Source organism: Folsomia candida, unplaced genomic scaffold (genome assembly GCF_002217175.1).
Source record: "Folsomia candida strain VU population unplaced genomic scaffold, ASM221717v1 Fcan01_Sc008, whole genome shotgun sequence".
Classification (NCBI taxonomy): Eukaryota; Metazoa; Arthropoda; class Collembola; order Entomobryomorpha; family Isotomidae; genus Folsomia; species Folsomia candida.
Genome location: NW_019091200.1, coordinates 5,889,180 through 5,959,676, shown reverse-complemented (window position 1 = coordinate 5,959,676; position 70,497 = coordinate 5,889,180). Strand labels below are relative to the sequence as shown.

Here is a 70,497-nt window from a genome sequence, read left to right as displayed (position 1 = left end):
CGTTTTTCCCATAAAATTTTGAACAATTCCTAAAGTTGTCATCCTTATTGAAATGCGTTTGGCAAATGCATTTTAGATTTACGGGGACAGGAGGAGAGGAGATAATATCCAAATTCGAGTATCAAATATTGAACAGTCCATATTGAACAGTCGCGAAAGATGTCGAATAAATCAATAAATCCCCTTTCGTCGCTTCTTCATTTTTGGTAAAGTGTGTCCGCAAGTGCTTAGCGAGGTCATAAAAGTAAGTGCATGTGTCTACCCCTTCAGCCTCGAAATGGCCAAAATTATGAAACCCTTTTCCTCTTATAAAGATCAATTTTATTAATATTGATAACCCTTTGGCTTCTAGGACTGGGTATCTCTTATTTTGTACTCCCCTTAAAAAGAACGGCCACAATCTTTTCTGATAATAATTGGCCCATATTCATACTTCTGAATAATCATTTACAAAGAACTTTGTCGTATTTGACTAAGCTACATATGTCTCAAGTAATTAATTAGTTCAAGTCAACATAATTATTAAATTTCAAACTCTGATTTGCCTTGCAATACTTATCGAATTACAGTTAACTTCATAACACTAATCCTAAATACGTACCACGCTGTTGTTGGTAATAAGTGGTGAAAGCAAATTCAAGAGACGATTTGTCTTTCTACGGGGAAGAAAGGTTTTGCACTAATGGGAAGTAAAGTGTGATTAATTACACCGGGGTCTCACCTTTCTCTCCCTCGACAACCACCTCTCGTGGGTCCAACCCCGATGGACCTTGGTGTTTGTAGACTGTAAAATTTGTTGCAATTATTCAAATGCACCAAACTGGTAAACCTAATCATACTCCTTTCTCCTTAAGTGAACTACTAATGCTTTAGACACGAGTGAATTGTGTAATTAAACATAGTGAAGAAAGCTGTTGTGAGCGTATCCATTTACAAATCTTAGAAGTGAAAGCGCTAGATTTCCACATCCACAAGTAAATCTACTGCTTATGATTCAAGCAAGGGTGGAAACGTATATTAATAGAATCTCTTTGTTGAATTTCGCATGTCAATAATGATACCGGCCAACTTGTTTTTAGAAAGACTGTGCCGAGAAAAAACTTCCAACTGCGGCGTCACTCTCACCCCGAGGATTGCATCGGCCATTCATCCAAATTCCAAATTCAATTGAAACTAGGAAAAGAAAGTTAAAAATAGTATTTCCCAAGAGTTCCGGTGGGCGAGGAACGACGAGAACCCCGAGGGAAAAAATCGAGAGGCATCGAAGGGAAAATAAATGTAGTTTTGAAGTTCCGACATCTCAATGACCACCGCACTTTGAATATTTTAATTCTTGTCCAGTCCGCCATTTTTTTCATCTCCCCGCCCAGCAATCCTTGACCACAACCAAACTACTACCAAACGAATGAATTGTACGTTTCCGTCCTATTTCCATCCAAATAAATAATCCCGTGTTTGTCAAATGTAACCAAAACCGACATCTTGAACAGTCAAAGTCGGCTTCACTTTTTAAACTCTATACAAATCCCTTTTCGGGTAACATTTCTTACTCGTCCACTTTTTGCTGACCAGAGCGCCCACACTCAAATGAGAGGGAAAGTGGACAAAAGAGTGAAAGCAGAGATAACTGAGTTTCCTTTCCTCGTAAATCTTGTCCCTCTCCAAATGAGGATAATTGAGCAAATGTGACCAGGAGCAAGGGGAGCACATTTCTGATATCAATGGGATCCACATTTGTCCATACGGGCTTCTCTCGCTCTTTGTATCTTCCGTGGGATCAACAAATGTAGCAGTAAAGCTACACAAGTTGTCGCATCATCGCAATGTCAATTCCCCACTGGTCGTGCCACATTCACAATCTTTACCAAACAAAAATAAGTCTGGACGAGAATGCAGCGGCTGGTGGAAAAGAATGTTGACGATTTTTGTCAAATTTTCCAAATTTTTCTATCACATTTTCACAATTTTTTTGAAGCATTGTCTGCCTTAGTTTAGATCTATTTCACTTTATAAAACTAAAATGTACTTCCATATCCACACGAAGTCTTAACGCACTCTGGTTTCTGGTACATTGGACGAAAAGCAAGTAGCATTTGAGTGGGTCGTTGTCAGAGTAAAAGGAAGAAATGCAGTGGAAGGGTTGTTCCCTCCCTCGCCACGATTCCTTGTTCTTCGTGTTCTTCTCCTTGGCCTAATGGAATCATGGCATACTGGGAAAAGTGTTCAAGTGAAGATATAAAAAGTAATATGACAAGAATGTCCAATTCTGCAGAGAATTCGGGGCCGACAAACAGACTTCTATTCTCATCCTTTTCTGAATTTCTTGAGGTAAAGTGAGAATGATTAGGCATTGTGCCGATAATGAGAATTATAAGGTTTGAGGTTTAAAATTATATATAATTGTAGATTTGTTATAGCGTCGCATTTGTTTAAAGTTGGAAAATTACTTTCAAAATTTTCTAAATATGTTTGTCAAATTATTTATTTCATTCACATGGCTCTGAACATTAAAAGTGGATGCAGCACTTATACAACCAATTTAGTTCCATCAACATGACCGAAATGAGAATTCGTGCTCAAAAGAACATATATCCTTGTAATGTTTTATGTCCCGGAAAAGATGGATGCACGACAATTAGACTTTTAATATTCAGCAATCTACGCAAGGAGTAATGATCTCTTAATCTCGTCATAAAAATGTCTAGCCACAAACAGTTTTTTTAATCGGTTCCTGAAAGAATACATGTCAGATGATGTTGCTGATTTCTTACAAAATCCTATGTCTACTACCAAGTAAGTTTTTAAATTCTTGTGGCGTAAGATAAGAAGTTAATGTTACACTGCGAAGGCTAAAAAATTGCATAATTGCAGTAGTTCCAGACAGTGATTTTTTTGTAAGTCGAATCATGGCCATCTTACTAAAAATTTGTTATCTGAAAGGTACGAGTACATGGTTAAACCAAATCGTTTTAACAACCAAAATGTCAGCGTCGCAAAAAAATAACGTTTTACTTCAAGCTGAAACATCCCTAAGAAACTGGAAACTTTAAGAAGTCAATTATCCTAACTTTTGTAGCATGTCTCCTCCACCGGAAGGATTTAAGGTGATTCTTGTAAAGGGTGAAGAAGTAACGAAATAAAAAGCGGTAGTCCTTTTTGTCGCCAAAATCTCTTTCTAAATCGGTTGAATGGCAGGCAGTGGAGTGTGTGCTGGAATGAAGCCACTTTTGTCCTCTTGTTTTCCTCCGTGTTTCCCGAGCTGAATAAAAAACAGGGACGTTTTTTTAGAGAAAAAAATGTGAGATGAATGCGGATCTCACCCGGAAATTGAATTTTGATTGTCTCCACGTTTTCAAGCTACACATTCTAAAGAACTCGAGGGAGGGAGGAATTGACACAATGTTTCCCTCATTTTGAGTAATTTGTAAGAAATCTAACAAGTGTTAATGCCACATTTTTATATTACATCGTAAACCTTTTGTTATTTGAGAAACGCCGTTTGAGTTAAATTGGATGTTATTTTTCTTGTCGGGTATTTCAAATGACGGTTTGACAATGAACTGTAAATGGTAGTTGGCATTTAAGTGTGCAGGATCAGAGTTGTTTATGTGTTCTATCTTTCGACATCCTGCAATTATTGTGTATTTCATATATTTGGCATATGAATTTGGTTAAGCTCCAATCAGTTCTCTGTAATATCTCAGAAGCAGATTTATTTATGAAAGCTAGTGTGTTGCTTGATATATTTCTTCGTAAATGAAAGTCGGTCTGTTATGTATTTCTGGAGGTGTTGATGGAGCACTTTTAAAATTTCCAGTCCGCTGAACTCTTCACCGCACCGTCAGAGGAAAAGACCTCGTTTCACTGGCGGTTTCTGTCTCACAAAAGATCCCCTTTCACACTTTCCTTCTTTATTTCACCGTCATTCATTATTTCATTTCATTTCCGTCTGAAAGATTTCGTCCCAAGTCCAACTCGAGGTGACACAAGGAGAGAGACTCGATCGTGAGAAAATGAAAGTTTTGGACACCACCGAATTTTAATTAATTAGAAAATTCAACAGAGTGAGAGAAAATTATTGTGAGAATGCTTTCTCTTGATTGCTTTCGGTCCAATTAATTTTGTGGAGAAATGCTGATAAATTTCCAAATGGATTTTGTGAAACTAATTGATTTAGATTTCTGAAAAAGGGCTTTAACTGAATATACTTCATGATTGGGTCTTTATTCGTAAATTTTGTTATGGACGAATCGGTTGTGTATTCTATATTACGTAAAGCTTGCTCCTTTCAAACTTTCTCATTTTTTTAAATAATTGCTATTACCTGGTTTTTATTAACATTTAGAAATGTAATCCATATAAATAAGATTTCATCTCTTATGACCTAACCTTAAATTGTATTCATTTCCATAAGAATAATTAATATACACGGTTAAACTTGTGTACGCATAGTTTTTAGAGGTCAAAAATACTTTACTTCAAATCTCCAAAACTCAAAACAAGGAAGAATAAGTTTCCTCATAAAAAAGTAAAGTTGGTCAGTATTTCAAAACTTGATCAGCTTTAGTTTGCAAACTGATTGCGAAAGTTCCACAACTGCGATTCCCAAATTTTCTGAAAACTTACATACAACTTTCTCCAACTTACATTCGTTGGCATCTGAACTGCCTAACTTGGCCCTTTCATCAATACTGCTTGGAGGTGGAATTTGTAAAAATAGGCAAAGTAGGTAGTTGTCCATGTCTCTCTTCTTCAAGTTTGGAACAAAATGAGAAAAGTTGCAAGAAAAAGTTTATCGAAAAAAACAGCAGTGATGTCAAACAAGGGCTGGGCTAGGACAATGTGACTTGGTAAAAAACTGTATGACGTCAACAAAGAAAGCCAACCATCCAGCCGTCATCTAGCATACCTTTTAAATAACTTTTAATTCTGTATGACGCTTATCAAGGCAGATCACAATTATCATATTTGGCGTTTTTTATTAAATTCTCGTTTTGCTAACTGTTAGAGGGTACCGATTTTTCTGTGCTGCGTCAAATTCCCAAAACAAACGGGACGTGAAAGTGATGGGTAGTTGTAGAAATTGCGTCTGACTTGTTGAGGGGAAAGGGGTGCCATTGCTACGTAACGTGATTGTGGAGTGGATCTCGTAAAAGGAATTACAACAGTTGTTATGAGCTCTTATGTTGCGTAATAAAAGTGAGAATAAAAATCTGTTCAGCTCAACAATTCAGAAACAAATGGTGAGTGAAAGAGCATACTTGAAACAAGGTAATTGATTCTCAAGGACTCTTCTCGAATAGCGATGCAACACCTCTTTCCCCGATAAAAAGTGCAACGACAAAAATACAAATTGAAAATTCCATTTCTTTCAACCGAATTTTTCTTAGAATTTGTTTCAGCTTTCTTTAGACAAATTTTATCCAAGTCTCACTTTCCTTTCTGTCTTTTTGTACCCCACTTTTTACTCTTGAAGGGTGAGCCCTAAGTTGTTAAAGATAAGAAATGACACGCACCTTATCATCATCTAAATTGCTTTCTCCCCACAAACTCCTGTTCTTCTTTTGTTCTTTTGCACATTATCTTTCCTTTCTCCTTTTTTCGACGTTTCAGTGCAAAGGGGTGTGATTACCTCAATTTTTTAAATTGTAAGCCAATTTATGGGTAACCTAACTTTGGTGCAGAAAGGGCTGAATTGTTGGTGGTGGAGGCGTAAATGCACAATTTCTATGTATCGTATCTGATAAGAAGTAACATCGGTTAACCACTTGTTTTTGTTGATGTAGCATTCTTTCAACGACAAATAACTGCATTTTGCATAGCGTGACGGAAATGCATGATACCCGTTTATGGTGAGGTGTTGAGATAAGCATGTTAAAGTGAAAGCACGTACGGAAATGTAAACTGTCTTCAGGCAAATGTGCAAAATTACAGGGGTTCAAGAGCTGCACACTTTTGTTCAGAAACAAAAATTCAAATATGACTCATCATAAACAAAACTTCTGTTTGCATATAAAAGTTTGTCGTTCTGATTTTAATAATATCGTTACTCTAAAATTGGCTGCGTGTGGGTTAGCTTCAGCAAAATTGTATCAAACAACTGGTTAAGCAAACCGAAATTGCCTCAAAATATAGGTATTCGTCAGGGAAATGAGGTACATACAATCGATCTGGCCGCCTGAAAGAAATATAAAGCCCAAACCTTATTGTACGACATTTTCATGATATGGAAAGTTATTATTTTATTATTGTCTCTAGATAAAATGCAACTGAATAAACGGCAAATAATAAACCAAGCAAGGTAGATCAATTTATCTTGTATTTTCTTGTGCTGCATTTTAAAAAGAGCGGAGTAAAAACAGTAATTTCACGAGCAAGAAGGGTACATCTCGTGCAATTCTAAATATTTTTTGAATTCGATTTGCTACTTAAATCAAAAACTACATGTATTTGCACTATCCTCAGTTGAAGTGAATACTAAATAGTTTGTCTCAGTTTACTCGGGTGAGGATTACAACCGAAATCATGACCAAAATCTGGTCAGGTTGGAATTAGCAGTGGTGAACGCAGCTCAAGACCAGAGATTTGTTTCCCTGCAGGAGAGCTAAGTGTGATTAACTGCAGATGAGAATGGATGGAAAATATGGCTGAAAATCGGTCCTATGTCTAGAGCGTCAAAAACTTATCTGCTGATTCGTACTATATGAATTTTTATATCAACCTGTAATTCTCTAATTTAGCAAAGTTAACAAACACAGATAGCTGACTGCTTCTGTTCACTGGACAGAAAAACATGCACGTCGTTACAATAAGTAGCAGGGGAACAAATCTCCTTAAATCGAGTTACACTCCGAGTCAACGACATATTTACGAGTGACTTTCTCTCTTCTCTAATTAATTCATGAATTAGCTAAGAACACGATCTTAGCCGGTCTTACACTCATTCGCAGCATATGAAATTCTTACCTCGAAAGCGGAATGGGTTACGTGTGAAAGTCACCATAAACACCAATTTTCTCCATGATTTACCAAACGCGGTTTCCTTTCAAGTAAATTCCATTCCGGTGCAAAGCTTGAAGGAATTTTGGTCCGAGTTGACTTTTGGGTGAATGGTTTACCAGTTTGATACAAAGTTTGAGACCGAAGCATGCAAAATCAATGTTCACTCAACTGGCAGAAATCAGATATGGATCTGCTTTCACCTAGAATGTCAATATCCAAAACCTCTTTTATTTGTGAGGTTTTATTGTCATCGCAGTCAATTTTTATCAAGAAAAACTGGTTCAATATTAGATAGGATAGAATTGACTTTGATGCCACTTGATTTAACCCGCATTTTTTGTTTTGTTGTCTCTGGAAAAGCAGAAATTTCCAATTTCTTACTCAATTTGCTAATCCTAAGTGACTTGAACAACAATGGCACCGATAAATAGGTTTTGCTTCATTCAGTTCGTCATTTACTGAGGTTAGAAACATTTTGGTTATAATTTATGTTGGTTCACATATTATTTAAGTAAAACACATTACAAAATATTTTGCAATTTTTGAAGATAGTGACTCCAGTACGGTCTCAAAATTCTAGATAAATTCTGTTATATTTACTTTCACCCCAGAATCGCCACCATGAAAACATTTTAGATTTTACTCTATGTAGATACTAGAATTTAAATTCATATCACATTCACCTTTCACCATATTTAAATTGAAAGAGTGCAAGGAGATGAAAGTGGAGGCAGGCAACATTCACTTTGTGGACACCAATGAATTCACTTTTACACACCTTTCTCCGTGCAACTGTTATAGGAAAATTTATGGGAATTGTGCAATGAAGTTTTTAGAATTCACTCGAATTTATTTTTGACGCTGAAAGGCGAACGTACCCCATTTTGAATATTACCAGTTTTCTACAAGGTGTGAAAATCTATTCAAATATTCTTCCTTCTTCCACCACAATTTGACTGATTGTGATTCAACCGGAACACAGCGTGGTTTTTTGGTCTCTGAATTTGAAAGTAAACATTGTGGTGCATTCTTCTCGAGGGGCACTTGTTTGCTCCACCGGGCTGTCGAATTTGATGGATGATGTGCGATGGGAACCGAAGAGTGGAAAATGTATTCGACATCCATCCCTCCATTCAATCCTCGAGAGGTGGTCAGGATGAATATGGAATGTGGAATTTACATCTCTGCACGCACTTCCTGAATAAAAAAAGGTTTTCTGGGAACGAAAGTACGAGGACTTTTGAATTGTAGAGAGATTGCATTTTTAGTTTAGGATAACCTGTTACACATTGGACGTACATTAAGCAATACATTTTTAGAGTAGCAACGTCATACCGTTTTTATTAAGAACGTACACTAACTCTGACCGAATATCTATGCCGTTATTTTATATTCAATAGGCTAAAATTAACTATCAACGGAGTTAAACTATCTCAAAGACAAGTAAACACCGATAAAATATTATCCATTCTGATAGGCAAGATCACCACAGACGTGTGACCTAAATCAATGAGCTAAATTATTTATATGTCGCAGTCTGTCTGGGTAAGATGTTATCAAAATCTATTCTTAGAAGGAGGAAATACTTAAATTCTGGGCTAGATCACATGTGGATGTAAATCTAAGGCCAAGAGGGAAACGACAGGGTTCGATAAAATCGTAAGGTTACGTTACTCTCATCACCCATTCAGAATTTATTACCTGGAAAGAAGAGAAAGTTGGTTGTTGGGCGAATGTAAATCATTGCGGCAACAAAGCAGAAATCACTGAGCGACTTTTATTATTTGGCACCATTATCAACAATTGTACATTAGAGTGGTTGCTGTCAATGCAAACTTAGGGATATTTATGAATCTGTGTACGTCTGCTACAAGAGGATATCTTACTTACCAACTTTGGGAAATAAAATACAAGGTAACTTTCCCCAAAGCAGTTTTCCGACCTCTGTTTACTCATGTGTGCAAATTGGATATGCTTACATGCACGCGTAGGAATTCCGACAACAATTGTGAAGTTTCAAGTCAAGTGGAAAGTATCGTTGCTGTTTATGAATCTGATATTATTTCATCCAAATATTGTAATAAGAATTAAATTGATAAGGGTGCACGCCAAATATGAAAATAACAATAAACGGTAGACGAATCTTAATTTCTATTTTAAAAATGGCGTATTTATGGTACATATTCTGCACACCAATATAATATTATTCAAGAACAAGAAGACTCCGACCACCAGAAATTTTATTTGGTGTACAGTGCAGTAGAAATGGAATGGAAGGACGCCAAGCAATTCTAGAAGATTCGGATCTACTTTCATTTTCTTTATTTCAGAGAAAACAAAACATTTCTGAGATTTTGGAGGAGAAAGTTCTTTTGTGCGTGTTCCGTGGCTGGAACGTGACACCACCCGGACGTGGCCCGGACTGATTAATTAACACTCCTCTCGCAGACCCCTCTCTAAAGGCCCATTCAGTCAGATTAGGGGAGAGACCTCGGTTTCTTCTTGAAATTGTCGTAGCTGTTGTGAGACTGCGGAGACATTACGCTGCATTACTACACGACCCCGGCAGTTGATTAGCTTTCACTTTCTTCACGAGATGTGAAATACACCTCCAATACTTATTTAGTAAACTTTAGATTTCTTCGGTTTTTGCAACTGTTCAAAAATTTGGAATTATTCACGAAGGAATTTTCGTTAGTTTAACTTATTTTTACTAATCGTATGGCGCTGCTCCACAAACCACGTTGCTTATCCTTAGAACGGCTTCATTTTGTGGTCCGTCTACTGCGTGCCCAAATGTGGATCTCATAACTAAAGATATTAACACCTCGTAATATGATGCTTGTCGAACGTGACTAAATTTTAAATTATTCCGAGTACATATTCAAATTAAATGAGGAGACGGGTAGAAAATCGGGTTATAATTTGCAGTAAAATCAGAAGATTCTTGAGGCAGTTTGAGATTTCTTTGCTCTAATTTCAATAGAAAGCGTAAAATTAGTGCGTTCGGCTTTATGCATAAACTTTACTTACTTGTCCACAAAACTCTAATAACGAATAACAACTTTTCTCCAACTAATACTTCGTAAACTTCTTGTGAACAAAGTTCAACCCCCATGTCCAAAATTTCCACCAACCAACTTTCTCCAACTCCAACTAACTATAACTATGCAACTTTGGGTTTGTTGCAAGGCAACGGAAAGTTAGTTTGTGGAGTACTAAACAAAATGGTGGCTGGTTGCATTCCGAGTTCGACCAACTTTTGGCGAAAGTCTGGAAAATGGCGAAAGTTGGAGAAAGTTAGTTTAGTTGGAAAGGAAAAGTTTGGAGGACTCGTGGCGAAACGGAAGGAACGACGGCGATAGTTCGCTTGCGACGGCGTATTCTTATTAAATGAGATAACTAGAAAGTTGCTTATCTTTCATAAGAGACTTTCTTTTTTGTCATGAGCGATTGTTTATCAGAAAAATTTTGCTATACTTAAATTTAATAATTATGTGCATATTTACAAAAAGTTTCAGTTATTCGTACATGAAACTAATCCTAAATAAAACTAGTGAATCTTGAAACTTCAAAATTAAAACATCTTCCGCCTAATTCTGAGAGTATTAATTCGTTTTCTAACTTTTCAACAAAAGTTAAAATGAAACCTGGTTTGCTTTTAAAAATGAGCTAAAAGTGGTTTTCGTCGTTCCCTAGAGCTCGATGTTCAGACGAAAAGATCTAAGAGCAAACATGGTTCAGAGTTTCATTGAATTTTTAAGCGGGTTGGTTACCCGGATTGTGAGAAAAATTAAGCTTCATTAGCTTCAACTCAGAAAGTTACTTAGCCCTTTTCTTTCGGAAAAACTCGTCTATTTACATTTTCGAGCTGCATCAAGCCTTTGATATTGATGATCGATTCAAACTATTTGGCTTAGTTTGATCTGATATATTTAACGATTACTTTCCACTTTATCGTTATTATTATGGTTATTATAGCATTGAATGAGAGGAAAAGTATCCAAGAGAAAGTATTTAAATTGAAGACAGAATCCCATACTTTTCAAGTGAGTTTAACTTGCACAACCTGTTGTTAGTTGCTCATAGAAGACCAGGCACTGAATTGTCGTTTAGTTGATGAACATGCAACAACTTTATTCTTTCATAGCTTCTGTTTACTTTTGGAAGTTAGTTGCATAGAATTTTTTTCAATATTTTTAACATTCATTCGACAAATGTAGAGGTTTGCATGAGTCTTATGATACACGCCACGAGGCCACGACACAAGTCTCTCATGCACTATTTTGTAACGTTGCTGATTAGTAAATTGATGGTTGGGAATACCATGCACTATACACAATATGACAAAATTGTATAGTAATATTGTAAGTAAATCTTGTTATTTGGAAGCGCAACATGTCTGACCTGAGATTATGAGTTTCATAAAAAATAAAAATCTGAAATATTTGTATGAATGTGTGTAATTATTATTGTAAAAGGCGAAAAATATATATAAAGCTTCTTGATTGTAAATATAAATAATATTGCATCATGAAATCTTTGACCAGGTATCTTGCTATACCTTATAGTCGATTTAAAGAACGTACAGAAAGAGATTTTTTTGAAATACTATTTAAATGTTGTCATTGATAGATCCTATTGACAAAATTGCAGTCCCTCATACTTCGAAGGTTGAAGTTCATGAAAGGAAACAATGAAGTTATACATTAGTTTTGAATCTGAATGGTTAAACGAAGACTGAAACTGGAGCCAAACTGTGTACTTATTAGACCGATTCGTAAAACGGAACGGAATGGATATGTACATGAACAACAAGAACAATTGCATCTGCTTCATCTGGGGTGAAAGTTTATTAAAAACTTGCTCCTAAACTTCTGATATAGTGAAAGTCTTTAGCATAGAAATGGACCAACTGCGCTTCATAATCAATACGGATATTTTCTTATTCCGAATTTTCTTGAGCACCATCCTGTAATAATATTGCATTTCCGAGCGAGTTCTATTCTGGATCAAGATTCTGCACTTGAATTATGCATATTTTAAGACGATACCATATTATTAGGGGAATAGAGAAATAAATACAGATTTCAATAATATGCTGATATACGTAATCATGTATGTGCATATATTTATTTTCTCTTGGTTTAGTGGTTTCAATTTAATTCAGGCATGTAACTTTCTCCCTGTTAGGTTAATATTACAGAGTTTCGGCTCGAGCTAGAGTTTAGGTCGGATGCAGCTGCTTATGTCATAAAAAAGGTCGTAATTTCAAGCCGAAGTTATCATTCTGGATGTCAACCAAAATGTCAAGTAATTGAAATGGAGCAGGATGAATTTTCTACTACCCCCCTCGCTTAACAAACAATGAACAAAGAAATTATGCAAGGCGAATGTTTTAACTGATATTCTTTAATTAAGTATGCAAGTACATTTTTTATATCTTACAAAAAAATTATATTATTATTTCAAAATATGTATATTTGATACAGATGTTAAGAATTTTCATTTGAGAGATAGCACACTCTTAAATCCACAAATATACGTTTTTGGATACGGATCTAGGGAGGTGTGAAAGTGGGGTGAAAGTTATTTAGATTTTTGTTACTTGTTAAATATTGACAATAAATTAGAATTTCTGTTAGATAATTTCTACACTATTTAAATTTTCAAATATAAATCGCACTACTTGTACTACTATTCTCTCTCTAAAAAAAAATTGTAATTACAATTATCCTTTTGAGATTGGTTGGTCATTTTAGTGTTATAAAAATAACGTTTTGCTACGATTGCGATGAGTCAACTACAAGAAGTGTGTATTCCTATTCCCCAGATGCACACATGATGTCGAAACATTCTCAAAATGCAGTTTCTCTTCGTGGGAATTGAAAAGGAATTCATTTCTACTCGGGTATAAAATAAAATATTTGGGAAAGCAACGAGGGAGGATTTCAACCATTTTTATCTCTCCATCACCCGGCATTTTTTCTAGAGGAAAGTGAAAGACAGATCTTGGCCAAATTCTTGAGAGCTTTAGAAACTTTTAGCTTTTTTACATTCTTTTTTTTATTCTTTCACTTGATTGAGATGAAAAGAGGAAGAGAGAAATCTGTTGCTGAGCACATGGCTGCTGCTCTTCTTCTCCTTCAACGTGACTTGTTTGAATAATTGAACACCGATAAAAACCGAGTATATGGTGAGTTTTATCGCATTTCTTCATCCCCAGAGACACCGCCCGTTTCGTTCGTCTTTTTAGGCTAATGCTAAATTGGTTTCGGTTAGTGTACAAATAGATTTTACGATTTAATGAATGCAATTAGGGACTTAAAAAAACGGCGAGGAGCGATTTAAAAAAGTTTTTTAAATCTACATATAAATGAACAATCTAACTAGGAACACTAGGGAGGTGTGACCCTGACCTAGCAATCCCACTATATGCATTCGACGCATTTTTCAATTGTAGTTCGACGATGTAACAACATTTCCGTGTAAAAATGACATTTGGTCACGCTGTGACCATTTTGGTGACGGCCGGAGACAGCTCTTTTGCTGCTGGTGGGGCCGTGGGGTGTGGTTGACGATGCGCTCACTTATGCCAAATCATGGTCTAATGTCACTCCTTCAGGTACAAACTCGATCAAAATATAGTGGATTTTTTCAATTCTCACATTCACTGTCAAATTTCCAAACTTTTAAATTAAAACGAATTCGAAATTTCTGAAATTTTTCAGAGAAATTAAAATTTTTGAAAAAATTCGACATTTCTGAAAATTTTCAGAAAAATTAAGATTTTTGAAAAAAATAGAAATTTTAGAAATTTTTCAGAAAAATTCAAAATTTCTGAAATTTTTGAGAGACATTTGAAATTTTTATGAAAAATTTGAAATTTTTTTTAATTTTCGAAATCTGACAGTGAAGTTGAGAACTGAAACGCGTGACATTCGACCATGATTTGGCATAAGTGAGCGCATCGTCAACCACACCCCACGGCCCCACCAGCAGGAAAAGAGCTGCCTCCGGCCGTCACCAAAATGGTCACAGCGTGACCAAATGTCATTTTTACACGGAAATGTTGTTACATCGTCGGACTACAATTGAAAAATGCGTCGAATGCATATAGTGGGATTGCTAGGTCGGGGTCACACCTCCCTAGTGTTCCTAGTAAGATCCGTTCTATGCAGCATTCACTAGAACAAAGAGTTATTTCATGAAATGGGGCTGACTAAATATATAAACATTCGATTGATCTCATTCGACACAGATATGAGTTTTTAAGTTCGAAATTTCCCAGAAATACGGAAAATTGTTTGTTCAGCAAAGGACATGTTTTGTTTAAAAGCATTTAGAAAATAGCAATTTTGGGTAGTATTCGCCTCGACAAGGACATTTGCCTGACTCTATCGTAACTCCGAAAATATGTCGGTGCGAAAGAAAAAAGAAAAACTTAAGTACGTATTGAAAAATCGAGGCCGATTATTTATTTACGAAGAGGCAGAGGAGCGACTGAACTGGGTCCATCTCGGTTCAGTGGACCATTGAAATCGGAATTAATTAAAAATCGGAGACTTTTCAATGAATAAATGAGATTCTAAATAGTGAAGGGAACCTTCCGTTGTCTCTGCCAGTACTTCCATTACTATGGGGAAAAGAAAGTTTGATCGTTTCAACCCATTCAGTCTGAATAAAATTTTGAGAGAAACAACGAATGCGCTTTGCATTCTACAGGGCAAACTTAACTATTGGAGAAAGGAGCGAATTTTTAATAGTTGTACAAGATATTATAAAACATAGTGGGTATTCACGTCAACTTCGTAAAAGCCGTAAACGTCGCTTCGCAACATATCTTCGTAACTTTGCGATGTTTACGAAGAGTTGCGATGCGACAACCAATCAGATTGATTTATTTTTTTACGAAACATGCGAAGCAAAAGGGCATCTATTATCGTTGTAAACTATTTTTCACAAACTCGTCGTCAAGTGAAATTTTAATTTCTTCTTAATTTTGGAAATGTTGCCAGACAACCTTACACTTTTCCGTCAAATGAATTTATTTTTTGCAAATAATCAATTTACGCATTTTCATGTAAAATAAGTCGACACCGATTTCGCAAACACCGCAAAGTTGCGAAGATGTGTTGCGAAGCTACGTTTTTAATTGACGTGAATACCCACATAGTATAGTAAATATACGAAAATATGTGAAAATCATTGTTCCTACAATGATTTTTCTCGATATTTTGTGACTGTACAGATTATACCGATTTTCCACAAGCTCGTGTACAAAGATTTGTAACCAAACTACCCACATTTCTCATCTCATTTGCAGCTTTTTCTGCACCCACTTTCCCCTAAGCATCAATTTCTCCATTCTGCACGAGATTATTTGGCTGACAGCTCATCAGCACTCGAACCGCACGAACGCTATCCCATCACCAGCAGGCGTTTCGGGCGAGAATGACGAGATGAATTTGTAATGGGACAGGTGTGCTTCTCGTCTGCTCATCCATCACAAAATCCTCAACTATCCAAAATAGGTTTTCTTTTCCTCATCCATTTCAATTAAGCAAATGTCGATGATCAATTCGTCGGATAAATTAGTTCAACGTTAGAACCATGGAAATGTTTACATTTCTGGATTTTAAAGACAGTGAGACGTTTCGGAATAAAGGTGCACTACGAAGTGAGTACATGGTACTGCTGGTGGTTGAAGTTTATCCAGATTTATTGCCCATGCTACACAACGACAAGGACACGGATTTCGAGGTTGTGAGATTGTGTCGAGCTTGGGGGCAGTAAATAAGCCAAGCATAAGTTCCCCCAAAAAGAGAAGAAAATGCAATCGAAACCAATATCCTATCGATACCTGACTGATCGGACTGCACATTTGTACATACCAGTTCTAAGTACATGTTGGCTAAGAAATAATAAGGATTCGGAACGAAGGTTGGTCACAGAAAAGAAACTAAATTACGACATTTCTGGAGAAAGCTGGGTCGTCTTAATGCTCGTTGCGTGACTGGTGTGGGCAACGTGGCAATCGACAGCTTTGCAACTACTCGTAATTTTGAGGGGTGTCTTGATTGGTTATTTTGTGACATAAAAATGTCACATGATTAAATGTCGTGCTGGGCTGCGAGGTCCCGCAGTGAATGCTGACCCTTTCCTTTTCAATCCCTCCACACAAGTTAATATTCTCTTTGGTGGTTTTCAAAACCTAAAGCATGTCAGGCACAGATTTCTCCCTTTCATTCGAGGTGAAAGTAGTTGCAAGAAAGTAGATCTCTCAATTCTGGTAGTAAATTGTTTTCATCTGATCATCTTGTAAAATATTTCTAACATTTCACACCCCATTGACTCGTGCTACACAATATTTCTTTGCATGGTTGCAAAAGTGGCGTTATAATGTCAAGTTTAAATACCCACATATGTATAATGCATAGCTTAAAGGAGCATGCAGTTTCTTCCTGAGAAATCCAACGGAACGAAATATGAATCCAGATTATGTCTACTCCTCCGTCCGCATATCATTACTGAAGAGAGAAACCTACACAAAACATAAACAGAGATCGTCTAAGAACATGCAACCCTGAATTATTCATGGTTTCAGTAGCAGAGAACTTAAAGAAACCACAACGTTTTCACGGACGAAGGAAGAAATTAAATCCGGGTTCCCCCACAGACAAGAAAGCCAAACCTCGAGAGTCGCGACATGTTTTTGGTTCACAATTTCGTAAAGCAGTTAGAACACTCGTGCCCTATGAAAAGCACATTATAGAAAAGAATGGAAGCTTGGTTCATAAAAAATGAGGAAGAAATTCCTAAAATTACTGACCCAAAGCAATCATCGCCGTTTACTTTACGAGGAGAGAAAGTCCATAATTGGAGGTAAATTGCAACTCGGACACGGAATGCCGTGCTGACCCCTCAATTACACATCTTGTGGGCATGGACGAACGACGACATTTTACTTTATGTTTATGGGGTTGAAGAATGTTTTTCCGTGTCGGTGGGTGAAATCTCTCGTTGCTTTCACTTTGTCTGTGGGAATTAGTGGGGAGTGTGGAGAACGTGGTTGGTCGGCATTGCTGGTTTTACGGCTAGGCCGTCCATACTTTGGATGGCTTAATCTGACACGGGCTTCATGGTGACGATGAGATGATTATTCGACGTGGAGAATACAAAAAATAAGAAAATACCTTAAATCCTATTCGGTGTGCGTGATGAGATTAAACCGATCTCGTGATGCTGAAGAACCATTTTACTAATAACTTGCAGGCTGAGTGCAGGTCAATTACAATAAATAACCACAGAAGTGGATACGTTTAGTTGTAGGTGTAGGATTTGACCGAATAATTTAACAACTCAAATTTCTCCCACATTATTCTAAATATTGATAAAAACTTTAGAAAATAAAAATAATTTAGAAGTAAAATATCGGTCGCCCAAAGCTTTAAAAAATCTGTCCCTTTTTCAAAGAGGGGTTAGGTCGCCTGATTTTATTGATAGTCTTCCAGCTTACAGCTTGGATACCTCGTACAAATTTGTAGATTGTCGTCTCTCGAGTACAGTTTCTCACGCTACATGATAACGGTAGGACGAAATGCGTGACACTTGTGTCCCACAACGTTTTCTACTTTCCTTTTTAAGCTTCTCTCCCCTTACACCTCAAGTTCTAAAATCTACACGACGCTTTCACTACACTTGTCTTTGGAGTCGCAATATACAACCTTCTTCGGCAAGACATGCACTCACCTTCTCCGACCAGGTTGTTCCTTTCACCTTCTCCACCGCCCCCAGCTGCCAATTCCACTTAAGAGGTGAGAGTATGGACAAGAGCGGACGACAAGATTCCTCCCGATGGGATTTGACCCCCATAAATAACTGTCAAGTCTGAAGATCTTCCTCCGTCAAAGATTCTCGACTAAAGAAAGATGACATATTAATCGTCATCTATCCCCACAGGTGTCATGGTTCATTCATAAATGTCAACAATTTATTGAAATCTTTCATGTGAAGTGCAAATGAAATATGAAAATTATTTATGTCCGTATCTATTAAGCAAGAAGTCCCTTAATTTATCAATAATTCTGGTACTGGTATTTACCAAAACTTTAATTGATTGATTATTACATTGATTTGACATCATCTACGAAATACTTTCACCACGTGACATAAATATGCTCAAAATGTGTACTTTCCCACAACGCAGCCCCACACTCAATTTTCCACTTCTTCTAATTTACACTTGTTCCAACAAAATCTCGGCAATCTTGCGAGTGTCCAAAGTGGAACTATTAATCCCGAGAGCTTAAGATTTAATTTTGCGTTTCTCTCCTGTCGACTCCACGTTTTTGGTAGAATGTTGGTCTCTTGGTTGGAAAATTAATTATTAAAATTAATCCAAAATACGCAGAGAGCAGAAGAGCGGGGTGTTGGCAAGCATTCTGATAATTATCCTTCTTCTCCTGCTTGCTCTTGGTTGGTGTTGTGCTTAACTGCATCTCCTTGAGCACGACGGGAGGGAAATCCTAATTTAGTGCGAGAATCTGCAGGAGAAAGCTATGCAGTTGATTCTTCCAACTTTCTCCTAAATACTGCCACCCCCATAAATACATAACCATGCAGTGCTGGTTGGTCGGAATTATTAGAATTCTGATAGATTTTAAATCAAAATTCCCCACGGTGCTCAAGAATTTAATTTAACCAGTCATAAATTTCACGCAGTCCTTTCTCTTAAAATTCTTCTGTTTTCTTGGCATTCTTCGCTTTGTTAAGATTTCAGCGAAAATAAAGAAAGTACATTCACGAACCCGCTTCCACAGTTCTTCAACTAACAAGATAATCCAATTATACTTAAAGAAAGAAGAGAGAAAGGAAGTTAATTAGGTTACACTCGTCTCCAGAGTGCGTATTTGGCAAGTTAGCCTTGTTTGAAACGCAGGGAGAAAACAAAGGGAATTAAGGAAGCCTGCGGGTGATAAGTGAGACAGAAATCCAAACCGTCCATCCGTCAATTAGATATCTCTTGTACTGGAATTACTGTTGTTGTTTGTGATCTTGGTTGCATTGTACAATGCCACGTACTTGGCATCAAATGTACAAGAAATACAAGTACAGATACAACTATATGAATATACGAAAGCATTAAACTCGTTATAAGATTTCAGGAATGAAATTTAGGGATTTAAGACCTGGAATTTAAAAAAAAGTTTGTGTGGAAGTTCAATGAGCTCAATATTTACATACATCTGCATATGTAAGTACCATATAAATAATCAGACTGACTGCATAAATCTTTAATTGGTTGTGCAATTTGCAACGAATTTTGCAAGTAAACTATTGCAATGCATTAATATTTTAGCCCCGTTTCATTTATGCGTTGGATTGAGGTACTTGACCTTCGAAGAATACAAAACATCCCACATTTGTGACGTCACTTTCCATAACTAAACTTTGCACCCTAACAAACTTTATACACAACTTTACACTTTAGTGCAACTTACTTCCCCAGTTTTAGTTTTAGCTGCAAAGTTCGGCAGGCGGGGGAGGAAACTTGGGGATGAAACTAAAGTTGTCAAGTGTATATTTGTGCTTCCCTGGTTAACGTGAAAGTATGAGGGGTGGATGTTGATTGTGCTGTATTACACGATATTAGTTCAATTCTAGAGCAAAGTAAAACAAGGGTGAACTTTCCTCTCCCTTTATGTTACACACATTATTAGAATAACAGGAAAGTGGGACAAACTAAGTTCGTGAAATATATTCTAGCAAACTTCTGAAATTTTCATAAATGATTTGGACAAAAAATTGTTTTACTAAAGACTAAGATGCATAAATGGCCTTAACAAAATAAAATGCAATAAAACTACCCTGTCTCTCCTTCCCCTTGTTAAGAATTTCCTCATTCAGGTTTAGTTTGGAGCTGGACACACGTTGTGAGACTGGTGAAAGCTCACCCCAACTTTTCCCCACGCGACGTGCTGCGCTGACTACGCCGGCCTCTCGTTACCCCCAGCTCGACTCGAGAGAGGGGAGAAAGTAGGACAGCTTCAGTTATAACACGTCTTTCTCCGAGAGAACTGCTCAGTCAGGACACACGTTTTGGCAAAGCAGGCAATAGTGTTGTATGTAGAAAGTGGGTGAAAATGAGATTCTTCTCTTAACGCACTGAATGCAATTCTCTAGTTATTCATAATTATTATCAGATTCTCGAGTGATAGTTCCATGAAAAATGGTGAATTGCGTTTGTTAAGTTTTTATAGAGCAAGTGTTCAACAATTTCAAGCGATAGCCAATCGCACGAGGCGTCACTGGTCCTGCAACTATATTTATAAAGGTAACATACAAAAGTAATGCATATGTCTTGGACATCCTAATATTTCTGGAAATGAAATACTGTTAATTCCAAGTAATTCAATTTGATAAAACAGAACACTTTTATGTATTCTATCTTCTTTAAGTTCCTATCTTTAAGTAAATATAGGAATATTAGCTAAACTTGGAAAGTTTGGCAGAATGGAGATAATATTAGTGTGGAATAATTACAGGAAGATTGGCAATTTCCGTCAAACAGAGATTGGTAATTAAAATTAACCACTTGTTAATAACCAGTGGTTATTCAAGCAAGTGTATGTTTTAGAGCGAAATTGTCCATGCATTCCACTAAATAAGAGAGTGTAATTAATTAGTTAATCACAAAATTATTGCTCGAATACATGGAGATTGGATTATGCATGGCTAAACCCCAATTTCCTTAATAATTACTAATTAGCAGGGAAATTGACATGTTTGTCCATGGTTTACAGGTTTACATATTTGGTATAATTTAAAACCCGAAAGGAGAATGTATATTAATAAATACATTTATTATCAAAGCCAAGATGAAAGTGAAACGGGAAGGTCATTGTCAAAATAGGTTTAATATAAATCTAATAAAAATATGAATTAAGATTTAGAGGAACAATTGTGTGTAGTCGAATCACACTGGAGCTGTACATTTCAATTTTTACAATTTATAGATTAGCCGATAAATCGACATGACGATTTCTACGGAGAAAGCTGGATCTAACCAGTGGGACGCTTGGTTGTTGGAGGCCGTTCGGAAAATACGCGCCCAAAAACAACGCCCTGACGCAAACAGAATTTACAACGCTGTTCGTTTCCTCGCTGAAAAATGTGCTCAAAATTCCTCCACGTCTACGTCACATCCAGTCAAATTCGAACCAATTCACATGGTCCTCGTCCAGCGAAATTTGGACCGTGCGGTGCGAGAACGGCTTCTGCTCAAAGTGATCAGCAAAGGGCAGACGACTTATAAACCGCCAGACAAATGTACCGATCGGGTCATGAATTTGGGAATCAGCTCGGATGAAGAGGTAATTACATAGAAATGTTTTTTGCTTAGCGATGTATATTACCTTCGATTTAGGTTTAAAAATATCTATCCCAATTTCCCTCATGCATTTCTTAAAAATTTAGAACCATAATTTTCTTATGTTTTCAAGATTTCTAAATGCTTCATAAAAGTGCTCCGCGAGCTGAGCGAGCCCGACCCCACAATTCGTCAGCAACCTTATTCCTCCCCACTCTTGAAAAAGCCCCCCTCGGGTTTCACCCTCGACCAGATAATCGACTACCTGACGCAGTCCCACGTCCTCATCCTCCCACCTGGCGAACAGGACGACTCTCCAGCCGACTTTCTCCACGAGAAGCTGAGCGTCCTCTTGGAAAAGGAGATCCTCTGTCGCGGGAGGGTCGAGGTAATTGACGGAATTTACTACAAAATTAAGGAGAAAGTAGGTTCCGGATTAAGAAGTGCACAACCACCGGAAGTCAAGGTTACTCTAACAGATAAGTCAAGGCTGCTTGAAAGTGAGGACACAGTGAAACGAATCGTTGATGAAAGTGTGTCAGGTTTATTACAAAGAGCAGCAAAGGACGGTTCCACGGTGACTTTCACTCTGACTTACACAATGTCCTCTCCAACGGAAACTAACGCAAATTCCACAATCTCCACCAATATTAAAGAAAAAAGAATACGAAAGCGTTCACTTTCACCCGTTTCGAGCTCAGAAAGTAGTGCGTCTTCAATTTCTTCGTCTTCATCAAGAAGGTCGCGTGCCAAAGGAGGAAAAATTAAGGTGCCAAAAAGAAGATGGACACCACCTATGAATGAAAGTTCGCTTGTGCTAGGAGTGAAAAGACGATCACTTTCCCCAATTTCCGGTTCTGAGAGCAGTTGCTCATTCACTTCGTCAAAATCGCAAAGAGGGAGAGTAAGTGTGGGACGAGAAAAGACTCAAGTTCCAAGTGTAAAAACACCTCGTGATGTAAATATGACAATCCATAACAGAAATGTGGGAAGGCGGTCATCTTCAATTAGTGCTAAGAAACGATCTTTGTCCCCAATCTCGGGATCGGAAAGCAGTTCGTCTTCATTGTCAAATTGGTCGAGATCTTCTAAAGGAAATGGTGAAAGTGAAAGTGGAAAACAGAAAATTAAGGCACCAAATGTGAGACTGACCCCCAATGTGAGTAATTGTGAGAATTCTATCATGAATTCTGTGCCCGCAAAAGTCCCGAACCCAGTTTGGAGCATTAGTGACATCGCGTCTGCAATCGTTCGAAAGGTGAGACCAGATTAAATTTCAATTAATTTTACTCGAAACTTTCACTAATCAGTTATTCGGAAATGGTTACCATATATTGACTAAACAAAACTTTCCCTCTCCACGGAAAAAGTTGAAATGTTTGATTTCGTTTGATTTAATTCTGATGAAATGAAAGCGAGATTTTCATTGAACTAACAGATTTTTTCTGTCTTTCATGTCAAATAATTGGTTTGCTTGACTTGTAGAAACGTATTAATTGTAAAGTATTTTGTTCTTTGTATAAAGGAAAATTACTTTAATTTAGACACAAAATATCAGATTCATCAAATCTCAATGCAGATGTAAATTTCAATTGTGTTCTTTTTTGTTCGACAAGAACAACTTCACTCTTAAACAAAATAGGTTCTATTTGACAAACTTTGAAAAACTGGATATTTCGAAAAAAGCATAAACTCAGGAGCTGATAGACTATTCAATCACTCTTACCCTTGTCTGGCTCATTTTTTCAAAACCTCTCGCCCACCCGTTCAAACCATTAATAAATTTACTACAGAAAATATGAAAAATTAAAGCGCCGATAATTAATTATTTATTTTTGTTGAGTTAAGGTTAATTGCAACAAGGTTAAAGATGATAGCATGAAAATGTTCGGGTATTTTAGTAAAACAAAAATCATGTTATCAGATTATGTCTTCCGTCTCTAGTTTGATCATTAGAAAAATATTTGGTGAAAGACCCACCCATGTCTCAAGAAATGTACAAGAAATTTCATTTTGTAAAGAGTCTTCAAAGACTTTACTTTGATTGCACTCTGAAATGGAGTGGGAGCAAATCAGCCTCCCAGCCTCGTCCCACACCAACCAGTCTTCTTATCTCTCCTGGAAAATGCATCATTCCAAATTTTAAATGACACAGAAACCCCGAGGTGACACTCATTTCGAGTAATTATAAAGCTAGTCAACCCTTTTCGTCCTCTTTTTTCATTGAACATGTCTCAAAGCCATTTTGGATTTTGGTTCAGGCGGTGTGCATTTGGAAAATCTTGCTTTGAGAAATTCAAGTTACTAATGCTAAAAATCAGGTTTAATTGGTGTAACTAAAACTATTTAAGGCTATTTTTGAGGTGACATTTTACATCTATCACTCCTGGTCATGATTAATGCCAATTTGCTTAAAAAAAACTGGGGAGCGGAGAGAACGGAGAAAATGCATTTGTTTTTATCAAAGGATAAAGAAGGAGAAAGTTAACTCTTCATGGATAACGCACCAATCAATAAACCCTTGACCAATCTACTCATTTTTAAGGGTTTCGGTCCCCCTCATGTATTTTCTACCAGAATTACTTTCCTTAAGTAAAACTCTAGTCTAAAGTTGCGATGAGCCCCGCATGGAAATCGTTGATTCATGAAAATTTTAATATATCCAGCCTTGATCCCCTTCACAAAATCTGGAGGAGAAACTTTACAAGTCCGACAGATGAGATTTATGGGCCCTCGCTTTTGCGTGTTTATCCTCATTTGCCGAAGAGATGATGTGGGTGACAAAAATTTAATTGAACTTTTCACAGATTTTTGTGTATCCATTTTTTTACTGATCGGCTTGGATGTATGTGACAAAGTGGAGAAATTCCTATTTGCTTCGAAGACCGATTGCATATTTTAAAAGAGAAATCTGCTTTCTACGGGATGCTCATTTGTATCTGAGTCATGACTAAGAAAGAATATATCTTATCTTCAACCTGCATTCTCTATTTACAAAGGTGAAAAGTGTATGGGAGTAGTTTAAATTATTCAGGATTTACATATACATCGAATGAAATCCTACATACATACATACTTTTAACAATTAAGATTTTCCAGATTGAATTCGTAAATTTTAGTAATTTTTAATGTCGATCGAACTAGATTTACAAAAACAAATCAACTTGAGCAGTTTATTATCCCCTCCACGATTCATTGCAGCCTTATATGTGCTACCTTTTTCTGTCATGATAACTTCTGAAAATTGAATTGGAATCATATAAGTAGATATAAGTCATCGTCAAAATCCAGACATTTTTCATCATTTTGAACAAAGCAAACAAAAAGGGGAGTTTGTGGAGTAGCTCTTAAATCATAATCTAATCCACCCACTTTGCCATCATTGTTATGATGAAGAGAATGAAGAGATAAGATTTCGAGACAAATTGGTCGTGTCAGAATAAATAAACCTCTTGTTGAGTCTTCTCTCTTTCACTTTCCTCGTGATTGGCAGTCGTTTTCGGAGCAGTGAGCACAATTTTATTCGTTTCCTTCTCATCTGAAACCGCAAACCATTGTCTCGTTAAGTTGTGATGGTGGCGGTTCTGGGCGTGTGACAAATGGAGCCATGAGTCTGTTAACTGAAAAGTGAATCATGCAGCTTTCACTTTGTGAGAATGGCTCACTTTCCACGTGCACGAAGAAAGAGGGAGGGTGAGATGTGTCGGAGGAGATGATGATGAACTGACGGATAACTTATGATCTGCTGCCTCCCCATTACAACATCATTTTTCATCCAGCGCTCCACAAAAATGGGATGATTTCTTATCTTTTAAGCTGCTGTTTTGCATACTATTAATTTATTGTGAGTTTAAACTTCAACTTGAGATGAGTAATAGCACGTAAATCCCTGTAAACACCTGTTAGTGATCCTACTTTACTCTTAAACGACGTAATTCAGAACTTTTAATGTTTTGTAGGCTATGTATATATATATACATATGCTAATGAAATACAAATATTTATGCGTAAATATTATGTATATATTTATGAATCGATTGTCACTCGCTAAAGTAAACTTATGATCTAATTCGGATTTAATCCAATATTTTACAAAAAATTGTTACAAAGTCTAGCCAAATAAGGTTATGATTCGATATTTCTTTAATCAAGCGGTCAAATACCGTGGTAGTTCAAAATTAAACGAAGGATAAGAGGAGAGCGGATTCGTTTTACGATTTCTTCGTTTTCCTCCCCTCATAATTACCCTGCAGTGGCAGCACTCATTTACGACTCTTCTAAATCCTATATTTTGTAAAACTGTGCGTGCTGGTATTCGCTGGATTTATTTTCCCAGAAATATAATGGGAACCAGCAAGTAATACGTAATGGCAGTCGCGTAGTATAACGTAATGTATAATGAAGATGAGAAGCTTTTATGGCTTGCTTTCTCCATCATTATAAGATAAGTCCTTATCTCGTTCACTTCTTGGAGAAAGTACCGCTCATCTTTATCCACTCGCCGGGATATGGCTACACATCTTAAGAATTTGGTACTTGAGGAATACATTGAGCAATTACTTACTTTCTCTTAATAAGATAATGGTAAACTCATTTCTAGCTTGTAGAAATAGTAGTGCATGCAATGATTCGGAATTTTAAGCCCAGTGGTTTTCAGAAATTGTGGGCATTTAGAAACCTTTGGTTTACAACAATTATTTACTATTTTATGTTTTAGAGGAATACTCAACCCTCGGACATTTCACGAAAGAACAATAAATTAAATGGAGAACGGACGAAGAAAACGAAACAAGAAACCCAGAAATCAATTCAAACTTGTCATGAAATTGGAGAACAAATCGAGGCTGATCTGGACAGTGTGAGCTGTTATTCATCTTCAAGTAGCAAGGTGAGAATCCATATGAAGTTTCAATGTGTTATGTTAATGCTTCCTTATTGCTTATCATACGTCATCATACCAATTTCCCAAAATAGCTTATCCGCTGCTTCGTGTTTCGATGAAGCATTATGCTAAAGTGAAATCTTTGAATCGCTAAAGTTATAAAAACTGCCTGAAGAATTGTTAGAATTTATCGACAACTCCTGACAGATAGTTAAGAAAGCAGATTACAAGTCTATGTCTATTTCTAATTGTTCATAATGAGACGCAGTCTTCGAAGTGATTTTTTCCTAATCTATAATAATTATCAGTGTAAAATTCCACATTAAAATCTTCAGAGTCTCCTTGCCTCAGAAATGTCAGGCACGATTCTTTAACTCCAGGCTTTGTGAAGGATTTTCTCCTAATTGACAAAATTAATGAACTTTAGGCTGTGAAGAGAATCGATCGAAATCTTTCAAGGGATTATTCCAGGCAGCGCAACTAGCATACCATAAACTGAATCCATTTATCTTTTTAGGGACACTCAAGAACGGATCCAAAATGTGAACATGTGCGATCGGCTTGAAATTCAAAACTTAAGGGTTTACTGACCTTAAAAATTTATTTAGACTATATTTTCATCGCCATGACCTTTCTTTCGACACCATATGACCTGACTGGGTAAAATTGGGTGATCGACTTGAAATTCAATATTTAAGGGTTTTGTGACCTTAAAAATATATTTCTATTTTATTTTCATCGCCAGGACCTTTTTCGACACCATATGATCTGATTGGCCAAAATTTAAGGTCAGTAAACCCTTAAGTTTTGAATTTCAAGCCGATCGCTCATGTTCACATTTTGGATCCGTTCTGGAGTGTCCCTAAAAAGATAAATGGATTCAGTTTATGGTATGCTAGTTGCGCTGCCTGGATTATTCACAGATTGAGCAAGTTTTGATTTATTCGAATATGTACGTCAAACACCACACGGGGAAAAATTAAAACACGTAAATATTATTAGCAATCCAATTTTTATAGATAAATAGGTAGGAAATACCGATGTAAATGATCTAGTTGGTCGCATTGAATGAGCCCTGAAATCAAACGAGTTTCCTCTGTATCTCTTTAATGAAAAGCCTGAGCAGTAGTGATGAGTTGGAATAGGAAATTTCGAATGCAATTAAAAATCTAGAGGTGGGGATTTACCCTCCCAGCATGACATGGCAAGTTTCATTAAAAATGAAAGTGAAAGTTATTCAAGGTCGTGGAGAAAAGATGTTTGCTATTCCATTTTAAACTGGAATTATATCGTGTCACGCGAGAACACAGAAATATTCTGTAAAATCTTATGCCTATCTGCTTATCTTATACAATATTTTAAAAAAATTATGGAAAAGTGGAGAAAGTATATAGGCGCAATTTAAGGACAAGTTCTTCGTCACTACTCTTTTCATGAGGTTCTTTTCTTGGAAATTTCTCTAACCTATGTACAACATCATGTAACATTTGTCATTCACTTTTTGTACCATTGGCTGTCGTAAGTAAAAAATAAAGCGGAGCGAACCTTACCTTTCTCTTACTCAAAACTTCAATTTTCCTAACGATGTCCAATAGTATCCCCGTGTGACAGTTGGTTTTGCTATTGAATGAGCCAAGTGGGAAATCAATCGCATTATGGCATCTTTATATATGAGACGACTCTGTAACCCTAACAAATTTTGGAGTGGTCACTACATATTTCCACCTCATAGTCTCCCATAAAACTTTGGACATCTTAAAAAATTATGATATATTTCTATGGATGGGAGTGCATTTTGGGTTAGCAAAGTTATTAAGACTTGTGGAACAAGGAGGAGAGGAGATAATACCCAAATTCGAGTATCAAATATTGAACAGTCCAGCACGAAGATGTCGAATAAATCATAAATTCTTCCCCTTCGTCGCTCCATCATCTTTGGTAAAGTGCGTCCTCAAGTGCTTAGCGAGGTCATAAAAGTAAGTGGATGTCGACCTTCGATATTCCAATGGCCGAAATCCTTCAACCCTTTTGTTTCCCAAGATCTATTTTTGCTAGTGGCGGAAAACTCTTTGACTCCTGGAAACGGAATTGTGCATAGCTCTCTCCTTATTTTATGCTCCCCTCTTTCTTGCCTTCATGAAATGAAGTTCATCCTAAGCTGTTCCTCCTCATGATTATCCAACGTGCATAGTTAAGCAGAACCACCATCCGAGTGGTGGACAGCTTAATTACCATCGCAGCCTCACCATTAACTTTTAATGTCCTACTCAGATTTCCTCTCTCCGTTCACCACCAACCACTGCGATTAATTGGTGAGATGTGGTGAGACAAAACTTGAGATAAGACGAAAACGTTAAAGAGTACCAGATTTTCTCTTTAAAACTTTATGAAATGAAAGTCGCGTGGATGAAGACGAAAATAAATGGGTAGGGCTGATAAGTTCAAAACAATTTTGCAAAGGTGGTTTGTCTAGTGCTCAAATTTTTGCTCCATGGTTCGATTTGTGCTGTGACTTGGGCAACACATATGAATAAAAACATACAATTCAATACAAATCATCGGCAAGTTACAGTAAAATAAAAATAAATAAATATTTAAGCACAGTGGAATAGAAATATTATCCACAATTCAATCCTCGTTTACAGCTTTGTCCAAGTCAAAGAATGAAATACCAACGGTAGAAAGAACTATACGTGGTATGTAGAAAAAGAGGGTGAAAGTTGTATAGATTCAAATTCCAAGGTTTCCTCATGCATATATACGTACATACGCAAATACTTTTCCAAGGGATAGAATGGAGAACGATGCATCACTATTCCGCTGATTGTGATTGAACAGGATCCAAATGGACGAGGTGAAAGCAAAGAGAATTGTCAAACTCTAACCAAACTTTTACTTCACGGGTGGTGGATGTGCAAACAAATTCCGTCCTTGGCGACAAAAACTAACAGTATGTGTACGTGGCATGGCGTATTTGTAGGCGTACTTTCATCAGAATACGCAGAGGAGTTTTGAGGATGTCAGGGAATATGAGATTGGAAATTGTAGAAATGGGGAAAGGTGAACTGCTGACCTGCTCCAACAATAATAATATCTCATTTTTTCTGGCATACCAGAAAAAAATGTCTTTTTTGAAGCGTATGATTTTGATGTGTTCGAAATAGGCGTAAAATATACATGAGATGCAAATGTGTTAAGAAACTCTTATATTGTAAAAAGTTTTAACGTTGGTCAGTTCAGAATTCATAGCATCACATCATGTCAAATTCAGACAGAAACCCGTAGCTGGAATATAATACATTTCCCCAGAGTGAAAAGAAGGAAGAGAACCCTGAGGGAGAAAATTGAGTCGGATCGAATGGAAAATATATTTATTTTTGAAGTCCCGACATCTCAATGACCACCATACCACACTCACACCTTGAATATTTTATTCCTTCCGTCGGGCCACTCTTTGACCACAGTGAAACGAATAAGTTTAGTTTCTGACTAAAAGCTCCACTGGAGTTTTTTTACTGCATGTAATAATATGTATTCTATTAAACGAAGATGGTATTAGGGGTTCCAGTCCCGGGATTTTTCGGGATTTTATTCCCGGGAATTCCCGGGAAACGGGATCCCGAAATCCCGGGATTTGAAGAACTGAAATCCCGGGATTTCGGGATTTTTCAATTTATCATTCAGAATTGAAAATTACTTATAATTTAAAATTTTAATAGCAGTTTTAAATAATTATCGGTTATATGATTAGTAAGAAAAAGCTTCGATGATCATAACCAATCAAAATTGATCCTGAACTCGAAAATATAAATTTTAAACAATATTAGTGGCCACATTTAATGTACTCGTACGTTTATCCAAATTTCATAATTTGCAAGTAACATTTATAATACAAGATGGAACTTAAAATTTTCTAATCTCGATGTCAGATTATAACTTGAATGAACATATAAACCTTATTTTCGGTATAATTATAGAATCTGAAATCAGTTATGATCAAAAATGCTAAGATGTTAGAAGTGATTTCGAATTTTAGTCGATGAATTTAAGGCTGTATGAAAGGCTTTTTGAACGTGGTAGCTCATATACATATGTAGTTATTTAAACTTGAAATTTTTGAATTACCAACCTCCATGTCCAATTGAAGTTTTTCAATATTAATGTTAATGCAGGTTAGGCCAATTAATATTGATATTTGATAAACGTAAATTTATGCATTTCGGATTAACATGCTGACAAATCCTTGATTAATTATTTAAGTTTTCTGGAATGAAATTATTAAACTCTTTCTTCACACCTCTCCAAAATAGTGAATTTTAACCAAATTGGGCTTACACAATACATCGAATTTTTAAATTTGCCATAGTAGGCAAAACAATATAATTACTAATTTGTATTGCTACAGTACATAAATATGTATGTATTTTCAAAATATTATTTTGTGTAGGCCAGAAAATAGCATACTTTAAGTATTTCTGCAGGCACAGATCCCAAAAACACAGAAGGAGGTATTATAAATAGTGCTCGGCACGAGACGAGACGAGACGAGATTGCCTTGTCTCGTCTCGTCTCGAAAGTGACTCGAGACGAGACGAGATGACGATTTTGTCATCTCGTCTCGTCTCGGTCGAGACGAGACGAGATGTCTCGACATTCATCCATGTTTTTCAAAATATCTTTTGTATTCTTCAGATAATTACAAAATACAAATACACAAACTGCAAATATTTAGAATATTAATAATTGGCCTTGTATTCCTTATATAGTAAACTACATACTAGTAGTTTACACAAAAAAATAAAGGATAAATCTTAATCGTAAGCTAGTAACGGGACGACAAAAGTTTACGACGCTTCCATTGAGTCATTTCACGTCAATTTTCGTTAGTACGTAAACACGTAAACTTACTAACCTTACGAGCTTTTGACAAAACGTACCAATATCTCTTGTATATGATTTTTACCCAGTAAGTCAAATTTTTGGTTCGTAAGCTGATCTTCGCAGGCTTATGAACGTAGTTACGAGATTACGAAGGCTAACATGAAATACCTGAATGACTCGTAACCGTCATGGCTTATGTTACTACATATACATAGAATACTTGGGATATGGATACGAAGAAATCGTTACCCGCAGTATATACAATTTATAATTGGAGTTATATAGTTAGTGTCATATTTGAGTGTCTTTTACGTAAAAATCAGGATATTTGCAAACTGGTTAAAGTTTTGATCATAATTATTCGTTTTATCTATTGTCTCTAAAAAAATTTTTGAAGGATACTGCATTTCCCAAAGCTGCTCGCTCCTTGCAGAAGGCTAGAGGACGGAGAATTTGCTGCTAAATTTCTAAATTTTTGATGTATCGAGACGTCTCGTCTCGACCGAGATTTGTCGAGACGAGATGGCGTTGGTCTCGTCTCGTCCCGAAATCTTTCGAGACGAAAAAGTTGGTCTCCTCTCGTCTCGTATCTCGTCTTGTCTCGAAATTTTCGAGATAGTCTCGTCTCGCGCCGAGCACTAATTATAAATATGCTCAGTCTCGGTACTTTTGAGAGCCATGTACCTTTTTGTACACCCAAATTTGACTTGACCCAAGTTATAAGGTAATATTTTGTAAGGGAGAGAATATTATTAATATTATATTTATGGAGAAAGTAGTTTAGGGGTAATTTGAGTTGTCATGAGGATGAGTCTTGGCTCGTAGCATAAAACTGCGAGCTCGAACAAAAATCAGTCAGTTCGTGGTTGGATTCGGTCGAGAGAGGACCTGCGGATTCGAGCTGCTGCCGTGCTGAAGAAGAGATTCCAGCGACAACAGCAGCAGAAATTATTAGGAAGAAAAGGTCAAAGGGTATGTTTTAGGGCACTGCAGAGGCATCTTTGCAGGTAATGTGCTGATAGAGGCATCTCTCCAGCACCTCAAAGTTTCTTATTTGGTCACGAGAAGTGACAATTGTATGTATTTGGTCAAGTTAGTTATTTTTCTCTCTCCCTCCAATATATTGAAGTCTGGTGGGAATAAATTGTGGGGCTTTTGTCAATTGTAAATCTATGTCGTGGTGTCATATTTATTATAGTGTAAAGAGTTGTGGGTGATTATCTCATCACAATTTAGCAGTAAGAACCTGGGAATTGCATTGGATATGCAAATTGTGTCGTAATTAAGGTCGGGAAGGCATAATTCGTCACAATTTAAATTTCGGGAAAAATTCCCGGGTTTTCCGGGGGGTTTTTCACGGCTAAAACCGGGATTCCCGATTCCCGGGATTTTAAAAATCGTCCGGGATTGGGATCCCTAGATGGTATTCATTATTGTATATTGTGTGTATAATTAAGAGTAAATTATTGAGTGAAATAAGTAGCCCCGAAGTAAACAATTTCCTTCCTCTATCTCATCTTTTGCTGACCCATGCATCCACCCGGAGGAAGAGAAAGTGGACAAAAGAGGGAAAGTAGAGATACCTCGGTTTGGTTCCTCGTAAATCTTGTCCCTCTCAAAATGACAATAATTGAGCAACTGTGTCTCAGGAAGAGGGGGACGAATTGCTACATCTCTGCGGAGTCTACATTGTTGTCTGTCGGACGTCGACGAACCAACAAGGGCAGAAGTAAACTAACAAGTTGTCGTATCATTCGAGTGTTCCTTCACCCGTGGTTGTGTCACTTTGTCAAACATGACCAAACAGAAAGTCGACACAAAGAGACGACGACTGACCACTGGGAAATGGGGGCATTTACGAAATATGTTCAATTCTACAGTTTTAATGGGCCTGGGCCTAGGGTTTTTTAAAAAACAAGTCGGGAGACACATCTTGTACTATTATAACGGGGCTTATTTTTAGTAAGGATGTGCGCAAGTAAAAAGTGTATGTAAGAAAATGCAGTTCATCCATGCAACCACTTTCTTGTGAAAGAAGGCAATGTTGAAGAGTGGTTTTCTCGGTAAGAAAAAAAGGATGAAAGGGGTTGCTCCCTCCCTCGCCAACAAAATTCCTTGTTCTTCGTATTCGTCTTGTCCTAATGGAATTATGACGCCAGCGATGGCCTTGTTCGAGATCTGGTGGGAAGATATTTGGAAAATGACGACATGTGGAAGAGTGAAATCTTTCTCTCCTTTGGCATTATGTATCTACTGTACTACAAAAAGAAAGATTGAAGATAGATATAATATCCCGATCAACAAAAGCTATCACTTTTACGCAAAAGTCATACAGTTAAATTGCAGCAACTGATGGCCGGCAAAAATCCGTGAAAAGATACTAGATGACAGTCATATGACAGTCATATTCATGCAATTTAGCCTCAAGAATATTGCGTAGAAATAACCGTCAAATTAATGCAATTTATAGCATAGAATATTGCGCAAAAGAAACGAATAATTTGATGCAAAACTTGCAGTTAAACTCCATGCAATTACTGCAGTCAAATAACACGAATTATTAATTTTTATCAAAATCATTTATTTCATAACAAAAATTATATTGTTACATTATACAAGGGAATGCAAATGTTTTCATCTATTTTATCCGACGGGAGTAACCAACATTTCTTATCAATATCATTAATACCTATTATGGTTACGCTATTTGATAATTTGCTAACTTTAATTATTCCTAAAATTTTACTTTCACACGGACAAGTGAACAAGTTGTCCGAGTGTTTGAATTTTCTACAATTTATATGTTTTTTATCTTTACTTATACTACTTATAACAACTACTTTCCCATCCTTTAATATAAAACAATGATCCTTTCCGTTCGATTTTATAATACAGTGTCTATTTAAATTCACAGGGGACTGGTACATATGATTTTCTCTCTCAGCAGTGCGATTCACAGTTTGCTCAAAAGGTTTATAGTGAGCTCGTAGCGAGCGCTTTATTACTTGCATATTATTTTCGAAATCGAAAGCACTAAAAGAATCTAACGGGCCATGCTTTAAAGCGTCATCACTAATATGTATAAGAGAATGCATATTATATGATAAGAACTCTTCTTCATATAAATTGGGAACATTTTTAACAAACTTCAATAAAAGCTGTCGTGCATAATCGTTCCAATTATTTGCTTGCGCCTTGGTAGTTATAAGAATCGTGACTGCTACGCAAAGATTTAAAAAATGTGTATACTTTTTCGGCGACAATAATCCTTTTAAAGCGACGGGTCCTGTATAAAGAAGAAAAGTTCTAAACTCTGTCGCTTTCCACATATCTAACTCTTTTACTGACCTCGGCTTACGACAAAATTCTTTAGGGCAACTATGCGAAAATAATACTAATTTACTTGATAAAGTTGAAATATCACGAGAAGATAATTTAAATGGCAATGGACCTTTTACCCAACTTCTTAATAGTTTTCTAACCACACCTAAGCAAATGAGGTGCATGTAGTCAAGAGGAACCGAAGAAATAATCAAAATTTTAAGCTCCGTAAACGGGGAAATGCCTACATGGTGGTGTTTATCTTTTTGAACATAAAAATCTTGATGTCCTAAGTGGACTATCGAATGTTCTGAAAATTACACGTCCCTTCCAGAAACCTGGATCTATACATTTCTCGCATCCATTGTATGCATTATGACTTTTACATTGCTTTAAAAAACTCCTGGCTGGCGCATCAGCTATTATTTTTGAAACCTTACAAAATATTTTCAAATTATTGTAACTAATCCCAACTCGCAAACTTTTTAACTCTGCTATCAAATCCATCAAGTATTCGTCAATACTTTCTGGTTTTGTCTTGCCATAAAATAAACCCACGACAAATACGCCGTACGTACTTTCTTCACACTTTGCTTGAATTGGCCAAAACTGGTTACTGTTACTCTTAGAAATGGGCAATCCATCAAAACTAAATATAAGGTTTAATTTAATTTCGCTACCAGAAGCAAGAATACAATTGGAATCTATTTGCCGTTTTATATTTTGAATAACATCAAAGTGTGCATATTGACCCTGACCGATAGTTTTCATAGAGTATTTAATTGAGTTTTTAAGCAATGTCCTACTATCCAATGGAAGAAATCTAAATTCTTGATAAAAGTTAAATATGCGTAGAAGATCGTTTAAAGCTACTCCCGTTATGTTATGTCGAAGCGACCAGTCCCTCAAGTCCCGTGTTAAATCTAAAATATTCCTATTATTTTCTACTACACCATTGTCGCTTAGTGAATCGGAAACTAATGGCTCGTCACTATTATGGATAACATTACTGCTTCTATCATTATTGCTAATATTACTACCTGAATCGCTATCCTCAACGACAGAATCACATATATCTAAATTTACAAGATTATTACTAATAGCAGGTATGTTTTTTGCACGAGTGAGATTCTCTCTAACCCGTTTTGCAATTATTCGCCTAATGTTTCTCGGTGATTTTCCATCTCGATCCATGATTATGATGCAATTCCCGAGGGAGCGTCGTCGTTGCACCTACTTTTTGAAGAACGAAACCAATTCATTGCTGCAGTTTGAATTATATCATCGGTGGGAATACGGCCGCTGGGATTTTTGGGATCGGGAACGGACTCAACTGTAAAGACGTTTCGCACGGTTTCTGAAATTTGCAATCCAATTAAACATTAAATAGAGACCAACAATTAGAAAATTTTCTTCATTTTAGAATATATTTTAGCACCTTTTACGACTTCCAATAGTTTTAGGTTTTTCATCGATGTCTTGTTTCCTTTACCCGTAAAATTAATTCGCCTGCCAAATTCATTCGTAAATAATTTTTTCAAGATTTTTCTAGTGCTCGCCTCGATCTGTGTCGCAGTTGAAAATGCCAAATATTCAACCTAGTATCAAATATAAGAAAAAACATTAAAGTTTAATTATGCATGTAAAATATCTCGATTAAATCGTACCAGTAATTCGCGATTTGAATCCACCTCGAGCCAAGATTCAAACTCCGCCAGTGCTACCTCGTTGTCGAGGGGTAATTTTGGAATGGCACTGAAATTGGGAGCCTTCCTACCATCCGGCCTTTGTTTCACATTAATCAGTAAAGCCTTAATGTCTTTAATGTCTTCAGCCTGCTTTTCCAACAAAGTTAGCACACTTTGCGTTGTCCCTGCAACGTGATTACAAAGCGTTAACATAATACATCAATTTTAATAAAATTATTTTGCTTGTACTAACTTGAAATCAACAGCCGTAAATCATTTAACTCCTGCGAATTTACAACAACAAAAGAGGTGTCTCCAGTTTCACCTTGATTTCCTACTTGTAGATTGCTTTGCTCTTCAGTTTCGGGAATTATTTCAGGAATGCTCAATGGTTGGTCTAAAAAGCATCACCATAATGATTAGTATAAAATATTTGTGGCAGTATTATAAGCCTACCCAGCTCCAAATTATCCAGAAGTGAGCCAGACGGAGGACTGTTTTTGTTCGCGTCGCTATCCTCCTCATCGGATGAAGACGTTACATCCCCTCGTGTGCTGCTGGGCTGAATATCGGGAATTATCTTCTTGCTCCTTAATCTGCTTTCTGGTTCTGTTTCACTTTCCAAGTTGGAAGTGTCCTCGGCTACTTGAAGTTTTTTTGTCGCAACTTCATAATCATCTAAAATAATGATATTTGTTAGTAAATGTAAAATAATTGGAATGACTTCTCATAACTTGAATTAAATAGCTATTTACCGTAATTCCCAATAATCCTGGCGTAGCTAACTCTTCCCCACTTGACATCAGGAATAGCAGTGCCCTTTTTTATCAAATTTCTAATACTTGGCCCAGAGTTTGGTGGCCAGAGACAAACTTTCTCTGCGGGGATAACCCAGTGACTTAGAACAAGCTCCACAGGCACTGAATTGTATTTATCAGGGGGGAATTCAATTATGTAATATTTTTTTGGCGACATTGAGACAACAGATAAATTAACAGGGAATTAAATTAACAGGGAATTTACGAGACTGCGAGGGTGGGAGAGAAAAGGAAATACCACGCTTCTCTTAGATTCAAACTCTCGCGCGTTGCCTGTCTCTTCGCACCCACCATTCATTGCGTATAAATTGCATGATTTTAACGCCTCATGTAATGTGGGTATTGACGAGATATTGGTGCGGTATTTTTACGCAATATCTCAGCACGTTTGGGTGCAATAATTTTTCAACCATACGTTACAGTTTTTTAATGCAAATTTAGCGTGTCTCACGGTGCACACCAAACTTAGCACAAAATTTATGCAATAATCATGCCTTTTTTTGTTTGTTAAAAATTTTCACCATGGATGCGTTACTTTGACGCAAAAGTAATAATTTTTGTTGATCGGGATATTTTGCCCAGTGAAATATTTCGTGGGCAAGATGAGGCTTGCGAATATATTTCGCCGATAAATAAAGTTGTTAATTTGTAATAATAAATGGCACTTTTAAAGATGACCCAGTTGAATGAAGTTGAATTATTCCAAAGTTCAAATCCATTAGGAAACTAGAATAATGAAATTGGGAAAGTTCTTTACTGGAACAAACAAAATTTTGATAAAATGTCTGATAAAATTAAAAGGATGAGTTTTTCTACTGTGTTAAATAGGTCTTAAAATCCTCGGTAATTTAATCTCTGATTGTACGAAACAAAATTTGACTGGATAAAAACATTGCTTATCTGGCTTCCTTAAATACCAGCAGGAGATATAACAATAGGAATCTTATCAAGCAATTTCTACTCTACTAATTGTACGTCAAATGCCAGCCACCTAGAGATAACAATAATTTCTAGCATAAAGCAAGAAGAAGAATGCACCTCCTTAATGAGTCTCACTCAAGAAGAATTAGCTCTGACGTGACGTGAACTAACTTGACATGAGAATGGCACGTCAGTTCCATCTCATTTCACTTCCCCTTCTCAAGAAAGTGAACAACAGGAAACAGCTTTCTCATATTCCCATGAATAAGAAGGAGCACATGAGTGCTTTCTGATTTTAGTTGTACTTTCACTATATTATTTCTACTGTGGTATAACCAGAAATGTCCCGATTGAGGAAAAATACATACTTCTTATGGTTAATTATTTTTCACCTTCGTAAATAAGTAACACTAAAAGTTTAACTTGTTCATGAAACTCAAAGTGGTTTTTGTTATGCTATGCCACAGAGAAGGGTGTAGATGATGGCATGTGCGAGGATTTTTAATCTCCAAGCGGATTATGAGTTGTCACAACTGCACTAAATTGGTTTTGTGGGGTTGGATCCCTAAAAAATAGTCATTTGGGGAACATGTGCCCAAAATTCCTAGTAATATTACATAATAAAAGTTCCGATAAAAACAAAAAGGCAAACTTATTTAACCTTTTCGTCACCTGGTTCTGTTTATTGATGTAATATTTAGTTTGCACGTCTCATGTCCAAAACGTGACCAGATAGCTTTATATCCGTTATTACATGCTTTTGAGGTAAAACATTGTGGTACCGATGAACCCAGAAGTGCAGTCACTATGTTCAAGGCGACCTTGTGTGAGTTTAATTCAAATCTCTAAAAAAACTTCGATCTGATAAAATAACAAAGAACAAGAAAGTTTTCCTCGTGGTAAAGGATGAAGTTGGACCGTATTTCCAAACTTGCTCAGTTTTAGTCTGAACACTGATTAGGAAAGTTTTATAAGTGCTGCAACTTCTGTTTCCAAAATTATCAGATTATTTATATCAGAGAAGAGTTTTCTCCAACTTTCTCCAGTATCTAAACCAACCAACTTGGGAATGCGAAGGACCCCCATTTGGACGGAGAATTAGTGAAAATAAGTAAAAAGGCTGCTGCATCTTCTTCCCTAGTTTTACTAAAAGTATGGAACCAAATCGCAAAAATGTGAAAGAAAAAGTTTGTCTGGAAATGAAGCGTTTGGTGACGACGGGAGGAAAACTAATAATTCTATGGGTTTCGTAGTGATATCTATATTGCGATATTATAAGGATTAAGTTAGAGAGCTCGAGGTTGTGCAGTATGCGCAATTAATGAATCCAAAAATTTGTACCAGAAAATCCGTTGCAAAATAACATGATCAAGTCAATTTTGTATGCAAATTTAATTAAAAATATCATTTCACTGTAGTTTTACTACAAATCTTAAAGATTAATCTACCAACTTTCACCGTTATAACATTGTCATACCTGGTTCATACACGTATACCCCGCAGATACGACTGCATACATTATGGCAATCTAAATCTAAATTGCATAATTCCCTCACCTGTCATTCTTCCCCTATTATAGCGTTGAACATGTTTATTTCTACGTGTTCACTACGCGTTCAGTAGTGAACAAAGCGAAATTGCTGAAAACTTAATTAAAGAGAGTAGTTTGATTACTTATTTTTCTGATTCAGGGTTTTCATCGTTTTTGTGTGGGCGAAGAAAGAGATGAATTGTTCATGTTAAGGGCGGGTCAGGGACATGAAACGGTTTGCAGTTGCGTGTCACGTACATATTTATTTGATTATGTGGGCATTTAGTTATTTGCATTTGTTTCATGCGCATTTTTTCAGCGAGAAAGTACTCTGTAATCAGTTAACTATTCTTAGGTCGGTTAATAAGCAATATATTGGCTAAATTGTGCACTTTGCCATATGCGAGTATTATAATACACGGAAATATGGATAAATGCCTCCTTAAACTAGCGCTATAGTGGATTCTGAAAAGCATAATGAAGAAAATGTATTCAAATGACAGGTGTATTTGTCCATTAAAATTATGCATGGATGCAATAAATGATCACGTTTTATTGCATTCCGTTAGGTTTCCAAACTACTTGTTTTCAATCAACTTTCCATAATTCCTGAATCGATTAATAAATGGGAAAGGGAGAAACTAAGAAGCTAAATTTACTTATTTAAATGGATTGTAATCCTGCTAAACCCGTTACAATTGATTATTGTTTCTTGCACTTTCTTTGATACATAAAGATTTGTTTCCAAATTGTATAATTACACAGCCGAACTAAAAGTTGCATGTCGTAGATCCTCTGCCCTGTTAGTCAACGGGGTATTTACAAGATTAAATAAGCAATATTATATATGCAAACTGCGGATGAATCATATAAAGAAAATTCAAATTTAGTTTAACTTTCCCCGATCTAACGTTTTGAACTTCATTTTAAGATTTGCAGTAGCATATTAAACTTCATAAAATGGAATGGTTTTGTCCAAGAGAAACTCAACTGCCTATCAAAAACGGCTGCTGTGTAATTCGAGGGTGAAAGTTTATTAAAAACTTGCCCTGGGACTTCTCTATTAAAGTGAAAGCATTATGCGTTAGAATAAACTGCATTTTATAATCGATATGCTTTCTTATTCTCCAGCTACTCAAACACCACTCCTTTGACATTATTGTTTTGCTGCAATATAATATGTAAATGACAAACAAGGTTTAAGGTTTTCTTAAATTTCTTACATTTCCTGCACAATATTTCCAGATATTATAATAATATTTCCGAAAAGTTAACGAAACCCGATACCAGTAACCATCACCCCAAATAAAGTAAAATTTAATTTGACATGACAAAAATTGTTGGGTGAAATTTATCCAACGTTGTAAAATTTTCGCTTTACAAAATATGTATATTTTTGGGTGACTGATGGTTTGAGCTAAATTGAAGTCACTTTCTCCCAAAAACCAAGTTCGAATTTAGCATTGCATATGAAGTCTTCAGCTTGAATATTTATGATTGACAGAAACAGCTGCAGCTGGTTGAGTCATAAAATGCTCGTAATTTTCACTCGAATTTATTATTCTGGACGAAAACCAAAAAGTTGAGAGGAGTGAATTTTCCATTACTTTCGCCCTTAGCTCCTACCCTGGAGAAAGTAAATTATGCAATCTCAATGTGAAGAGAGCCGAGCAGAGTACATAATTTATTCTCGAATTTCTTTAATCAGAAATTGACATTATAGTTCGGTTTCATATTGGAAGGCTGTATTTCTATAATTATTGGAACAAATTTGCCTAGGGTGATTGTAATGACAGTATTTAGACGTCCTCAAGTGTTTGTCAATCTAATTCTTTCCTAATGTAATTCAATTCCGACACAAAACGTCAAAACATTTTCTGAATTCAACTTCCCTTCGTCGGAATTACAAAGAAGGAATGCATAAAACCCCCCTGGTAGTCGACTGTGAGGGGTGAATTTCACCCGCTTTTTTTCCCTCCTGCATATTTTTTTTCCCGGAGGCGAGAGCGAGCGACAGATCTGGGCCAAATTCTTTAAATCCTTTGAAACTTTTATATCTTTTACTTTTTTTATTTCTTTCTTTTTTCCTTCTTGGTGGAATTGAGATGAAAGAAAGAGAAAGCTGTTGCTGGCCCTTCAACCTCACTTGTTTGAATAAAATACGGCTAAAAAGACCATGCCGCAAGTAAAACCGTCTTTGTTCCTTCCTAGAGAGTTTGCATAGTAGAATTAAACGACTAGTAGGAGTACTTTCCTGATGGATAGACATTAGTTACATTACACTAGTGAACTCGGGAATCATGGGTGTTACACAATGGACGTAAAATTCTGGAACCATAATTTTAATTGCAGCAAGTTAAAAGCTCTTGTAAACTAGAAATACGAGAAACTCACTCTACACCTCATACTATATACAGGGTATATGGCTTATACACACAACAAGTAAAATATCGTGATTATAAGTTACCCTCTCAATTTGCATTCTGCACAATTCTTCTCCGTATCACTCGTGGTTGTTTAATGAAAGTGACTTTTAGATAAGAAAATAAAGGCCGAATGTAGACGCTCCCCTCGCGAAACGAAGTCGTGGAGAACCAGAGGAGTTTTAATTTATGGTCAGATTTTGGTGTCCGTTCTTGTCCTTTTCAGGGACAAGGTTATCTCTCAAAAGGCATGATACAAAAGCTGCCTAATGTAACTGCGTTAGTGTCTCTACAAATGTAATCCCGAGTTTATTTAACTCTGAGGCAAATCAAACCCTTAATTCAATGAAATTAAATATTTCAAGCCATTTATCCAGGACCCACGTAACTTTTGGGAAATTTTGAAATACAGTATTTAAGTATTTTGTTTTACTGGGTACCCACACGTTTTACGACGTACACAACAAATCAAGTTATTTCTCTCAGGAGCAGTACCATCATGTTGTCGGCATTGTTTGAGTGTTTTGTGAGTCTCGTTTATGTCGTTGCACGGAAAAGGATGCTTCCGACATGGTCCATCTCATCCGTTGAGTTCTTTTGTTCCCGATGAGAGAATCGACTGGCTGATGATGGATAGAGAAAAGGAGTTAAGAAGAGAAAGTTGAGTGGCGATGGAGATGATGGTTCCATTTCTTTCAGCAGACAGCACAAACCTTTGAAATGATTCTAGTTTTGATATCATTCTGGTTCCGGTGAGTTGCAGCCAAGGTTGTTTTTGTCTGATGCTTTGGAATGGTTAGAGGAAAGAACAAAGCGTGAGTATGAGGAACCTAGTCTACCTTGACTTTCACTTATTTTGTAGGAACAATGCCCACTGCGGGACAAATAGAAAGTACAAAAACAATGAAAGTTTGCTCTCAATTTGTTTATGACAAGTGAGTCGTGAAACAAAGTCACTGCTCCGACGACCATCTCTTCTCCACTTCCGGGGAAGTGACGACGACTGAAATGCAGTTGTCTGCTCAAGATTTGAGAATTGTCTATCCGTCACAATACTTATTTGCTCTGTGTTGACTTGATATGAACGGTGGCATTTTGAAAATATGTACATATCCATTAGGAAGGAAATCTGGAAATGTGGAGAAAATAATTCTAATTTTTCGGGGAAAGCTGAGACTAGTAATTTTCTTGATAAGACTGAAGAGCACAGATTGCATTACGATGACGCTAGGACAAACTCTGGTGGGTCGTCGTCTCTCGAGTGCACTTTCTCACCCTTCGTCCCCAACTTTCTCCCAACCAACCGACCAGAACCTGGACAAGAAATGTGACATTCCTGATGCACAACGGTTGTTTTATTTCTTCCCCCTCCTACCAACCGACAATCCATTTCTAAAATCTTGGTAAATTCCACAACCACGATACTTTTTTTACCTATGCTACCATCAGGTATTTCTTTGCACTTTCTCCTACCTTGATGTTACTTTTTCGCCGCCCGCAGCTGCCAGTCCTGCTTAAGAGGTGAGAAGATGGAGAGGACCCCCCGCGGGATTTGGCCCCCGCATAAATAACTGTCAACCATACTGCCAGCCAACCCCGAAGATCTTTCCCTGTCAAAGATTACTGACATAAGAAACATGACATGTCCATCTCCATCCCGCCGCCCAAAGTGTCATGATTCATTCATAAATGTCACCACAATTTATTGAAATGTCTCATTTGAATTGTACATTTAATATCACAATTTCATCCTTCACCGTAAACAACGTTAGAGTGAAAGCAGTTTCAAACAATCGAAATAAAATCATGAGACTTTTTCTGCGAGTAGTCAGATGCGAGTAGAGAAGAAAGGAAGTGGATTTTTTCGAGAGGTGAAACTTGATCCCGTATTTAAGTCCGTCAGTTATCCTGAGATTTAAGAGATTTGAATGGGAAAGTGGGGTCGTGGAATAAAATAAATAAACCTGAGCCTTTAGTCGGTGGGGAAGTTGGAGGAAATAATCTGGATGAATAAAGAACTCGACTTTTTCCATTTAACAGTTGTTCAAGACGGTGAAATTGATTTGGTAAAAGTGAAATAACTCAATATATTTTTATTGATCACGGGTTTATCTGTCCTCTGTTTTACTGCTTACTGTCGGTCAGTCTGTTCACACACAGAAAGGTCAAAGAGAATTTACCTGTTTCGATAAAATTGGTCAGAAAAATTGCATGCATGTGAATTCAAAGCAAATATCTTTTGCATTAGAAAAATGATAGATTTCCGTTTCTGATTCTGTACCTTGCTAGTACATATATAGTTCTTACATGATTTAGCAGAACATACAAAATTAACAGACCACCCCAAACACATGTTTGGATAATATAAGTTTACAGGAAGTTTTTTTAAATTTCATATAATATTGTGGAAATGTAAACGTATATGTATACTGTTCTTTGCTTGCAAAGATTTGTTTATTTAGTAACATTAATAAAAATGTGGAGAAAGCCTACTTAAAAACGCAACGAAAAATTCATTTTGTACTTTTCATGTTACAGGATAACAGCAACTCGTTCCTCGTTGAGTGGGGATTAGCAATCGATGACATTATTGACTGTTACTACGAATCTGAAACTGAAAGGTAAGTCGTGTTCATTATCTGTGTGTGATATTTAAGAGAAGTAAATTTGTTACAAGTTTGTATCTATTTTTTTAATCTAGAGCTTCACCCTTGCCAAATCCAGCTTTCTTATTGGAGCCATGTCGACCACCAGAACTGCCCTTATAACTCCTGAGACTTGCATTCCTCGACAAATCATACATGTACTTTAAAGGCTAAATCAAATGCATTTTTGTTGTATTCAATTATTACAATTTTTGAATAAATGCTTGCCTCTTTGAACGAAATGTGTATTCAAATTTTAAAGTTATCTGTATTATCAGAGTACAGTATATATGCTTACGTATTATACAACAACGTACATATACTCGTAGTTAATATTCGGCTAGGAATCAAAACGTGAGTATTCTATACTCTTGGGTATTCGTTTTAATTACTTTTGAATTTTCTATTTCTTTCATAATCGCGACCAAACTGATTTTGCAGGAGATGCGCAGTCGCAAACAGATCTTTGATCTCCACCTTTGTCACTAGTTTTATGTAATTCGTTTGATATACTTACAAGGGAACCTTAAGTACTGTCACCTCTCGATTTCCTTCGGAATAGCCTTATTCGACAGATAATTTAGTGAAACAAAAACTTTGTCATAGAACATGCGGTGCAAAATCGCGTTTTCGCGAAATATTTGGCGAGAGCTGCACCAAAACCTGCCATTTGCCCAATGCTTTTAACATAGCCACCAGCCTTTCGAATGATGAAATGAACTTTATAGAATCTCAATAAATTATATTTGTACCTGTCCGCGTAATTTCAGCCCGATCACGAATATGCAAAAAATGATGCAAAGATTCGCAAATTTTTTGCACATTGCAAAAATGCAAATATCCGCAAATTTGAATTTCTTCGTTTTTTTTAAATTCAACAAATTTATCAGTTTAACTGATATAAAGCATACTTTTCTGATTGCCAAAAAATTACAAAAATTTGCAAAAGATTGAAGTTTACAATTTTTAAAATCTGCTTTTTATAGAAACTTAAGAATTATCATATATGCTGGTATGAGCGAATAAAAAAAGCTAATTTGTTGAACAATTAAAACATGCTAACATTGCAAAAAATTCTACATATTGAACTATAAAATTGCACCAAGTTTTTGCAACTTGTAAAAATAAATACCACAAATAATTACGAAAACCACGTAAAAATAGATTATTTAATTTATTTTCATGAAAAATTGCGAAGTTCAATTTTTTGAAAATGTGTGTAAATTTTTTGCAATGACAAAAGTATATTTTATATCAGTTAAACTGATAAATTTGTTGAATTTAAAAAAAACGAAGAAATTCAAATTTGCGGATATTTGCATTTTTGCAATGTGCAAAAAATTTGCGAATCTTTGCATCATTTTTTGCATATTCGTGATCGGGCTGAAATTACGCGGACAGGTACAAATATAATTTATTGAGATTCTATAAAGTTCATTTCATCATTCGAAAGGCTGGTGGCTATGTTAAAAGCATTGGGCAAATGGCAGGTTTTGGTGCAGCTCTCGCCAAATATTTCGCGAAAACGCGATTTTGCACCGCATGTTCTATGACAAAGTTTTTGTTTCACTAAATTATCTGTCGAATAAGGCTATTCCGAAGGAAATCGAGAGGTGACAGTACTTAAGGTTCCCTTGTTAGATATGAAGGCAAAGAATCATTGTCTCTTGGGATTGTTCCCTCATTAATAGAAATGGGTATAAGATAAAGAAACCGAACGGGAAAAAGCAAATTGTCATCCTCTAAAAAACAGATAGAAAATAATGAGCATTTTGGATCCCAATCAAACCAAGATAATTAGAGAAAATGAGGAAAAAGCTCATTTCATTTGTATCACGTAGGAAAAATTTCTCTTGTGCAATCGTTTCTCTTTATCATCAATTAAGCATTTACGGCGACAAATACAAAATTGGATGGAAGAGAGACATTTGTTACGAGGGTTTGACACGGTTTGTCCAGATCATTTTACTGCAAATATTTTTCATTAAAACAACAACATTCGTACATAGTCAAGTGTTGCTTTAAACGAACAATGGAAGCTCAACATTCTAGTGATGATCCTAATTGTAAATATTTAGATAGAAAATGTAAAGGCTCACACTACGTGCTACTAAACTTTAAGGTACAAGTAGATAATACTCCAGAAATTATATTTATTTATCAGGGAACAATTTCTAAACAACCACCAAAAAATTTGATGTGTTCTGAAGACGCATCTACAAATCGCCGATCCCGGAATCCAAGTAACATCATCGTTACATGATTTTCGTCTAATCGATCTCACAATCCGACCAATCCGACCAACGATTAGAAAGTGAATTTCGTTTTATGCTTTCTTCTTCATTTCCTCCCCCCATAATTACCTTGCAGTTAGCGTGGACGATGATACCACTCAAATCCACTCTCATCCTACATACTTTGTAAAACTATCAAACTCGCAGATATTCGGGTATTAGTTGGGTTTACTTTCTCTGAAATATAATGGGGAAGATCTAGTAATAAGTAATTGAAGCCGCATAATATGACGCAATGTGGTGCAATGAAGACGAGAAGCTTTTATGACTCTCTTTCTCCATCATTATAAGATAAGCTCTTATCTCATTCATTTCTTGGAGAAAGTGTCTCTCATCTTTATCCACTCGCCCGGATATGGATATTCTTAAGAAAGTAATGGTAGGGAAAAGCGATTAGTTACTTCAAATAACAATAATTAAGTAATTTCGGAATTCATTTTGATAATGGGCACAATGAGACTAAAATTGTCATTACTTAAATTAGACATTTAGGAATACTGAAGTATTTTATAAGATCGATACATAATGTGAAGTATCTGGTACAGAATTTGAAAATATCGAATGCAGTTCTGTGATAAATTTCAAGGTTATTGATCTGATTATCAATATCTTTACTGATTTCAGCTAAAAGCGACTCTGTCTTGGGATTAATGTTACGTGATAACGCTTAAGTTTTATCACGTAAAATACAAACTCGGGGGACATGACATTCGCCACGTAAAAATGAAATTCTCTTATTCTCCTAATTGCTCCAGATGAAGAAGGAAGTAGAAAGATAGGAATTGTCTTTTTCCTTAATTTAAAATAATTATCTGGGTGTGATTGGAATTCCAATTTCTAGTGCGTTCTTCCTCCTTCTCTGGCAGAACTGTCACTCCTCGTCCACCCCAGCTCCTACTACTTTTATCCTCTTGATGACTGTTCTTTTAATTGACAAAATTACTGCACTCTGAGACAACCTGGATCTAGAATGACTCGAATGAAGGGAAGGTTCCATTAATTAAAAATTTTCAAGGACAGATACGAACATAACAGAAATTTCTACCTTTTATTTTAACCGGAGTGCTTAAAATTCTTTAAGAAAATCAAAAATGTGCACAGAAATATACAAAATAAAAATCTAAATGATTATTAATAAATACAAATGCGTAATAATCCTAACGTTGACTAATTTTAATTTTACACTTTTTAAACTTATGGCGAGTTTTCTCCTCTTGGGATGCAAATATCCAGTCCAAACGTGACTATTGGGAGATCGTGTCTTATGCAAATTTCATATTAATTGAATTTGCAATTTGTTTGACACTAGTTTAGTCAAAATCCTCGAGCATACGGTGTAGGAGACCTCCATTGTTAATGAGAATTTTAAGAAACTTCAAATTCGCCCAGAAACGCCCACAAGATCCAGAGCATGTACAGCCTAAAAATTGCAGCGATAAAGTACACGACATAAAACCAGAGGAGGGGATAAGGTGAGGATGGATTTGGCGGTGGTAGTGGCGTTGGCGGCGCTGGTGGTGACGGCGGTGGCCCCACATTTGAAATCGTATGTCGTATCAAGACTATCAAAACGGTGGAAATTGTCATCACAGCGCCGGCCGCTTTAAGCCATGCTCTGAGACGTTGAAGGTTTCTCTGTAAGAAAATGAAAAAAATTGTGGTATTTGAAAATTTGAAAAGATTAATAAATTTTTGAAATAAGCATAGCGAGACTTAAGGTTTTCAGAAATTTTATATTTTGGTAGATTTTTATGCCATTTAGAAGGCAGAATTTGCAAATATTAGTTTACACATTTTCATGAAAAATGGATGTGGTACAAACAAAGTAATTAGTACAACATTTTTACAGTAAAATGCACTTATAACAATATAAAAATTTTGTGGCAAAAATGAGTAAAAATTCTCCAAATCGTGTCATTTTTAACTAGAAAATTCAGAAATCTCTCAAACTTGTGAATTTATTGAAATTTTTAAATTTTGGTAGATTTAGACGCCATTAGAAATACGGTAAGATTTACAAATGTCAATTTAGGATATGTAGATTTTTTAGAAATTTATGACAAAAATATGCAAGTATTTATCCAAATCCCTGCTATCTTTTTAGTATCCTTCTTAACTAAAAATTCAAAAATATCTCAAATTTGTGAATTTACTGAAATTAAACAAAAAATGATAAATTTGGACGCCATTAAGAATAAGCCAAGATTTACAAATCTCGGTTTAGTATGTATAGATATGTTTTAACTTGTGGCAAAAATGAGCAAAATTTTGTCCAAATCGTGTCCTTTAAGTATACAATTTTTCGTAAATCTCTCAAAACTTCTTATTCTGTGTACGCTTCAATTCATACGTAGCGATTACGTCAAATTATTTACATTGATGGTCAAAGGTCATTAAGACGATATTAAGAAAGTATGAGTCATACGCATATTTACCTCGTGAGCAGCTCGGTACAGACGGAATGCCAAATACATCTCGGCTCCCATTGTCAGGACGAATAAGATCATGCAGCCGACAGGAAAAGCTATTAACCGATGAATCAACCACAAACAAAATTTGGCCAGAATTTTATCTAGGAATTCAGAATAAACACATTTTTATTACCAGACGCCTCAGGATCTCGAATTCCGACAAACGTATTGTTGAGAACGGCAATTCCGCAAAAGATTAAAAAGCCGGACAAAATCTACATAATAATAATTTAATTGAGTTGAGTGCAAGTTTTTTGCAAATATTATACGTCAATTACCAAATCAATCATTGCAGCAACTTTTGTACTTTTTCGAAGATCAGATCCACATGTTGGGTGAACCATTATGTTATTTATGTTGATAGTGGGTGGAGGTGGAAGTAGGCGAAAATTCTCCATGAAATATATTTTTTACAATTTTTGTATCCAACTAAATTCGGATGAAATGAAACGTAAGTATGTGCAAAAAATTTAACGATGCGAATTAAACTCGGTTTGAAGGCCAGTAAGTAACACTTTATTGATTTGGATTAAATTGCAAATATTGAATTTGCAAAGTAAAAGATAAATTTCAATGTTGCGAATCTATGTCATATGTATTTAACCAACCTTTATGTGTGTTTAGTAGTTAAACTAGAGTAATCTATTCATCAAAGAGAGAGAAACAGTGGGGCATATATTCGCTTTGTTCATAACTTTTGCGAACGGAAATCTGACACCAGTCAAAGCCAGTCAGTTAACCATTCGACTTTATTACACATATTTTCTTTGTCATTATAACAAAGAAATTCTGAGTCATGCACTAATCGACTTATGTATGCAATAAAAAAATGTAAAGATCAATGTCCCATTAAATCAATTTCATTGACTATTTAAATAACTACCTATTTAATCGAACAAAATGTCCTTTGATATCGATACAAATTTATTAACTTCATTAACTATTATTTATTTGAATTTATGTATCATAAAATGAAAAAAAATTATGCCACACTGATGAACGATCTATTATGTGTATCTCACAAGAATAAATTACATGAAATGTGCATGATAAAAACTTGATCCTTAATTGATACTTAAAAAACAGTAGCCAGGATTCGGTGAAAAAGAGTACAATAATTTGGGAATGACGTAATATTATTACTTTTTAAGAGTCATAATCTAATGTAATAAAATCATTATGTATGTAATTCCCAAACTTTTGAACTGCTTTTCACCGAATTCTAGCCACTGACTGAAGTGGCAAGGATCAAGTTTTGACATGACAATGATGAAGGTAATCTCCTGTTTGCATGCATTCATACAAATCTCAAGTGATACCTACATATGTGCAACACAGAGAATTCAGTGAATTACTAGTCAAACATTTAAAAAATCATACAATTTTCCTGTTTCGATTGACTGACCGTTATTTCTCTGAAATTTGCGCAAATTCGTCACTCAGTGCATGTAATTGTGTTTATTGTGATTGACAAGTTCATCAGCATATGTAAACGAATCCGATAAACTTATCAATTTATTTTTATAATTATTATGTATTTATTATTATGACATGGATGATAACACACTTCAGTGAGTGGAGATGTTCCAAATACGGACAAAACTGGGTTATGTGAACAGTCTCATTATTTCACAAATTTAATTTAATTGCATATACGAAATGTCTGTCAAATCAAATTTATTCTGCATTTTGACCTTTTCTTGGATAATTACGATTTTATCGGCAAGTTCATTACGAGAAGAGTTACCATTCAAACAAAATAATATTACAGGTTGGGAAAAAGCTAAACTTTTTTCATATTAAGTAAAGTTATTAATTGGTAAATTATTGGTATTAGAATTTGATGGATTTTCTTACCTCGGAAGTTTCCAAGTCAAACAGGGTCAACCGAGATGGACTTATTTCATCAGTAAGGACGAGGTGCGTATGGATAATTCATCTTAAAATTAATATCGTCGCTAATGAATTAATTTTTCTAGATCCCCATAAGTGAAGCATATGGCCGTTGCTTGACCATGTTTAATGGCCAACTTTTAACCATTTTTACGAAAGAGGAGGACGAATATGTTCGCCTTCGAATACAAATTGATGGGATCGGAGCAGGTCAGCTATACATAAATACATGTTAAAAATCGGGTTGCGAATTTTTAGAAAAACATGATTATAGAGAATTTTTTACTTCAAAAACGGAAATTTTTGCAAAATTTTTGACAATTTTTTAAAGTGTAGAGATTGTTTTTTAAAAATTTTATTCAGGGACGCAGAGATTTTTAATGCATTTTGATTTTATTCAAAGCCGCAGCAATTTTTGATGTTTTCGTTAAAAGAGAATTTCTTCTACTAATTTTTGCGTTTTTTACACCTATGTAAATATCTGTATCAGACCCTACTGCCGTGGTTGCCACTGCTGGGAAGTGGAATCCGGTCTCCTCTCCTCCCCGTTGGGAATGGACCTCTACGGGGGGACCATTTATATATGCAAATTTTCGAGGGGGAACCACACCCCCAGGAACTGCCGGCCAGTGCGTCGTCGTAAGCGGCGAATTATCCAATTTTGGCTGGAGTAATGTCGACTGTGGAGATCAAGCTTATTACATTTGTCAATTTTAAGATATAATCTTTGATATAATACGTATGTTCTTTGAATATTATTTTAATAAAATTTTAGAAACTCTTCAATAAATTAAGATTTTAATAAAATTTTAAGGAATGTTCAAAAAATTAACGGTTTAACAATAGAAAGAATGAAATATCTTACGTCAACGATTTCTATTTTGCATTTAGCAAATATTTTCGAGAAATGGAAACATTTTTTGGGTAAATCTGGGGAAATTTACAAACAAATCTCATAAAAATTCGCAAAATCTGGGACGTTAGAGTTTGCTAGGCATACAGTTTACATGCACATACGGATAATTTAAATTTAATGCATACATTATTTCGCACATTAAAAAAATGTATGTATATTAGTCTTCACTTTAAAAAAATGTAACTTGCCTGCATCGATAGATAAGCTTACAAACATGCAGTTTTACCGACCATGACCATGACACATCATCATGATTTATGAATCATAACAATGTCTATAAATTTATGACCCCTTATCCAGGAAATTTTGCAACGGTAAGTGCTCAGATTCACCTAATCTAAACGTCATTCATAATTTGCTGCCATCCTGTAATCCTGGACATACATATTAATTGCTGTTTAATTCAGCAGCACTTAAATGCACTAAATTCCGGGTTACCCATTAAACTGATATGCATAAAGGATCAACTTTTAATAATCTAATTGTAGGTTACACACATAGGTTACAATATTTACCTACAGACATGATTTTTTTCTGTTATGCATTTAATTCTTCATGACTAACAATTACATAAGTGCAATTAGCAATTAACTCGAATACATATATAAACTACTAAATTGGAATTTGCTCATCTATTTTTTCAATTATTAAGATAACACAAAAATTCGTTGAAATTTGTCCCCACTTAAAATAACTTTGACATATTCGTCGTACACAAATAAATAAAGTGTCACCATGATTGAGTAATAAATATCAATGACTAATTTCAATCGTGTTAGGGAGCTTGTACTAATTTTATCTAAACACAGATTACGGGTTACAGTTACAACTTTTTATTTTGCAATTATTCATATGACAGTGAGATATTAATAATACGTGACTAACTGAAAGTGAGTCGTCTAGTGCGTCGGATTCGTCGTTTTAAGTAACATTTGGGCAGGAAAAAAAATGGAAAATTTCATATATTTCGCCCTAATTTGCTGCCTCTCCGCTGCTCCCTTGGTGCATGGGGTCGGTCCTGGCGAAACGTGTCACCCCAGCGCTGGACCTTATTGTGACGACGACCTAAATTCATACTGTGAGCAGGATCCCCCTTCTTCCGGAAATTATATCTGTATCTGCGTCCGGAATTTTTTCAACTACAACGGGGCCTGTACTTCACTTCCCACTCTTCCATCGCATCCCTGCCATGAAATCGAAGCCCCTTGTGACGCCATTCACAACACGGAATGTGTGGGAAACCCCACGTCAAAAACCTGCACTTGTATCAATACCTACAGCCACGATACGGTAAACCGTCGCTGCATCCTAACCCCCACACAACCCGGCGATATTTGCCAACGCACCTCCGTCCCGTGCACCTTTGACCCGACCGAAGTTGCATGTGGCCCAGTCCGCCCAGAATATGATGGCGAATCAATCTGCGAGTGTTTAAACGGTAAAGTGACCGATGTTCCGAATCACCGCTGTTTAACGAGACCAGAAAACCCGGGAGATTCTTGCACCCAGACGTTAACCCCGTGTACGGGCGTGGTCAATACGACGTGCTCTCCAAAAAGTGGGGGTGACTGGCATTGCGCGTGTAATGGAGACCTCGTTCTGCAACCTGACCTGCAAAAATGTCTCTTTCCTCCGAACAGAGTGGGCGACTTGTGTGACCCGATTTACAATCTTTGTGGTCGTGTCGAGGATACGAGTTGCGCCCAAAATGAGACATCTCAAGACGTCTGTATTTGTCTAGATCCGCTCGTAACGGATTATTTTGCGGGGAAATGTCTGATGAAACCGGGTTTTCCGGGGGATCAGTGTCACACCGAATTGACGCCGTGCTCAGACGTTCCCCTGACGGAGTGCGGCTCAGATAAGGCTGACGGGACGGAGACTTACTGTAAATGTGACGAGGGCTATGTAACACTTCCGGGTGAGAAGAGATGTCTTATTGTCCCGATACTTCCTGGGGAGGAGTGTCACGTCACGCTTGCGCCATGTGTCGGAGTGAATAATACGATGTGTATGGGGAATAAGTGCATCTGTGTTGGCGACCTGATTACGGATGAAGAATTCGGGAGATGTCTCAATATACCGGAAGAAGCGACAGATTCGTGTCACCCGATGCTAGCCCCCTGTAACCGCGTGGCACATACCACGTGTGCCTATTCCATCCCTGAGGACGAGTATAAATGCGCCTGCATGGCAGGCTACGTGCTTAACCCTGCGAATAAAAGCTGCCTCGCGATACCGACCCGACCTGGAGACCCGTGCGACACTACGCTCCCGTTACCCTGCACCGGCGTGACGAATGCGACCACGTGCTTCTGCGAGGGAGGATCAAATTGCTACTGTAAATGTGACGGGGATCTGATTAATGATCCTGACCAAGCCCGATGCCTTTCCCGTCCTCAGTTTCCTCTAGATTTGTGCCATCCAGGTGTCGCGGATTGTTCCCTGGTGGAAAACACCATCTGCGCACGACCCCCGGGAGAAACGGAGTTCGAATGTCTCTGCATTTCCGGGTATGTGTACGACTTGGCGGGAAAGCGCTGTATTTCGCCCCCAGTTCAACCTGGCGACCCGTGTGAACCGAGTCTCGCGCCGTGTACGAATTTCCCCAACACCACGTGCACCTGGACACCCGAGTTTGGCTACAGCTGTCGCTGCGTGGGCGGTCTAATCACGGAGGATGGGACGTGTTTTAAAGTCCCGGAATTTCCCGGGGATCGATGCTCTCTTACGCAGGCACCATGTGTCTCCGTTACGAACACTTCTTGCCTGAGAGACGGACACTTTTCGTATACCTGGTGTAAATGTGGGGATGGATTTTTTACGGATTTTTCAGCCCGAAGGTGTATCCCGCTTCCAGAAAAACCGGGGCAAATTTGTCTACCCGGTTCGGATCAGTGTGACAAAATCCCGCATACGGAATGCAGACCGGGTGCGGGTGCGGGAGGAGATTCGTATTTGTGCGAATGTATTGAAGGCTATTTTCAATCTGGAGAAGAGGAATGCGTCGCCCTTGCGACCAAACCACTCGACCCGTGTGAGGAGGATGTCCACTGCGCAGGCGTGCCTGGGTCGGAGTGCGGCGAGGGACGAACCTGTATCTGTATCCCGGCGGAGTACGACTTGTCCCCGGGTGGGACTCAATGTCTCGCGAAGGCGGACGAGCTGTATGAAAAATGCGAGTTTGACGCGCAATGCTCGAAGATGAATAATTCGTACTGCCCGCCCGGCATAAATAGGACGTGTGTCTGTCACGTTGGGTACTTTCCTAGTGAAACATTGAAGTTTTGTTTGCTACCAGTGACCCGAATTGGGGCCACGTGTCTGGAGAATATTCAGTGTGAGGTGGGAATCGGCGTGGAGTCGAGGTGTGGCGCAGATTCGACTTGTGAATGTAAAGAAGGATTTGTACCGACGGAGGGCGGAAACGGCTGTGTTTTGGTAAGTTAGATATTGGGATTTGGCGCGAGGCTAGGATTATGCAGAGTGTTACGGACATAATTTATGGATTGCGCCTTATTTTTAAATATTTGAAATTAGACACAGTTCTTCGGAAATAATGTATGAGTGGCACGTTTACTTTTAAACATTCCAAAAATTGTGACACGTTACGGACTTGTTTTACGGATATAAATAGATCCCAATTTTTATTTTGCATAGATTCCTACCACAACCACTACTACCTCGACCACTACCCCAACCCCTCGCCCTAACCTGGAATGCACCACTGATGACCACTGTGACCCCATCAGGGGACCACTTTCGTACTGCAACCCACTCACAAATCTGTGCATTTGTTACGAGAACGCCACCCTGATTGGGACCACGTGTCGGTATCGCGCCTTCCTCGGGGATGACTGCACCCTTACCGAGGAATGTGTCGCCGGAGCGGGAAATCTGACCTACTGTGCGCCCAATTTCGATATGTGTCTCTGCATCCCGGGCTACCATCAGAATGGGGAAATGTGTCGGCGAAACGGGGGGATTGGAAGTACCTGTGACAGGAATGAAGACTGTAACGCGGTCACGATTGGAAATTCCATTTGTCACGCGGTTGAGAAGAGGTGCGTCTGTTTTCTTGGCCAAGTTCCGGTGTCGGAGTATGAATGCGTTTCTAAGGGAGGGGTCCATACGAGAAGTTTATTTATGGTGGTGATTAGCATGGTGGTTTGGTTTGTGAAGTAGATTTATGTATTTATGTATCAATGAGAGATAAGTGTGTAAGAAGTTTTGAGTGATGTATGCAGACAATGGATATGTATGTATTTATTTTCAATTTTTTCAGTCGATTACGAAATCACGACCGACGGTCAAACTTTGTGGATGTGATTTCCGCTATTATTTGAAAAATTTGTAAATCTTTTACATATTTTTTTAATTTGGTAAATATTTCACCGATGTGAGACAAAATTTTTTAGTAAAAAAAATTGGACCACAAAAAATCCAGAGTATGTAATTCAAAAATGCATGCGAAAATTCGAATTTTTTTGATTTTAGCGTACATATGTGGTTGGTTATATTGGTGTTTTTTTTCTTAAATACTACGTACATATTCAGGAATTTTTCATGAATACATAGCCGCCCTCTGACTGATATGAAATTGTAAATATTTTATAAATGATGGTAACTCTACTGCTATACTCATTAAAAACATACATAGTAGAATGGTTGTGTTCTTAATTATTAAAAAATAAATTTTACGTATTTAATATTTACGAAAAATTACTTTAATCGATTTTTATTTCATTAAACGCCTTTGATTTTTTTGTAGTGGAATTTTTCGAAAAAAATGTTATAATCTTCGAGATTGGCGTATTTTTGAAAGTAAATGTCTGAAAAAATTCCTAAAGTATTTTTCAAATACTACTGTGTACCTGAAATATTTAGAAAATATCAATATTTATGAATATCTACATTATAAAAATTTTAGTGATGTATAAATTCAATGATAATGTCGAACATAAATATCCACCATTAAATTATATAAAAAATAAATCACCCAACATGTCCCATATTTATTTACACACGTATTTATTTAATGGATGAAATGTGAATATTTTTTTAGGAAATATAATTTTTATTCAAAATTGGCAAATGTAATACATCTCGGCTAAACAATTGACCGCACTCCAGACATAGCTGGACAATTCTCCCACAACGGCGACACACTGACCCTGCGTCCCCACGGGGGTTGATGGTCTAAAATTCGAGTAGATTAACTCCGTCAATGTTGTACCCCACTCCCACCGGCGCACGACGGAATTCCACCTCCCAGACGTGGCCACGTACTCGTTAGCTGTGAACGAATTTTTGAACATTTACAGTCTCGAAATTGGTGAAAGAAAATATGAATTGTTGGATAAATGAGAGATCGTGAAAGTCTGCGAGAGGAAGTCAAGTCATAGGCCAAGGGTCAGGTTAGGTCAGGTCATAGGTCAAACGTTGACCTTGTAAAATACGAGAAGAACCATTTTTTTTTTACCTGGGCCAATTCCTTCAATTTGTAACAAGATACGAATATATTCGTCCTCATCCTTCGTATATATGGTGAGCAGTCGGCCTTCAAAGAGCACACCGCACATTCCTAACGCGTCCGTCATTGAAATCTTGAAAATTAGAAATTTAATTATTTTATTGTGAATTTTGCGTCAATTTTATGGGACGTTTCGTAAGAAAACATGCCTTATTTTTACTAAGGAAGTACGACCATCTTGGTTGTGCCCCTTTAATCTCCTCGAGTGGAGTTAAGTAACGAAAGCCTTGATTTTCTAGAATATTTTTTAAAACTTGTGTAAGAAATTCATCGGAACTTAATTTAGTTAATTAACTTACCGATGTAATCAATATCCGATTGTGACAGATTTTTTGGAGTGAGCGATCCTTCGGAATTGGCCAAAAATAAAAATGCAATAGCGATCACGATATTCGAAATACTTGTCATTTTTTATTTTTTGATTCAGCACAGAGATGGACAAATTGTGGGTCAAATGAGCATGACCAAGTTAATACTAAATATTGCTATAATCTGACGCTTGAACTTATAATGCTTTGTTAAATTCAGCAATATCAATTTGACTTGGATCAATGCGAAACTGAGAAGATAACAGAAATGAAGGTCATCCGATAGCGCAATTATGTATCAATTACATAATGGGCCACCCTTATGATCTGGGTGCGATATATTTCGTTACCAGAGGGCGGTTATATGTTGTCGAAAAGTCGCTGAAATATATATTTAATATTTGCCAAAAAATCCAAAATTTAATTCTGAAGTAGATACATATGTGCGGAAAAACCATAAAAGTAAGAATTTTTCATCAAATGAAAAGGTTGGAAATGAATACATAGCCGCCCTCTGGTCATTACAATTTTACAAAATTATGTAAGAAAACTGATTTATTTTGGAATTATTATTATTATTTATTAATCAAGCTTGCTTCTTTACAAAGCTCGTTATGCCTGACATATTTGTATTTCACAGCACATAAGTTTGGCGTAAATTTGTCAAATAATTTAATAAATTAGATAATATGTTCTCATGTAGAATGTTCTCAAAATTTAAGGCCACATTACATTTCACAGATAAAAACGCCCACAGTATCACAATCTAAACTCCTCCATCGATAAAAATTAGAGGCCTGGACGCCTTTGAAGCAACAGTGATTTTCAAAATCTGGTGAGGACGGTGACCAATTTCGGTAGGGAAAGAGTGTCGCCGTAGTTGACCATTCCCACTCCGGAAAAGGGTGACTTACATAATTGATTTTTCCAGAGGTGATGATGTCATCTGAGACATAAAATTTGCATGAAGATTAATTAAATAATTGTGACCAAAATTTGTCAATTGGGAGGTATTTTGGACAGATTAAGGCATTTTTGGATATCGACATACCCTGAGTGACGGTAAAAACCAGTTTCGGTTACCGATTTTTTAGTAATTTTTGTTACAGATTTGGGTAATTTGGGTTGCTAATTTTGTTTACCAATTACTTTTTAAATGAGATGCTAGCTGACAATCACCCGTAATTAATCCTTAAACTGGAGACTTACGTGAAATGCCAAGGTCGACAATCATATCGGAAATAGCGTCATCTTGAGCCACATTAAGAATTGTGAGTAATCTGCCCTTGTAGATTCGCAAACATTCTGCCAACGCTTCTGACTGGTTGACCTGCATTTATGAGAAAATGGTTCCAAGTTTTGTTTATTTGTTTTGCAAAAATTACAATGATTTAAGTAGATAGAAATTTGACTTACCAATTTATCTATGTAGAGGTACCCCATCTCACCCCTTGTCCAATATGTGGCTACTTGATTAGTGGGTGCGGAATTTGTAAGGGAGTATAACATTGGGAAAAATAGGAGGAGAAACGATGCCCCATTTCCTGGCGTCATTTTGGTCATCGAGAGTAAATAAAATTAAATGTTTATGTGCATATGCTGAAACCGACGAGTATTTGTAGGAATGGATGTATATACGTATCCTCCTGCATTTATTGATAAGATAAGAAAATAAGCCAAATGCAATTTATTCAGGGTAATATGTAACTCAAAACATATCGGTCAAGGCGATATTCTTTGACACTTTATCGTTCTTAAAAATACCAAAAATCACCTATACATTATCAAAGTATGAAAACTTGCATCTATCTCGAAGCTCATGAAATTTATGGCATTTTATAAATTTACGTGTAAAGAAGTTGAATATGGATTGGATTGAGTGAGATAATTAACAATCAAAGTATGAAAATAATATCCTCGTGACGATCAGGCGTTTTTACGTGACAATTTTTTTCTAAAATGCAAATTCTGCGCAATTACATATTTTGTAAGTGGGCGATAAGACCTGTTCGTAACTTTAGTTATGGCTGTCAGCAATCACATTGAAGTGGCTCGAGATTCAGAATTCGTTGAAATAATTTACTATTATCTATCCAAACTTCCTATCACGGAGTTGTTAATATGTATTTAAATAGAGCAATAAATGTCAACATTAAGCATCATCAACTGATTAATGTCGAATTCGGTTAATTCGCTCGAATATAGTTTTCGCTGAAAAACTTGATGAGTTAAAATTAATTAAAAAAACATCCATCACCTGATAATTTTGACAGTTTTGTTGCACTCTTACATGTATTTTATCAAACGTTCCTATACAAATGGTCAAATTTCCAAGAATTAATTCCCAACAGCAAAAAAATTGACATTGTTCAGATAAGAATTGGTTGAGCATGTAATAATTTCTAATTATAAAACGTAACCTTTGCATGCCCGAGCCATCTCTTCATAAGGAAGTTGGTGGGATGCGATGTGTTGGACAGACATGACGGGCACATAAGTCCTGGCTAGAAATCGACTAAAACTACGTATACAATTGGTAAAATACACCCGGGTTAAAGTTTGCCTGCTAAACATGATGTAACGAATCTGTGTTATACAAGTGTATGTACACTTTTGTGAATAGTAATCAACTCGCAATTACATATGCATTGTGACCACTTGAAAAGCGCATAAAAGACCAAATGACGGGCAGTTATGATGCAGTTTTAATTTGTTAGCTTATTCTTCATCGATAAGTTGGCTAATTTTTTTCAAGATGAGATACGCATCCTTTTCAACGTCCGTGTTCCTCATACTGGTTTATTTTTCGGGGTGCATAACCAGCCAGGCAAATTGGTGGCTAAATTGTGTAGGGACCAATCCAGGTCCGAGCAATGTCTTCTTCTACCTGTACACCAGGTTTGACCAGATTTAATTTTGCGCCAGTAATTAACTAGAGTTATTTATCTGAATGTTTTGTCATTGTTTGGGTTTTGAGGGGTAGATGTATTTGAAAAATAAGTCATGTTTAACTCATAGGGACAATCCCAATCAGGAGCAGAGGCTTACATTGGGAAATACAGAATCCATAAAAAATTCGAATTTTGACCCGAGCTATCCTGTTGTCTTTTATATCCACGGATTTAAGGATTGGTCGGACGGAACGAGCTCTCAAGCTATTAAAGATGGTATGCAATTTGACTTTAATGTTATAAAATTACAATTAATTAATAAATTAGATTAGATCATAAAAATGGAAAATTCTTGTCGGGGTTTTGAAGTGTTTTCGGAATTATTTATGTATCTAAAATTATGAGGAGCTAAAATTTCTGAAATTATTTTTATGTGAGCGAATATGTATGTATGTATATATTCCGATGTACATAATATGTCGAAAAAAATCAGAGAATGTTTTGTATCGACGAAGCCAAATTTCTGAAATTATTTTCATGAATTATTTATGAGCAAATTTATCTGTTTTTCAGAGTACGTTAAGAATTCAAACTTTTACAATTTTATTCTGGTCGATTGGTGCAAAGTGGTTAAACCATCGAGCCCTACTGACATCCCGATGGGATTTACTTGCAATGCGAACGGGATAATCTGTCCAGGGGGAGGAGGTGATCCTTATCGCTCCGCAAGTTGTGACGCCCTCGCCGTTGGGGAATATGTGGCGCGCATGGTGAAATTTCTTGTCGACAATGGCTTCGCAGATTTGACCAGGATTCACCTCATCGGGCACAGTTTGGGTATAAACAGATGAGACCTCATGTAAATTGCAAATGTATTTTTAATTAATTGGTTTTCAGGTGCGCATCTTTCTGGCGTTGCTGGTTATCATGTTAAAGCGCTGACTGGCCAGAAAGTAGCAAGAGTGACGGGTCAGTTTATTTTTCAGAACTTTTTAGATTAGTTGAAAATGCAGATTAATTCGATCATAAAATTGTCTTCGTTTCCATAAAACTCCGAGTAAAAATTTTAACGGCTTTCCTGTAGAAAGGCCCGATTTTCTGCATAAAAACTTTATGCGCAGCAATTTTGCAGAAAACTATGTACATATGTACATACATACTATGCATATTCTGCAGAATAAAATCACAGAAATTTTCTACATTATGCAAAAAATTGTGCAGGATACAATTTGCACCAAGGTTTTGTCTATTACTGCCGAATTCGACAGTTATTTCTAAACGGGGCGCTTTCGTTTACATGAAAAATTCTATGAGCAAGAATAAATTGGGTCAAATTTTGCACAGGTTTGGACCCCGCATTACCACTCTTTGGTGATGCGAACCTCCCTCTCGCCCAGCGACTAGATCCTACCGATGCCGACTTTGTGGACGTAATTCACACCGCAGGAGCTGACGGCACCTCCGAAATATGCGCGTCCCTCGGGTTTCTGGAACCATTGGGTCACATTGATTTCTACCCGAACGGTGGAAAGGTGCAACCTGGGTGTACGGAACCGAGTGGTGAGTCACATAAAAAAATAGTTTCTGAATGGAGGTCTCCTTGCGTATGCTCTCGGATTTTGACCAAATTAGTGTCAATCGATAACAAATTTAATTAGTATGAAATTTGCGAAAGACACGATCTCCCAATGTGCACGTTTGGCAGAGATGTTTCCAATTCCATCCGAAGATGAGAAAACGTGCCCTAAAGTTGACAAATTTTCCACTTTCACACTCTTCTGTGGATGCAAATAATTGTATCTCCGCCAAACCTGAGAGTTGGCAAATAGTGTCTTTCGCAGTTTACATACTGATATGATTAAATTTGTTATCGATTAAGACTAATTTTCAAAGATTGACACTCTGTTTTGTTTTAGTTTGCAGCCACTCCAGAGCTCATGAACTCTACGCGGAAAGTATTAATAACCCCTTGGGTTTTCCAAGCTGTAGGTGTCACGCCTTCGAAACTTGCAGTTCTCAGGCAGGGTGTCCATTTCCGAATTATATGGGAATTCAGGCTACTCAAATGTATGTACATACATAAATGGAATGGCTGTCAAAATAAATAAATGAACAGAAAATTAATATTGAAAATCGGGGATTTTTTACATAGAAAATCTCTCCCAGAGGGAACCTGGTACCATATGGAAACTTGGGATTTACGTCCGTATGCGAAAGGTAATTCCTTCAATTAGTTAAACTTTTGATCTATATGTACCCAAGTAGCTATTTATAATGTGCAAAGTTGGTAATAATAAGGATAAAATAGTCGAAAAAATTAAGTTGGAACAAGCATTTGGATTTTTATACGTTTAAAAACTTGCATTATTGCCATAATTATAATTTATTTATCTCGCTGATATTACCCATTTTAAGATTTCAAATAAGGGCGAGCAGTATTCGTTTCTTGCTGGTTTGCTACATTTATAGCCCTGCAAATCAAGAAATGTAAAGTACAGGAAAGTGCAAGAAGTGTAAGAAACATGTTACAAATGTTACTGCATCATCTAGCCACGCGCGTTTTATCGTGGACGATATTAATAACGGCGGGATATTTTTTTAATAGCGTCGGGAAGTAGTTTCTTGCAGGTCAAAATAGCTGCAAAAAAAACACTTTCTTGCCATTATTCCTTGAAAGTGGTTACTTTTCACCGAGACACTTTCTGCGAGCCTGCGAGTTTAACCAACCTAGTTATTTAATTAATTCTCTAACATTCCGTTCAATTTTTCCACTAGCCGGCTGCCTCCAAAGTTTGAAGTCTTCTCCGAATAATATTTCCAAATCTGACGTCGAACTCGATATTGTGGTAATCCCATCCGGTCACACCGACGTGCTTCAGACTGCGATAAACTTTATCGACCCGGTTAGAGAATTTCCTCGCGCATCAATCACCTTTTTAGACCAGCGCAACATGGTAAACCTCGTCTCAGCTGCGCGCCCATTCTCCATCCATCATAGATGCCCCGGCGTCACGGGGGGAGAATACCCTCAAACGACGTGCAACACCCGAGAATTCTACGAAACCACGCCCGCCCAACGGAACACATTTGGCCATGAAGTTTTCACCAAGGGCCACCTGACACCCTTGCGGCCCTTCCAATTCGCCAAGGCGGCCATGGACAGCACCTCGTACTGCACCAATATCGCGCCACAAGACCCCCGAACGAATCATCCGGCCTGGTGTAACGTTGAAAAGCGGGTTTTTGACCATGCCGCCCGAGAAGATACTGGGCACCCGGGTTACGTGATAACCGGTACGTGTGGAAATCCGTCAACCGAAGAGATCACGAACCGCGGCGCATTTATTCCCGCTTGTTGGTGGAAAGTTTACTGCTACAAAAAGGACGGAAAGGTGACCGCGGTGGGATTTAAGACGAGCAATAATATGATCAAAGTTGGGGACAATGCTGCCACCGAGGTACGAAAGAGGGAAGCCGCGACTCCCCTGTCACAATGGGCGATCGGGGAAGATGACGTCATTCATAAGTCGTGGGCTCATTTAAGTGTTGAAGACATTCAGACAAGGCTACTTCAAGGTCACTATCCATCCAGCAATCTCCCGACGCCGGGCGAATGCCAAGATGCGATCCTAACCCCGGCGGAAGCCCAATATTGGAAGGATCAATTCGGTCTGTCTTCTACCTCCCGCAGCGGGCGGGAATCCAACGACGAGTGCTACTTTTGCTCACCAGGGGACGACTGCTACGTCGAGAACACCCTGGAACCTTGCGCTTCCGGGAAAGATATCGTCTTCGCCGTGGTCAGGAAGATCTTCAATTCAGCGGTATTCGACCCAGACTACCAATATTTGTACCGGCTGGCCAACGTGCTTAATAGATTTGGACTGGAGGGGACCTCATGTCGACCAGGCGGGATCTGGCAAATTCAAGAGTCCTGGTTTCAAGAGACGAAATCCGGCATCACGCCCGCTTTAAAGGACGCGATTTACACTAAGTTCGAAATCGATTGGTCCACCACGGTTTGGGAAGATCTTCAAAAGCCGATGTATTCCGGTTTGGCGGCGAGAATTTTGATGCAATTGAGACGAAGAGATATGCAACCGACGATTCGACTACAGGGTGAGACGCTCTTCGCGACCACGTACTCGCCCCGTTTAGCGTCCGAGTTTATCGGTAAGACGGATCAGTACTACAAAGAGGACAAGATCCGAGGACGGTACGACATGATTTTAGTTCTGGACGGGTCCGGCAGTATTGGACCCGCCGATTTCGAACGCGCCAGAACCGCCGTAGCGGAATTATTAGGACCTTTTGCGGAGACTCAAGTACGCGTAGGCCTGATCACTTTCAGCACTGCAGTCACTACTAACTTTCAACTGGATAATAGGTACACCGAGAATGAAATGAGGAACGCTATTAGAAGTATTCCATATCCTGGGGGTGGTACTAACACGCACTTGGGTATTAACGAGGCCATAAATATGTTCGATCGGCACGTCCTTGACCCAAAAGTTCCCTCTGTATCCATCGTGTTGACCGATGGTCAGTCAAGCTCGCCCGCCAGTACGGTAACAGCATCCGCCGCGGCTAAAGCGAGAGGAATATACACCTTCGCCGTGGGAATTGGTAGTGGAATCAGACAGGCTGAACTCGAAATAATTGCGGGTGACAATCCCCGCCATGTTTTTTCCCTTGGTTCGTTTGACGCATTGCAGGAAATCCCGCTCTGGTTGAATATCGAGACGCAAACGATTGCTATAGTTCGACCGGATAATGACAATTTTAGCGACGCGGTGAAATCGGAGGAGCGAAGATATTTCAAATACCCGCTACCCACGGAGGGACTGACGGTCGAAGTTTTCAACAGTTTGGGAGAAACTGCGACGTATTTTGCGTACGAGTTTGACGCTCCCTCATCTGCTATAAATAATGGGAAGATTGAAAATGGTCGGCTGGTCTATATTCCATATCCGGATGGAGCGAAGGGGAGGAGCATGGGACCGACGCATATTTATGTCTCGGTTGAAGGAAGAGGAGATGATAATCAGTTTGAAATTAACACCCAGACGGGATTCGTTGAAGGTGTGCTTGCTTTGCTGATTGCATTTTTAAAGTAGGACTCGATCACAAAAATCGTAAAATCTACACAATCATTTCTCAGATATGGGAATTTGCTTTAAAATTCTGGGCGACAAATTTGTAGTCAGTAAGTTGGTTAATAGAATGGCGATAAGTTTTTTAAGTCAGTTACGATTAATTCCAATTTTTCTGAAGGCTTCTGACACTTGAGATCTCCTCTTGGAAAAAATTATCAAAATCTGTATCTGCATCTGAGTCCTACTTTACAGATAAACAAATTATATCATAAAAATTTTGAATTTTGAAAAATTGTGGTAATTATTTTAGGGTGTGGGTTTGTTGGTGAGAGGGGCACAACTTTCAATACTCAACCCGTCTTTGAAACAGCGCTAGAAAATGAAGTCATTTTGTAAGTTAAATAATGTGCACAAATTAGCATTTTTTGCAATTTTGTATATTTATGTAGCTCTCGTGATTTGTACCTTGGACCATTATCGCGGAGCTTATCAACCCTTGACAGAGACTATCTGAGACAAAGCATGGACGGGAATAGGTTCCAACTGCTCGCAAAAGCTAGATTTTCTTCATATGTGACGGAAAAGCGCCAATTGGTCATGAGTAGTTCGGTGTCCTTTAGCTGCTCGGACGGGACAAGGAAATCATATACATTTACAATTCCCATCATTGACGAGAATAATCATGGACGTAAGAATGATATTTCTCAAAGAACTTGATGACTCGTCATCAAAATCGTTAACATCAAAGCATTTTTAACCATTTCTCGGCACTGGAAATTTATTTTAAAATTCTGGACGACAAATTTATAGTCAGTAAGTTGATTAACAGGATGTTTTTAATTACGATCAGCTATTTTCGATGAGTTCCAATTTTCCTGAAGGCCTTTTAAACTTAAAATCTCCTTCAAAAATTGTCAAAATGTAGAGTGTTTTTTTTAATTGGGAACTCCCTGCTTTACAAATTTGCCTACCAGAATTTTAAAATAAATTCCCAGAGGCAAGAAATGGTTAAAAATATGCTGATTTTGACGATTGTAATTAATGTAATGTGATTTAAATTTTAGCCGTGCTCAACGCTACCTCGACTGTATTCACCGTTTCTCGCCCGGTGAATATTAACTCGCCAATAAATCTGGGTTCTTCACAACTGACCTCGACAGATGCCGATTACGAAGAAGAGAACGCCAGATTGTACACAGGAACGAATAATTCGTTAATTGAGGTTCGTCCCGTTAGAACCTGGACTGCGCCCTACCCAGTCAGTTACAAGTACAATTTGGAACTTTACTTCACCGAGGAGCCACAACCGGGTATTTTGCCGGTGAAAGTATACGTGCATGATGGCGTGCAGCAAGCCCAGATTGACATCACCATCGAAGTGGTGTAAATTTGGGAAGAATTTTTTCATCCACAATGATTACAAAGATTTAATTTTGAAGAATGTAGAATGTATTTTTGGGGAGAAATGTACTTGAAATTTCATTTTCGAAATGAAATTTCATTTCGTCATAAAAATATTGAAGAGATAAAATTTTCGTAATTTCGGTTGCCAATTTTTGTAATTTTGTCCACAGATTTTGATTACAATTTTTTTGGTTACAAATTAAATAGAGACAGTCTGCAGTATACAGCATACTTTCTTCCAGTCTCAAATGCATACAAAAATCATCAAAATTATGACAAATGCGTACAAATATTCATCATTAGGTCAAATATTCACAAAAAATAATTACTCTCATCGAAGAATGAATGTTTCTCAGATAATGGTGTATAGTACTTTGCCAAAAGTTTTATATGCGAATAACTTGAAACTAATTTAATTGGAAACTTTAACACCGGCTGAAATTCGTATTTCATTCATACACCGGCATCAGAAACATAAATTACCTAGTTCACTGAGATTTCCTAAACATTTAACAACCCCAGTTTCGTACATAAGATGTTTTAATCCTGCTCGACATCCTACAAAGGTTTTACTACCAAAATCTGTTTTCTTCCCTTTTAGAGGTGTTGATGAACCACTTTTAAAATTTCCAGTGGGAAGAACCCCACACATACGAAGAAAGAGACCTTGTTTCACTGGGGGCGATTTCTTTATTCCTTCACCAGAGTTCCCCTTTCCTTCCTTCTTTCAAAACCATTCATAATTTCATTTCACTGTGAAGGATGTCGTAGTGCGAGCAAATTCAAGTCGAGGTGACACAAGGAGAGAGACACGATGGTAAGAAAATGAAAGTTTTTGGATACGACCACACTTTAATTAATTAGAAAATTCAACAGAGTGGAAGAAAATTATTTCGAAAATGCTTCCTTTAAATTGTCTCCGCTTCAGTTAATTTTCAGGCTAAATAAATGAATTTCAGAAGACTGGTTTTCTAGAAGAAATTCTACTCTAATTATGCATCTGTCCATTTTGGACAGATGACGCATGTCGAGAGGGTTAACCAGGCTGCCGGAATTCCATTAAGCAATATGTATCTCGTTCTCAATAAAGGCTAATTATGAGCCAGAACAATTCGTATGATAGGGCAGAACGCGTACAATAATTCTATTAATAACATTTAGGGTTAGATAAGTTGAAGGAGGAGAAAACATATGCGATTTGACGTGACATAACTGACGTGATGTAACGTCATGCCATTCTTTTACTTTCACTCGTGTTCCGAGAGCAAGGAAAGTGTAGGAAACAGCTTTCCGTGATTGTTTAAGGAACAACAACTAGTACTGTTTACCAATTTTCGTAGTTTCTCATGTATAACGTATATTTCTCATGGAAAAACTACCCTGTCTCATATTTCCCATAACTTAAGTACGTCACATATTTATTTACGTTCTGCTCTACGATTTCTTAAGCACGCAGAGCTATATAGATTTCGAAACGGTGAAACCTCATCCCGACTTTTCTCGGCCCCAAATCTGCTGCTTTCACTACACGTATTCCCCCCTCGACTAGAGAGAGGAGAGAAAATAGAGAAGATATGTTTTAAACAGCATCTCGCCGAGCGAGCAGCTCAGTCCTTGTCAAACTCTTGCCAAGGAACGTGAACGAATCAGTGCGGTGTTATTCATTAATTGGACGGTGAAAGTTTAGCACGTGTAGTTTTTGCGTAACTCGTTCAACTGATCCTTAATTGCGTAAAATACGTAGGCAATTTCTGAAATATTCAGATGGTAATTGTATTGCAAGCAAATTCAATAAGATTAGAGTATCTATCTAATGATAATTATGGTAAGAATTATTTGTAATTTGGAGGTATTAACGTTATGGCTAATTTTTTGAAGAATAAACTTTCACCACCAACCTAACGGGGAGAAAAAGTTAACAGAATACTATACTTTACAAGATTTTCAGAGTCGCTGTTCAATCGCTATCGATATGATGATCCTAAGTTGAACGTATTTAAAGTCGACTCGATTTTCAATATAATTGACGTATATAAGTAACAATTAGATTCCATGATGGGACGTAAACGCTGCGAGTAATTACTTTTCGGCTTGAACAATTCTTGGATAATTACCACCTAATAATATTTTATCTAGATGTAATATCAGCATTTTTGTCCGAATTTAATTACGTCTATGGTCCCGGTCCTCTATACAAAAGCATTAATGTTACCCTTCTAATTTTGTTGTCTCTCATGCTATTTCAGAAATGGTCGGATGAGCTGCAATCATACTTTTATTATCAGTCGTAATCTCGATGCTCCAGCAATTATTGGGAGTCATTCATCTAATTTTGCCATAAAAATGTCTAGCAAATGTTATAACTTTTCGTAATCTCGATATCCCATCATAATGATGTGAGATGATGCGATGGTGCTGTTTGGCACGACTAATCACGTAAGAAGATCGCTGTATGAACATTGTCCCATTGGATGACGATGCAAAGTTGTGCTTTGACAAATTTAATATTATGAATCAGAATCATAATATTATTATTAAAATCGAATGATTTTAATTAATCAAAGAAATAGATTTTTGAGAACACATTAATTAAATTGAAATTTGTGTAGTAAGTTAAATAGTATAAAGTGTCTTCAACTGTAATGATCTGTTGATTGGAAACTACATATGTGCATATAGATAGATATCACTTACTGAGGTGAAAGCAGAGAAGACCTGTTTATGCAACTGTTTTGATGCGGGTGTGGGGAAAAGTCCTATATACTGACAATTTTGCGTCATGTCGATTGTTGAGCGGATCTCGTAAAATAAATTACAATAGTTGTTACGAGCGCTTAAATACGCTGAGTAATAAAAATGAGGATACAGATCTCTTTAGTTTTATAACAGTCCTTGAGGCAACTTCGTATGAGAACACACTTGCAATCAGTTTGTTTTACAAGACTTGTTCTCAAATATTGATTAACACTTTAAAAGTGCAGAGGCAACCAATTGAAAATTCCAGAGGAAACATTGAAACAAATTTTTTGTTCTTTTTGGGAAATGTTTGAGCATTTTCGATACAGCTTCCACCCTTGTTTCATCATTGCATTTATGTCTTTTCTTTCAGGCGGTGAGGGTGAAGTCAGCCTTGTTGAAGATAAGAAATGACACGACCTCCTTATCATCGCCCAAATTGCTCGCTCCCCACAATCATCCTGTTGATCGC

The 70,497-nt window shown here is 37.0% G+C and overlaps 8 protein-coding genes across 9 annotated transcripts; 4 read left to right on the top strand and 4 right to left on the bottom strand.

The window, feature by feature from the left end:
- The first annotated feature begins 20,090 nt into the window (after positions 1–20,090).
- LOC118436434 lies at positions 20,091–44,704 on the top strand. Its single transcript, XM_035854547.1, has 6 exons — positions 20,091–20,338; positions 21,021–21,377; positions 21,507–22,631; positions 26,091–26,261; positions 44,377–44,459; positions 44,540–44,704. The coding sequence occupies exons 2-6, from the start codon at positions 21,039–21,041 to the stop codon at positions 44,604–44,606; spliced, it is 1,785 nt and encodes a 594-aa protein (XP_035710440.1). The 5' UTR covers positions 20,091–20,338; positions 21,021–21,038; the 3' UTR covers positions 44,607–44,704.
- Positions 35,620–37,356, bottom strand: LOC110853372. The gene is made up of 6 exons (XM_035854548.1): positions 36,901–37,356; positions 36,602–36,823; positions 36,399–36,542; positions 36,125–36,330; positions 35,896–36,055; positions 35,620–35,814 (listed from the first exon to the last, which is right to left on the bottom strand). The coding sequence occupies exons 1-6, from the start codon at positions 37,118–37,120 to the stop codon at positions 35,654–35,656; spliced, it is 1,113 nt and encodes a 370-aa protein (XP_035710441.1). The 5' UTR covers positions 37,121–37,356; the 3' UTR covers positions 35,620–35,653.
- Positions 44,705–47,806: 3,102 nt separating the features above from the next.
- Positions 47,807–50,227, bottom strand: LOC110853626. 2 transcript variants are annotated; one of them, XM_035854637.1, is made up of 5 exons: positions 49,857–50,227; positions 49,527–49,677; positions 49,382–49,463; positions 49,213–49,301; positions 47,807–48,412 (listed from the first exon to the last, which is right to left on the bottom strand). In XM_035854637.1, the coding sequence occupies exons 2-5, from the start codon at positions 49,644–49,646 to the stop codon at positions 48,143–48,145; spliced, it is 561 nt and encodes a 186-aa protein (XP_035710530.1). In that variant the 5' UTR covers positions 49,647–49,677; positions 49,857–50,227; the 3' UTR covers positions 47,807–48,142. The 2 variants fall into 2 exon arrangements, with proteins under 2 accessions (XP_035710530.1, XP_021957610.2); XM_022101918.2 differs by lacking the exon at positions 49,857–50,227 and having other exon boundaries at positions 49,527–49,821.
- A 314-nt stretch (positions 50,228–50,541) lies between these two features.
- On the top strand, positions 50,542–51,954 carry LOC110853451. The gene is made up of 4 exons (XM_022101720.2): positions 50,542–51,019; positions 51,086–51,168; positions 51,228–51,351; positions 51,632–51,954. Exons 1-4 carry the CDS (start codon positions 50,908–50,910, stop codon positions 51,856–51,858), a joined length of 546 nt encoding a protein of 181 aa, XP_021957412.1. The 5' UTR covers positions 50,542–50,907; the 3' UTR covers positions 51,859–51,954.
- Positions 51,955–52,606: 652 nt separating this feature from the next.
- LOC110853511 (multiple epidermal growth factor-like domains protein 11) lies at positions 52,607–56,850 on the top strand. Its single transcript, XM_022101786.2, has 2 exons — positions 52,607–55,498; positions 55,718–56,850. The coding sequence occupies exons 1-2, from the start codon at positions 53,006–53,008 to the stop codon at positions 56,240–56,242; spliced, it is 3,018 nt and encodes a 1,005-aa protein (XP_021957478.2). The 5' UTR covers positions 52,607–53,005; the 3' UTR covers positions 56,243–56,850.
- A 202-nt stretch (positions 56,851–57,052) lies between these two features.
- LOC110853480 (lithostathine-2) lies at positions 57,053–58,222 on the bottom strand. Its single transcript, XM_022101748.2, has 4 exons — positions 57,890–58,222; positions 57,740–57,825; positions 57,540–57,663; positions 57,053–57,353 (listed from the first exon to the last, which is right to left on the bottom strand). The coding sequence occupies exons 1-4, from the start codon at positions 57,996–57,998 to the stop codon at positions 57,139–57,141; spliced, it is 534 nt and encodes a 177-aa protein (XP_021957440.1). The 5' UTR covers positions 57,999–58,222; the 3' UTR covers positions 57,053–57,138.
- Positions 58,223–58,452: 230 nt separating this feature from the next.
- Positions 58,453–59,529, bottom strand: LOC110853458 (lithostathine-1). Its single transcript, XM_022101727.2, has 3 exons — positions 59,315–59,529; positions 59,108–59,228; positions 58,453–58,844 (listed from the first exon to the last, which is right to left on the bottom strand). The coding sequence occupies exons 1-3, from the start codon at positions 59,459–59,461 to the stop codon at positions 58,627–58,629; spliced, it is 486 nt and encodes a 161-aa protein (XP_021957419.1). The 5' UTR covers positions 59,462–59,529; the 3' UTR covers positions 58,453–58,626.
- A 1,062-nt stretch (positions 59,530–60,591) lies between these two features.
- On the top strand, positions 60,592–67,518 carry LOC110853592. Its single transcript, XM_022101877.2, has 11 exons — positions 60,592–60,796; positions 60,917–61,065; positions 61,363–61,626; positions 61,687–61,758; positions 62,134–62,349; positions 62,706–62,856; positions 62,942–63,006; positions 63,565–65,871; positions 66,196–66,277; positions 66,335–66,573; positions 66,950–67,518. The coding sequence occupies exons 1-11, from the start codon at positions 60,654–60,656 to the stop codon at positions 67,270–67,272; spliced, it is 4,011 nt and encodes a 1,336-aa protein (XP_021957569.2). The 5' UTR covers positions 60,592–60,653; the 3' UTR covers positions 67,273–67,518.
- The last annotated feature ends 2,979 nt before the right edge of the window (positions 67,519–70,497 follow it).

Coding starts and splice junctions, on each gene's coding strand:
- LOC118436434 (XM_035854547.1), top strand. CDS start 21,039: ATGACGATTTCTACGGAGAAAGCTGGATCTAACCAGTGGGACGCTTGG. Junction 21,378..21,506: donor GAATCAGCTCGGATGAAGAG/GTAATTACATAG, acceptor TATGTTTTCAAG/ATTTCTAAATGCTTCATAAA. Junction 44,460..44,539: donor TACGAATCTGAAACTGAAAG/GTAAGTCGTGTT, acceptor TTTTTAATCTAG/AGCTTCACCCTTGCCAAATC.
- LOC110853372 (XM_035854548.1), bottom strand. CDS start 37,120: ATGTCGCCAAAAAAATATTACATAATTGAATTCCCCCCTGATAAATAC. Junction 36,056..36,124: donor ATTCAAATCGCGAATTACTG/GTACGATTTAAT, acceptor ATTTGATACTAG/GTTGAATATTTGGCATTTTC. Junction 35,815..35,895: donor ACTATTGGAAGTCGTAAAAG/GTGCTAAAATAT, acceptor TGCAAATTTCAG/AAACCGTGCGAAACGTCTTT.
- LOC110853626 (XM_035854637.1), bottom strand. CDS start 49,646: ATGGAGAATTTTCGCCTACTTCCACCTCCACCCACTATCAACATAAAT. Junction 49,464..49,526: donor TTGCTGCAATGATTGATTTG/GTAATTGACGTA, acceptor ATTATTATGTAG/ATTTTGTCCGGCTTTTTAAT. Junction 49,302..49,381: donor TCGAGATCCTGAGGCGTCTG/GTAATAAAAATG, acceptor ATCGGTTAATAG/CTTTTCCTGTCGGCTGCATG.
- LOC110853451 (XM_022101720.2), top strand. CDS start 50,908: ATGTCTGTCAAATCAAATTTATTCTGCATTTTGACCTTTTCTTGGATA. Junction 51,020..51,085: donor CAAACAAAATAATATTACAG/GTTGGGAAAAAG, acceptor TATTGGTATTAG/AATTTGATGGATTTTCTTAC. Junction 51,169..51,227: donor ATTTCATCAGTAAGGACGAG/GTGCGTATGGAT, acceptor TAATTTTTCTAG/ATCCCCATAAGTGAAGCATA.
- LOC110853511 (XM_022101786.2), top strand. CDS start 53,006: ATGGAAAATTTCATATATTTCGCCCTAATTTGCTGCCTCTCCGCTGCT. Junction 55,499..55,717: donor GCGGAAACGGCTGTGTTTTG/GTAAGTTAGATA, acceptor TATTTTGCATAG/ATTCCTACCACAACCACTAC.
- LOC110853480 (XM_022101748.2), bottom strand. CDS start 57,998: ATGACAAGTATTTCGAATATCGTGATCGCTATTGCATTTTTATTTTTG. Junction 57,664..57,739: donor ACTTCCTTAGTAAAAATAAG/GCATGTTTTCTT, acceptor CTAATTTTCAAG/ATTTCAATGACGGACGCGTT. Junction 57,354..57,539: donor AATTGAAGGAATTGGCCCAG/GTAAAAAAAAAA, acceptor ATTCGTTCACAG/CTAACGAGTACGTGGCCACG.
- LOC110853458 (XM_022101727.2), bottom strand. CDS start 59,461: ATGACCAAAATGACGCCAGGAAATGGGGCATCGTTTCTCCTCCTATTT. Junction 59,229..59,314: donor ACCTCTACATAGATAAATTG/GTAAGTCAAATT, acceptor TCATAAATGCAG/GTCAACCAGTCAGAAGCGTT. Junction 58,845..59,107: donor TGTCGACCTTGGCATTTCAC/GTAAGTCTCCAG, acceptor TTTATGTCTCAG/ATGACATCATCACCTCTGGA.
- LOC110853592 (XM_022101877.2), top strand. CDS start 60,654: ATGAGATACGCATCCTTTTCAACGTCCGTGTTCCTCATACTGGTTTAT. Junction 63,007..63,564: donor TTTACGTCCGTATGCGAAAG/GTAATTCCTTCA, acceptor TTTTTCCACTAG/CCGGCTGCCTCCAAAGTTTG. Junction 66,278..66,334: donor CTAGAAAATGAAGTCATTTT/GTAAGTTAAATA, acceptor ATATTTATGTAG/CTCTCGTGATTTGTACCTTG.